At 40.9% G+C, this 72,089-nt stretch overlaps 1 protein-coding gene and 1 pseudogene across 1 annotated transcript; one reads left to right on the top strand and one right to left on the bottom strand.

The window, feature by feature from the left end:
• Positions 1 to 22,222: 22,222 nt before the first annotated feature.
• LOC145799359 (putative mitochondrial protein AtMg00860) lies at positions 22,223 to 22,699 on the bottom strand. The gene has a single exon (XM_082888921.1). The coding sequence runs from the start codon at positions 22,697 to 22,699 to the stop codon at positions 22,223 to 22,225; it is 477 nt and encodes a 158-aa protein (XP_082745047.1).
• A 17,717-nt stretch (positions 22,700 to 40,416) lies between these two features.
• On the top strand, positions 40,417 to 48,411 carry LOC114274380 (phospholipase A1-IIgamma pseudogene; annotated as a pseudogene).
• The last annotated feature ends 23,678 nt before the right edge of the window (positions 48,412 to 72,089 follow it).

Here is a 72,089-nt window from a genome sequence, read left to right as displayed (position 1 = left end):
CCCTCCAACTGGAAAGATGCCAAGGTCACTTTCAACCCCTCGTCTTCGATACCAAGCATCTCAAACGTCTTCGTTGTCTGTTCGAGCCATTCATCTGCCTTAAGCGGCTCTTTAGGATCACCCACAAATTCATCCGGATTAGACCGGAAGAACTCCCTCTTCAGAAAGGAAGGTCCTGCATCCGCAATAACAGCCTGAGCTTGATTCTCAGCTCTGAGAATGCCTACTGACTCCCTAAATGCCCCTGCTATCTCTCGGGCTAGAGCGCCCATAGCCTGCTGGCCTACTGGCTCGGCCACATTGGCCTGGCCAATTCCCTCTTGAACTGTCGGAATCTCCTCTGGCACAGGCACCTCCTGCCTACCCGGCCTACCATGCCTACCGCGTCCTCGTCCTCGTCCTGACATCCTAATAAAGGAAACAAAGACATTAGCACATTAATAAATGTGCCGAAGCTAAACACTCGCGTCCTAATGCAATGGACAACAATAATTCATTCCACGTAAGCACATAATCACATAAGCACCTACGAATTTCATTCCCGGATAATGATAGTCCCAATGCGTTACTATAGTTCCGGTTGGAAGCAGCCGTGATCAAGTGCCTTTCCAACAAGACTACTAGAAACTCAAGGGTCCAGTCAACATCCTAGAAACTACATTCCATACCCACATAATCATATAAACATGTTATCACATAAGCATATAACATTACACTAAGTCTCTATCAAACGAGACGAACCCAATGTGATACTAATCACTTCCCACGTACCCAAAGTATTCAAACCCGGTACGCTTTGATACCAAGTTGTAACGCCCTCAAAAACAACCCATTATATATATATAACTGACATGCATTATTTAAAGAAAACAATTTATTCATTCATTCATCAGAGTATTACTAAATAAAAGCTTTACATGTAACATCGAATAAAATGCCCTACAGGCTTACATCTTTCCAAGCCAACACTTGGATACAAAAAGATGAGTTCTAACTCAATACAAGAAAAGCCCTAGGCTTGGATGTTTACATGTACTAATAAATAAAGACAATGAACTAAAGATAGTCTTCGAAATGCAAGTCCCTTCCAAGCTAAGTCCTTGGAGGTAGCTTATCACCTGAACCTGAAAATGATGTTCCCATATAGGGTGAGCCACAGCCCAGTAGAAATATACTAAACCACATATAAGCAATGAATAAAGCAATAGCATTCAACAGATGGTTAACCAAGATAATTAATTACTTCATTTTACAGTCTCATGACACTATTGTCTAAGACACGTTTTACTTTCCAATTTTATCAACATGGCTCAGAATCTGGCCAAACTTACAACAGTGAATTACATATATCAAATTCCCATCCTTCCAATATCAACAAACAAATGAGACTCATGCTCAAATCAAAACACTTCATACTTCCAGAATGATACACATTTTAGTGCTGTATCAATAAAACACTTCAATATAAATAAGCACACATATAAGTGATGCTAATGGAGTCCATCCCCTATCTCCTCCCAAACAAAATCCGGTTTAGAGGTCCATCCCCTATCTTCCCCTAAACCGTGGAATACATCCCCTATCTCCTCCCACACAAAACAAAGTATGCAAATGCAATGCTCAATCAATACACGTATTTTCTGTATCAATGCGATAGTCAAAATTAATGACTTAACCAATGTGATTAGTTTCAGTTATTCCTAATCCACATGCAATGTCTACAACAATCACGACTATCCTCCACCGATAGCCCAAAACAGTTATTTCTATACTGAAAATAACTATGTCAACAATTCAATAGACAAATGATTCAAATTATTCAATTACGCCATTTAATCAATGAATTCCCCAATTCCATGAATTTAAACATCTTTTCCCAATTCCATGAATTAATTATACAAATTAATTTAATAATACAACTAGGGTTTTTCCCAAAATTTACAAAGTATCCCCAACATATCAAAATACCAAAACTTAGAACAAAACCTATAAAATGGAGTAGGAAATCCCTACCTCAAAGAAAACAACCCAAATGGTGAAGACAGAGATGAGTGCCCAAATACCAATGTGCTCCAAATCGCCAAATGTTCAGATTAAATGAAAGCCCTCGACTCCCTCTATATTTTTAATAAAGCAACTAGGGTAGAAACACCCTCTAAATAGATCAAATCTAAGAAAGAAGGTGAGTAGGGAGAGAGAGAAGTCGGACCTAGGGTTTGGAATCAAAAGAAGATGAAAAAGACTGATCAAAACCCGCTGCTGTGTATATAAACTGGACAGGCTCGCTCGAGCGAAGACTTGGTAGCTCGAGCGACCAGACACAAAGAAGCTACGCTCGAGCCAAGGAAGCCTTGCTCGAGCCAGCAACCCAAAAGCTCGCTCGAGCGAAAGAAAACTCGATCGAGCGAAGAACTCAAACCCTCAGGTCTGAAACCAGACACACGCTCGAGCGAAGGAACTATAGCTCGAGCGAAGGACGAACTAACTCGCTCGAGCGAAGAAAAGCTCGCTCGAGCCAAGAATGCAAAGCTACAGGTCCATACTGGACGCCATCTCTCGCTCGAGCGACCAAACCCCAGCTCGAGCGAAGAACCAAAAATGACAACTCGCTCGAGCGACCAACTCCTCGCTCGAGCGAAAAACCAAAATCCTGGACAGCAACACTTGGTTTCTAAACCCAACCAACCTGAAACAAACCTGCCCAACACATCCTATAATTCCAAATGAGAAAATAAAGGACAACAACAACAATTATACAATGACAGAATCTACGGAACCTAAGTCCGGATACAATAATGAAATGGGAAAAGACCGGGGTCGCTATAGTGTCAATATAGTTCTTATAATCTTAATTGGCTCGATTTTGACGCTTAATTTTAGATTTTATGTCAATTTGGTTCAATTGATAATACCGATTAAGTGTTTTTTTTTTTCCAAAATGGTCATTGAATTGGTTGAGTGAGTTAGCTAAGGTTAACTCGTTAAGTTGAATAATTTTATAATTTTATCTATAAAAATATAACACATGCTGCTTATACGCATATTTTTCATAAAAACACTAGCAATTTTAACAATTGGATCAAATTGAGACAAAATTACAAATTTAATGTCAAAATTGATCAAATTAAAATTATAGATCAAAATGACACAAGTGTCAATATATAAAGACTACAAGCATAATTTACCCTTTTAATTTTGTGAGGGTGGTTGTGCTAGATCAAATATTTCTCTTTATATCACATTTTAATTTTGTTGGTGTGATTGTGATCAAGTGGGTCATAATTTTTGTTTCAATTTTGTGTGAGCTAAAAAAATATGTGTATTGGATGGAGCGGGTGCTTGTTGTTCCAGAGCTAGATTTCACAATTTATAAAATTATTTTTTTTAATAAATATTTTGTGATTCTTTTTTTTTTTTACACAAAATAAATATGAAAAAGAGTTTACTAAAATTCAAAAAGGATATATGCCAAAGAAATTGGCTAAAAAAGCACAAATGCAACTCATATTAAACAAAGAATGAACACCCATAGTTTGAAATTGGGGAAATTGTAAATCAGTTGTAAGATTTAAAAAACAATTATAGCCATGGAAAATTTTATAACTTCAATTACTATAGTTGGTAAGTTTTACTACTCATTTGAAATTTATTTTGGAAACAATGCATTGAATTGTAATTTTTCCTTTAAAATATGTGAGTCCTACACAATACACTCATTCTTCGAATTTATCTCAGAATAATTTTTTTGGATTTCTATTTTTTATTTTTTCAATACATAAAGAATTTTAATGTGCTTGTGTCTTAAAGAGAAGAGAAGAACAAAATATATATTAGTATTATTTAAAGTTCCACAATTTTTTTATTCCGTACTGTGATTGCTTGGTGAATCCAAAAAATTAATCTTGAAGCATCTTTCGTATTTTCCATAAATTTTCCACCACTGCCTGTTATCGTAAAGGTAGTCGCTAAAAAATCATCAACAAAAGTAAATATTTTAGAGATAAAATTTAAAAATGTCGCCTATAAGTGGACTTTAAAAAAAAAAAAACAATTTAGTGCAAAAAATGTTTACTTTTTTAGACAAAAAAATTGTTCCCAAAAGGATAGTAAATCACCACTAAATATTCAATTTCGTCACTAAAAATTCAACAAAGATATTTTTGGTGACTAAAATATTTCATCTTTGAAAAATGATTCTGTCCCTAAATGTATTGTCTCTAAAACTTTAATTTGTTTTAGTGATTATTCATTTGTAAAAAGAACCGTTTATGAGCATTCACATTCAGATAAATAGATGATAATCCATATAGTTTCTTTTTTTATATTTTTTTAACAACAAAAAAGAACTTTTCTAATGAACACACGTATAGTTACAACAAATACAATTCATCAATAAATAAAGCTAATGCAAAAAGTATCATAGCAAAATGTCCCAATCCAATCATAACATCGTATACTATATGGTAATTTACTCTCAAGTTAAGAAATTTTTCTTTGCCTATCAAAATATATATATATATATATACATACATAGAGTTTCGTTTTTCTTGATAACCAAAATATAAAAAATAAAAATAAAAAAATAAAATAAAATAAACTAAAAGGCTTGAAAAATCTTATGGCATATAGTATTTTGAGAGTAATAGTATATGCGCATGGATTTCTTACTAGATTGTCTTTCTACTAGAAACTAAGGTAGCAGAGGGTCTGTACTAATAAACACATTTGGGACTAATGTCTTTCTATTTTGTATTAAAAAAAAATAAAGATTCTATGCTATCATTTCTTGCAATGATCTTGTTGTCCTTTTTATGAGAAAAAGAGATGTCAACAAAGTATATAATTTAACAACTCAAATTTAAATTAAATTTAAACGAAAGGTGTAGTTTTGTTTCAACTTTAAATATAAACCGTTAGATTACCATAGTAAACCATTGCAAATCCTGCAATTGCTTACTACAACATTTTTGGTATTTTTATTCTCTCAACAGAGATAGATTAGATATGAATGCATGAAATGTGAGCTTATATTCCCTATAAATTTGAACAAGTATGACATATTCATGTGCGTAATTCAGAGACATCAACTTTGATCATGTTTGCACTCTTCTACCAATTCTCTTTAATAATTTTTTTGTTTTGCTAACAAAATAATAATAAAAATAAAATAAAAATTCGGAGACATCAAACTCATTTTGGTTGAGGCAAACAAGTTATTGTCTCATTTTTGACCTTTTTTTTATTTATTTATAATAAAATTGTTGAATTGGTAGATTTATTCTAGTAACCTTATTGGAAGCAAAAGATGGGTCATTTTGGAAAGAATCTAAATACCAAACAGTCATGCATTGTGACTAAACATACCAAACAGTCAATGCAACCAAAGATAAATGTTGACATATACCCATCACATATACATAGTGTAACGCCCTGAAAAAATTCATATCCTAACGTACGACAATAATATGATCATGAAGTCCCAAAAATGTCATCTTTCTTACTGAACTACAGGTTGAGTGATTACAATTCAATTAATACATTCCCACAACGTCCAAGTCCTCTCCCAGTTCAATGAACTAGATAACGTAACAAAACATAAACCCCAAGGGCGTACACTTCACAAAATACATATGAAAGTTCCATTACAAAATTCCCATAATAAATACAGAACACAAAATGCTCGACTTCAATTAATTCCCCAAAAGAGACTAGGGCTAATGCTAGAATCAATCCTTCATCGAGGCTGACCTTCCTCAATTCCTTAAAAAAAATATTAATGTTTGGGTTGAGCCATATGCCCAGCAGGAGTACATTATCCAAGTATCTAATCATTTGAAACAAGATTATGGCATCAATGTGATGAGAGAATACAATAAAATTCACACTTTTAGGAAATCGTTAACAATTCATAATGAAACATTATAGTATAAGGTGATACGTACAACTCAAGTCATCATTGTAGACACCCCATTTTTCACCATCCTCAAGACTTGAACGTCACCGTTTGAACACTCAGTGATCATCCACGTTTGTGTTCGTCTTGAGTTCCCGGAGGTCTCGGCTACGCGCCTTGCCTTAGGACCTCTCGACTCGACTGCGTTGTGTTTGGTTTTGCACCAAACACTTGTGTTTTTGTTTGAAGGGCAGGGAATGGCTTGTTGGCCATTCCCACTCCTCACCGGCCATGGCTTGAGGCCACCGGCCGTGTCTTCTTGCCACCGGCCATTGGTGATGGCCGGTCGGCACTTTGTGTGGTCGACCGACCATTTAGTTGGCCGATGGCCTCCTTTTCTGGCCGGTACCACATTGTTGCCTCTTGCAGGCATGGTGCATGCCAGCTGTGCCAGCTGACCCTCCTCCCATACACGTGTGTGGCTGTTTTGGCCCTTTTGCACCTTTTTTGATCCAAACTTCTTCTAGAAGATTGCACCCTTTGCTCAAGCTTCTTGAGGAAGCTTGGCCCTTTGTCTTAGCTTCCTCAAGAAGCTTGGACCTTTGGGATAGCTTCTCTTAGAAGCTTGGTACCTTTGACCCTTTTATTTAGCTTCTCTAAGAAGCTTCAAGTCTTTGCCTTGTCTATATAAGGAGACCTCTGTTCTCCATTTGAGGGGTTCAGCAAAATCAGACCTAAAACATATATATTTTGATATATATATCGTCTCTTTCTATATCTCCTTCTCTCTCTTCATTTGTGTGTGTTTGAGGGCCTAAAAGTGTATTTAGTTCTTAGTTTTGCACTAAGTCACCTACTATTACACCATACTTCGACTTTGGAGGTCTTGAGGGTTTGTTCTTGGAGCTTTGGGTCAGTTTTGATCAGAAGAAGAGGGCTGAGCTTGCTGTTCTTGAAGTGTTCTTCAAGGGTAACACTATTTACTTTATATTTCCCAATCTTGCACTAGTCTTTAACCTATCTTGCATACTGATTTAAGCTTTATGTATAACTGAAAAAAGTCTTGTATTTGCATGCTTAAGATCTTTCATTAAGGTCATTTCGGTGTTGGGGGTTGACCTCCCCCTCTTAGGCCTTGTTTGGCCCTTTTTGTGCTCTCTTTGATAAGCTTTGGGGACTTTTGTGTATCGTCCTTCTCACCACTGAAATCTAGTGGATTTTCAATGGTGAAGAAGGGGTTTTGAAGTCTTGCATAGGGGAGGGACACCCCTCTCCCTTGGTCTTTCTTTTGTTTGCATTTTTGGCCCATAAGGGTAGCATGTATGATTAGTTGTTCTTGGCTTCATTTCAGAGGTTTTTGGGTGTTGTTGGGTCATATTATGCCTCGGTTTTTGGTCGAGTTAGTGACCCCTTCCATGCTTAATATACTTGCTTTGTATTCCTCTCTTTTGCCTAGAAGTGCATCATGTATTTAGTCTACTATGCATCCATGTTCTTGCCTAACTTTGTGAAGTTTTTGGTCATATTTCATCATGCTGGAGGTCTGTTAGGCACTGATTTGATCATATTTGCCATGTTTGGTATAACCTCTTTGCATTTTGGCTTGTGAGCCTTTAGTGTGTGAGTCATGAGCATGCTTGAGTTGGTTTGTTTTAGGGATTTGGAATCATTTCTCATGCCATTTCAGTCACTAATCCATGCTCGTATGCTTGCATTCATCATCCCTTTCATGCCTTGAAGTGTTGTTCTTTTATGCCTTGAAATAGGTCTTAAATGCATGCCTCTTGGTTTGTGCCCTTTAGCTGCCATATCAGTGGGTTTTGGAGGTCCTTTTTGCATGCTAAAACTTTGTTTTGTATTAAAAAGTTCATGCCATGTTTGCTTGGGGTAGGTGTCGAGTAATGCCCTCTTTTGTGCCCTTGAATGCTTTCTATCTTACACCCATCCCCTAGCATGTTTTGGCATCATCCTTCGCATGTTTTTCAGAGTTTAACATCAACGTTTAATGTCCATGTATATCACCTTTGAGTGTTCTTGAGAGTAGCCTTCCATGCTTGGGTTTTTGGCTCATTGGTGTGCATGTTTGCATGAGCACTTGTCCATCATTTTTGGCACTTTTGGCCACTGTTTTGGGATGTGGCTGAGGCCTCCCATTTCGGTTTAAGTCCTTCCTTGTGTATAGTTGCATGTTTGACATATTGCCTCTAATTACGTGCTTACATTATACCATGCTTGCATCATATGTTAGGTTGCATCGCATTGTAGCATTGCATACTTGGCACTTTACATTCTTGCATGATAGGTTACCTTGCATTTGGCATGCCTTGTAACTTAGCCTCATGTTGCATATTTGAGCCACGTTGCATTTTTTAGCCATGTTTGTATACATGCATTGCATGGTTTGGTTTGGGATGTCAAACCAAGCATGAGGGGTGAGGTGTGTTTGTACTCAAAGTGACGAAACACGCCCCAACCTTCGGTTGCCAATGCCCTTGACCCCAACATGATAGGGCATAAGGCATTCATCTCTTTTGTGCATGCATTTACATTAAGTTGCAAACTTGGTGCCTTAGGCCATCATGGATCGAAATGCGTGATTGGTGGCTAGAGTACCGAGGGTCACACTCCCAAGAGTCCATAGCATGATTGGGAGAGTGGCCATGCATACATTGCTTTGAATTTCCTTACCATGCACTGTCTGCCCTATGCTGCTGTCAAAAATAGGTTTCTGCAAGAAGAAATGGCCGGCCGACCACATACAGTGCCGACCGACCATCAATGTCCAGCCGGTGGTGTAACTTTTGGCCGATAAGTCCATCCCCATGGCCGGTGAACTTGAATTGTGGCCGGTGACCCCCCAGAGCACTCAGAGGGTGATTCAAAATGGGTCTGGGGCTTTCAGAATTTTCAGAGGAGCAAGGCAATGTAAACAGAGGCAACAGTGGCTTGGCACGGGTTTTCGGGCGGGGCGAGTCGAGCATGCTTCATCCTAGCATTCCGAAGCGGGGCTGTGGCCATCCTCTTGCTGCATTTAATTTGTTAATTAAATTGAAGATATGTAATATTTAATTAGCTAGGGTAATTAATTATTTATTCGGTTCGTATTATTATTCGAACCCTCCGAGCGAGGGCAATTGTGTAATAAGTGTGCGTGAGTATGTGTATGTCTTCCAACCCCACGCCTTTCTTCCATTTTATTTACTAGCTTTCGACGGTTAGTTTAAGGCATGTTTCAATTAGCATGCTTATGATAGCATGTTTGCATACATTCATTCGTTTTGCATGCACCGGGTTCGGCACATCATACTAACTGCATTTGTATTTCAATCCCAAATTGAATACGTGTTAGCTGTAGCATTTCACATGTCATTTTAGAATAAATGAGCCTATGGTAGTTTCATTCCTGCATGCGATACATTAGGCATTTTTTTTTGTATAAGTAGGACCATGCATGGATTTCTAACATAGCTTTTGTTTTGGCTTGGAGTACTCTGTAAGTCTTTTCGCTTTAGCATCCTTGCATACGTGTGAGTGTTGCCATGACAGCATACTTACCATGAGGCTATTGGCTTATATGATATAACTGCCTGAATGCCTGTGGATGAAGGTTGGGTTACTTAAATCGGAACAATACATTGAATGCAAGTTTTAAGCCCACTTGAGGGTGGCAAAATTCATGTCTTAGCCTACTTGCAGGTAGCACCATCAAATCATTTTCAAACAAACAAACATGAAATGTTTCGTTCCAATTCAGGCGACCCAGTCTATACCTGTTTGCTGTGCGCATAACATAGTAAATCTAGGCTAATAACCGGATTAAGAACACGTAATGTTTTCAAAACAAGATATCATGGTTAGTAGAGGTCGATCTTTGGATCGGGCGAGAGGGGGAGCTCATAGCTGACCTTCCCCAATAGTACCTAAGTTCCCCAGCCGAGGCAACTTTGGTGATGAAAGACACGTGACCTTAGGCAAACGAGTCAGGGTTTTCCTAAATTCACCCCAAAATAAAATATTTAGGTGGCGACTCTGTATCTAGCAAAGCAGTCCATGTTTGACACTTCTTTTCTAAAAATCTGTTTTCCAAAACGATTTGCCAGATTTGGACTCTTTGGTTCAGATTAAGAACCATGACGATTTGAGAGTCCGAACTGTAGTGAGTCCAAAACGAACAGAACAGGATTCATCCTCCCGGGGCATTCGGGGATGTCTACAATCACGTATAACAATCAGGTGTCTACAATCGTGGAAATCGAACCACATTTTTTTTCCCACACGAATCTTAAAATCAACCCTCACATTCACCGGCTACTATACGGCGGGAAGTAAGCACCCTATGAAAATCATCAATTTTTCCACTTTTGCCGGCTACTGTATGGAGGGACTATGTGGACACCCAAAAACCTTTCCCATATTCATCCAGCGATAAGCCTAGACAGGGCATTTGGGCGCGGGTACAACACAACACCACCTTTACTCAATACCAACTCACACATGGACCCATGCGTGCACAATAATTAAATCACATTTCAATCTCACAATTAAACATCTAGCATCATCATAGATAAACATCACATAAAACTCAAGTAATAATAGCATTCACGTCATCATTTCTTTAACTTCATCAATACCCACATTTTATCTCTCCATTATCCATCAAATTCCATAAGTCAATAGGAAATTTCATTATCTTGAGCATTTTCTAACCAATTGGAAACTTAGGGTTCCCTTAAATTTTGGGGGTTTCTACTCCTTGTCATTAATCTAGTTGTTAACCATATCTACACTTGTAATAGAGAGAAAAATTTAGGGATTTCAACAAAATATTAAGTAAGCGAGTAATTATATGAAAAGTGGGTTTTATTCAGCAAAACCTTCAATTAGTTCAACTAAATCTTCACTTGGTTTCCAATCACACACAATACCATGAAATTTCTTCAAGAATGAAGAGATACAAGAGTAAAAGTACCCCTACCTTAACTATCAAGCCAAAATTCGGGTTCCTTCACGAATCTATCGCAAATCCCTAATCCATGCGGAAGATAATGATATGCTTCAAGTGTTCTTCGTCCCCAACCAACAAATTTGGGAGGATTTCAATGGTATGGAAGGTATTTGATGATGAAGATCTAGGGTTTCATGGGAGGAGGGAGAGGAGATGAAGTTTGAACGAAAGAAAAATAGGAGAAGGATCTGGAATCACCAAGTTTAAAAAGCTGCTAACGCGTTCCCCACTCGAGCGTGACTTCCCACGCTCGAGTGTCCAGACACGATCAAGAAGGCCCCGCTTGAGCGACAACTCCCCCGCTCAAGTGGAGAAAGAAAAGTCTCAGAAGGTTTACAGTGCTACAGTGTAATTACTAAATGCTAACATTTCACGCTCGAGCGTGACATCCCACGCTCGAGCGGACACGCTTGAAAGGCAACAAATTGCTGGAAGCAACAAATCCACGCTCGAGCGGCGGATTCCCTGCTCGAGCGGACCCAAAAACAAAATGTCACAATCTCTCCCCCTTAAGAAATTTTTCCCCCAAATTGTTTTCTACCTCCCACTTGATGGAGCAAATGGCAATAACAACTAAATGAATAAAAGTGTACATATTCAAGCTTTCTACTATCTTTATTACACCACCCATTAGTCTTTAAGCATTCCACCAATAATCAACACACAAGAATAGATATACACTTCCACTTGGACACATGACTAAGAGTAGAGAAATGTCCACAAGAAAGTTGCTTACTCTCAATACAATCACAAATCAAGGCAATGCTAATACATTTATAATTCCAGCACAATCTCCAATTTAAACGTGATGTCAATTCAACTTAAGGTCGAGAATAAAGGGAATATAACAACTCATAGCCCACACTTAATCCCACTAAATACCCAAGAATAGTAAGAAAAGTAATACATCACAGGTTTGAGAACAATTCAGGATATTTTTCACGGACTTCGGCTTCTCGTTCCTATGTCGCTTCCTCCATGCCATGATGATACCACCACACCTTCACTAGTGGAATTGTCTTACCTCTCAACACTTGTTTTCGGGTATCAAGAATTTGGATTGGCTTCTCCTCATAAGATACATCATCGTTTACTTCAATTTTTGCCCAATCTAACACATGAGAGGGGTCAGGTTCATACTTACGGAGCATAGACACATGAAATACATTATGGACTCCTAAGAGCTGAGGAGGTAATGCAAGATGGAATGTCACTTCCCCAACTCGTTCGATAACATCAAAGTGGCCAATAAACCTTGGTGATAATTTTCCACTTCGGCCAAACCTCATCAACCCTTTTCTTGGGGAGATCTTCAGAAACACGTGATCGCCGATCTCAAAGGATAAGGGTCGTCTCCTTCTGTCTGCATAATTCTTTTGCCGGCCTTGAGTAGTGACTAACCTTTTCCGAATGAGGGCTATTTTCTCGGTGGTTTCACGGACTAGATCTGGGCCTAACTGTAGACGTCCCCGAACGCCCCGGGAGAAACGAGTCCCCCCGTTCTGTTCGATATTGGGCTCACTACAGTTCAGGATTCTCAAATTGTCACGGTTCTAAGTCTGAACCTAAGAGTCCAAATCCGGCAAATCGTTTTTGAGAAAACAGATTTTTTAGAAAAGAAGTGCCAAACATGGACTGCTTTGCCAGATACAGAGTCGCCACCTAAATGTTTTATTTTGGGGAAATTTAGGAAACCCTGACTCGTTTGCCTAAGGCCACGTGTCCGTCATCACCAAAGTTGCATCGGCTCGGGAACTTGGGTACGATTGGGGAAGGTCACTTCGTGAGCACCCCCGCTCGCCCGATCAAAGATCGGCCTCTACTAACCATGATATCTAGTTTTGAAAAACATTGTGTGTTCTTATTCCGGTTATTAGCCTAGATTTACTATGTGATGTGCACAGCATACAAGTATAGACCGGGTCACCTGAATTGGAACAAAACATTTCGTGTTTGTTTTTGAAAGATGGTTTGCTACTCGCAAGTAGGCTTAAAATGCAGATTTTGCCACCCTCGGGTGGGCTTAGAAAAGATGGTTTTGCCACTATCTAGTGGGCTTAAAACTCACAGTTGAGGCTTAAAATGCAGATTTTGCCACCCTTGGGTGGGCTTAGAAAAGATGGCTTTGCCACTATCTAGTGGGCTTAAAACTCACAGTTGATGATTTGTTCCAATCCAAGTAACCCAACCTTCACCCACAGGCATTCAAGCAGATATATCACATAAGCATATAGCCTCATGGTAAGCATGCTATCATGGCAGTCACTCACACACATGCAAGGATGCTAAAGCATAAAACTCACCGAGTACTCCAAGCCAAAACAGAAGCTAATTAAAAATCCATGCATGATCCTAATTATACAAAAATGCCTAATGCAACACATGCAAAAATGCAATTATAGCCGGCTCGGCTATTCTAAACATGGCATATGAAATGCAACAGCTAACAAGTATTCAACTTTGAAATTGAAACACAATGCAGTTAGTATGATGCGCCGAGCCCGGTGCATGCAATACAGATGAATGATGCAAACATGCTGTCATACTGTATGCTAATTTAAACATGCCCTAATCTAACCATTATAAGCAAGTAAATAAAAAGGAAGAAAGACGTGGGGTTGGAAGACATACATCACACTCACCCACACTTATTACAATTACGCCCTCGTGCAGAGGGTCTGAATAAATAGTACAGTCCAAATAATACAGTTCAAATATATACAAATTCCTAATTAATTTACAAATTAACTAAGAAAAATAATAAACTGGCATGCAAGCCAGGGACTGCCTTGACTCTTCTTCAGATGATGGATGATGCATATCTGGGCTGCCTTGCGCGGAAATTCACTGGGATGCCCCGATTAGCCTCTGTTTTACAATTATTTTTGGAAAGCGCGCCAAGCTCCGGAAGGTTGCTAGTTCTTGATTTGCTGCAACAGAGAGTAGGAAAGGGGCATAGCAATGTATTTTCACAAATGTATGCATGCCTCGATCCTCGTGCCACCAATCACGCATATCGATGCATGATGGCCGAGGAGTCGAATTGTGCAACTCAATATAGAATGAATGCACATATAAACACAACAAGACCTAACCCCATCATGGATAATCCGGAGTGTCGGTGACTTGGAATTGAGACACGTTCCGTCACTTGGAGTACGAAACGTACCTCGTTTCCTGTGCTCGGGCTAACTCCTATCCCAAGCACAATGCAATATGTATGATATGCATGAAATGCAACTAATATACAACCTTGCATGCACAATGCTATGAGATGGCATACACGATGCACGAAGTAACATGGCATACACAATGCGCTAACATACAACCTAGCATACGCAATGCTATGAAATGAAATGGCATACACAATGCACAATGGACTTACACCAACACAAGTGGACCTCATCCACACTCGCATAAGAGGCCATGAGATGAAAATGAGACAACTCGAAATGCGTGCCCACGTGCACGCAAACCGAGGACCGACCCTAAGGCACCAAATGCCACTCTAACAAGACATGGCAAGGCATGGAATATGATATGAAAACATGCAAATTTCAGCGCTAAAATATGACCCAAAACAGCCCCGAATCATGACAATATAGCACCCGATGCATGAAATGGTCCCGAAATGCAAGATTAAGCACATGAAATGACTTGTAGCTACATCAAGAATGCATTATTTGTACATGAAGTATGAAGACAGATTCAAGGAAGCCCCAAAAAAATCATGTTTACAGTTTTAAGCAAGGCCAAACAGCAAACACAAATAGGGCTAAACCGATACGCAAAAATGGCCCTAAATGTGAGATAAAGAAGCAAGTCACAGCTGCTAGCCCAAAACAGATGAGGGCCCTTCAACAATGTTGAAGAGGGGCCCAAAATATGACCTTTTACAGTTTATGACCGAGCCAAAAACAGTACAAAAGCATGCTCAAAATACTATGCAAAACAAGGCCAAAAAGAGAGTTATAACACAAAGTATAAAAAGGATGCCTCAAAAAATGAAAGAAACTTAATGAAACACGAAGAGAGGATCAAAATAAGGTCATTTTTAGTTCGGACCAGAACCCAAAAATAGAAGCGAAAGAGGCTAACAAATCATGCAAAAATATGGCCAAAAGAGAGATATAAAGGCAAGTAGAAGATAGAAGCCTCAAACAGCAATGAGACCTTCAATAATGTTGAAGAAGGGCTCAAAATAAGCTACTTTTAAGTTCATGACAGAGCTCAAAACAGTTTATACATAGGCCAAAAATACTACACAAGAAGATGGCATACAAGGGAGATAATGAAGCAAGTGCAACAAGGAGGCCTCAAACAGTGAGAGGCCCTTAAACAAAAGTGAAAAGGAGCTCAAAATAAGCCTAGTTCTAGTTAGGATCGGAGCCCAAAACAGCAAGCAGATAAGGCTTAGAAAGGATGCAAACTATGGACCAAAAAGAGAGAAATAGAGCTTACCCTTGTAGACTAAACTTTGGCACCCTTTTGCTTTGAGATGCAGCACTCCTAGGACTTGAAGAACCACCTCCAGCTGCTGGAATGAAGGATGGAAGGGTGGGGCTATGGGTTGGTGAAGAAATGGTGTAGGGTTTGAGAGATTTGAAGCTTGGAAGAGAGGGAGATGGAGGTGTATGTATGCAAAGCTCTTAGGGCAATTTTGTAACCCTAAACCAGCAGCTGGAGCTGCTGATATATAGGCCAAAGAGGGGGAAAAGGGGGGGGGGAAAATGGAGGGAAAATGAGTCAAGTTTCCCTCCAAAAGTGCCAAACCCTCGGACATGGGTGAAGTGTAAAACAAAATACATGGCTAGAATGTACTTGGGGCAAGAATTATGGCTGGCCAGCTCAAAAAGGGAAAAAAGGTCATTTCACCAGCTAGGTGGCCGGCCTGCTAGGTTTTCTGGCCGGCCAGCTACTTTCAGGACAAAAAAATGGACTACCGGAAAGAAAAGTGGCCGGTGGGTGGTAGAAAAGTCCAATGGTGGACGTTCAAGTGTCCAAATTGAAGCCCCTGAAGTTAGCTTTCCAATGGCCCAAACCTTGCATTAAAATGCCTCCTGTGGAAAAAGTCATGCCCTTTTTGGTGAAGCCGCGCAGATTTCGGTCCAACCGGAGTGATGCCCTACTTCAATCAACTATATCTTCCCCGTCCGGAATTGGATTTTGGAGATTCTTGAGTGAAAAATGAAGCCCCGGAAGTATTATTTCCAACGGTGGTGGCCGCATAGCTTGATTCCAAGTATGCCAATGAATAGGCCCGATTCGGCGAGGGCGGTTCCACTCTTTCTTAACGGTTCATGCCCATTTTCTCCCCCAATTGGATTTCTTCCCTCTTCTCCTCTTTTCTTCAACTTCAAAACCCTAAGCAAGGTGTTTTGAAAGATTTTTTCAAAGATTTCATCTCTCTTTCATTCTTTTCCACTTTGCCCTTGCTCGGTTTATCGAAAAGCGCAACTTTTAACAAAATGCGAGCGTCAAAACATCGTAGGAACTTTATTTCAAAAACGTTTTTGAGAGAGAGGGTTTTAAGAGTAAAATCTTTTGATCAAGATTGTTTTGGTCCAGAATAGGGGTATGAAGTTGAGATTTGACTCTCCTTTGCCGAAGAAATTGCACCTTTCCCCTGCACACCTTTCTCCACCAAGTAAACCATCAGTCACGTCCAAGTCTTAAAGGTAGTCAAAAATGGGGTGTCTACACTAACAAAGGTGAATCTCCCACCTCAGTCCAACATACCGGTGATCTACATGGACGCCCGTACAATGCCTCGAGGGGTGCCATTCCAATACTGGCTTGAAAGTTGTTATTATACGCAAATTCAACCAGGGGTAAATGCCTTTCCCATGACCCTTTAAAATATAATGCGCAAGCCCTCAACATATCTTCTAAAATCTGAATAACACGTTCAGATTGCCCGTCGGTTTGGGGGTGTATAGACACCCCATTTTTGACCATCCTTAAGACTCGGTTGTGCTTGCAGGTACATCCAGCCACAAGTTTGATTGCTCGTCGGGTATTCGACTTTCACGGCGGAACGTCACAGGTTCGAGCTTTCCAGACCCTGTATCCTTTCTGCCCCATTCTTGGACCATGACTTGGTCCTTTCAGAATGTGCTTCTTGGTGCACTATCGGCTACCTTTTGGACCTGCTGGCCCTCACTTTGTTGCTGCCGGCCATTGATTGAGCCTTCCGACCATCAATGAGCCACTGCCGACCGTCCTTGATGGCCGGCAGCACCTCTGTCTCAGCAGGTTTCACTCCAAATCTTTTGAGCCAGTTGAAATCCATTTATCTGCCCTCTATACACGTGTACGGAGGAATGAAGCTCTTGCCAAGCTTCTTGAAGAAGCTTTGCATTGATTTTCTTCTATGTAAGGAGAGAGCCTCTCTCCTTAGCAGAGGTTCAGCTCTTTTGAGAAGAAATATCTCTCTCTTTCTCTGTATATTGTTGTTGATTTGTGCCTTGAAGTCCATTTTCCTTACACTTTTACACTACAACACTTAGAGATACACCACTATCTTTGGATTGAGGTTCTTTGAAGTTTGTTTAAGGTCTTTTTGCTGTTGAGGGTCTTCAACCCTCTTGTTGGCTTTGTTTAGCCTTGTTTTGAGCCATGCCTTAAGGCCTCCAAGCTAGCCTTGGTTTGGCCTTCTAACCACTGTAATTCAATGGATTTTTAGTGGTAGGCATGTGGTTTTGAGGGCTCAAATCAGAGGGGGTGGCCCCCCTCTCTTTTGGTTTTTGTTTGTTTGCATTTTTGGCCTTCCAAAGGAGCATGCCTCTTTGTACTTTTGAGGCTTGGTTCAGGCCATTTTTTGTGACTTTTAGGATCTTCCTTGGCTCTGTCCATGGCTGGTTTGGTCACCTTTTACATGCATCTTGTATGTGTAGTGTAATCCCATTTGTAGCTCATCAAAGTAGCATGTTTTCCTAGCTTGTGTAGAGTCCATTTCAGTAGGTTTTTGGTGATGTTTTACCATGCCTTAGATCTATTTTGGGTTGGTTTTGTCACTCCATGCATGTGCAATACACTTGTAGTGTAAATCTCATAAACTAGCTTTATATGCTTCTTGCTTTAGCATGTCATCCTAGCTTATGTTCAGTCCATTTCAGCATGTATTTGGTCATCATTTGGCATTTTATGACTCTATCTTTTGCTGGTTTGGTCGCATTTTGCATGCTCCATATACTTGCAGAACAAATCTTACTTACTAGCTTTATGTGCATGATGTCTTGACTCATCATCCTAGCATATTTTGGCTTTGCTCTAGCATGATTTTGTTCTTATTTTGGGCTATTCTTAGACTGTTTTGGGCTGCTATGGCCATATCACTCATGCTTTGTATAGCTATAGTGTAAATGCTTAGGCTAGTCTTGGGTTTTGAAGCCCCTACCATGCCATACATGTGATGTTTGCATGCTTTGCCATCATTTCAAATGTTATTTCAGTCCATGAAATGTAGTCATACACTTGCATTTGACATGCTTTTAATGCCTTGGAGGCTTGGCTCTTTATGCCTCAAGAATGAACTTTTGTGCATGCCATTAAGCCTAAGTCTTTGGCTCATCATATCAGTGCATTTTGGTCTTGTTATACCATGATGTAACTCTGTTTTATGTTATCCAAGTCATGCCATGCTTGGTTTCAAAAAGTGTACTGCATTGCCTCTTTTGTAGCCTTGCATACTCCATGTTTTTGTGTTGGCTAGCTTCGAGCTTGTTTTTGGTCTTGTTTGGACCTGCCTTGGGACTGTTTTAGGTTCCCTTAGCCCTCTGGGGCTTGCTTTGTATGGCCATGGCTTAAGTCCCTTTGCAAGTTCTTAGCTTTTCAGCTTCATGCATGCCACGCTTGTGTTATGTGTGTGATTTGGCATCATTCATAGCATCATTTCAGGGCATGTAGTATTGTCATACTTGCATGTTTTCACTCCTTAAGTGTGCTTAAGAGTTGCATCTTTATGCCTTAATTCTTGGGCCCATTGGCGTGCATGCTTGTCTAGCATTTTGTACCATTAATTCAGCACCTTATGGCCACTGATTTGGGCATATCTGAGGTTTGCCTATTTTGGTTTAAGTCCATCCTTGCATGTTGTTGCATACTTGCCTTGCATATTGTTGTATGCTTGCTCCATCTTTGCATGTTGTCGCATGCTAGTTCCATTACATGTTGTTGCATGTTTATTACAAACTTGGTACATTGCATGTTGTCGCATGCTAGTTCCGTTATTTGTCGTTGCATGCTTGCTTTACCTTGCATTGAGTATGCCTTGTAGCTGCATGTTTGCATCCTTAGGACATATTGCATGTTTGCCATCCTTGCATTGCATTGTGGTTTGGATTAAGTATTAATCTGAGCACGAGAAACGAGGGACGTTTCATACTTCAAGTGATGAAACGTATCTCAATTCTTGGTCGCCAACGCTCTTGATTATCCATGATAGAGTTCTAGGCACTTATGTGTTTATTTGTGCATTCCTTTTACATCGATTTGCACAAGTCGGATCTTAGGCCATCATACATCGGGATGCGTGATTGATGGTCGTAGATCCGACTATGCCTCTCCCTTGATGCTTTGAGATGATATGGGGTGGCATAGTGCGTACATATCCTTGGGAGACCCTTCCTTTTCTCTGTTTTGTACTCTACTGCAGCTTGGTGTTCCAGCACATCAGTGGTCGGCAGTGCCTTGCAGATGGCCGGCAGTGCCTTGTTGTTGGCCAGCACCCTTCATTTTTGGTCGGCAGTGGCTCCCCATGGCCGGCAGGTCACTGATGCACTCCCCAGCATGTTTTTGGAAAGGTTCAGCAGGAATTCCTTGACGACACCCTGCAGACAGAGCCTCTAAAGAGCAACTGGAGAGCTTACTGGGACGGGAACTGAGCATGCATGTTCACCTTCTTCAACTTGCCGAGGCAGCTTTGTTTAATTGCTTACTTGTTAGTTAGCATTTGATTTTGTAATTAGTTAATTTGTTAATTAATTTTTTTTGTAATAGTTAGTTATAGTTAGTTATTCATTCGGTTATGTAATAATTAATTAGCTTGTTAGTTAGTTAATTAGCCGGCATGTATTATTTATTCGGACTCTCCGTCGAAAGGGCCAATTTTGTAATAAGTGTGCGTGCGTGTGTGCATGTCTTCCAACCCCACGTCTTTCTCCCTTTTACTTACCCACTTTTGTTGGTTAGTTTTAGGTCATGTTTCAATTAGCATACTTATGCTTTGCATGTTTGCATCCATTCATTTGTGTAGCATACTTATGCCTGCATGTTTGCATACATTCATCTATTTTGCATGCACCGGGCTCGGCGTATCATACTAACTGCATCGTATTTCAGTTCCAAGTTGAATACACGCATCAATTATCGCATCTTATATGCCATCTTAGAAAAACCGAGCCTATTTCTAGTTGCATTTTGCATGTGTTGCATTAGCCATCTTAACATGAACTAGGATCATGCATGATTTCTAACTAGTTCTTTGTTTTGGCTTGGAGTACTAGGTAAGCTTTTATGCTTTAGCATACTGCATGTGTGTAAGTGTTGCCATGATAGCATGCTTGCCATAAGGCTATTTGCTTAAGTGTTTAACTGCCTGAATGCCTGTGGGTGAAGGTTGGATTACTTGAATTGGCATTGAAATCTGTGTTTTAGCCTACTTACGAGTAACAAACTTCAAACCATTTTCCAAACAAACGGATATGCGATGCTCTGTTCCAAATTAGGCGATCTAGTCTATACTTGTTTTGTTGTGCGCATCACATAGTAATTCTAGCTAATTAACCGGAATAAGAACACATGTGTTTTCAAAAACTAGATATCATGTTTAGTAGTGGCCGATCTTTTATCGGGCGAGCGGGGGTGCTCATAGCTGACCTTCCCTAATCGTACCCAAGTTCCCGAGCCGAGGCAACTTTGGTGATGACGTACACGTGGCCTTAGGCACGAGTCAGGGTTTCCTAAATTCTCCCATAATAAAATATTTAGGTGGTGACTCTGTATCTAGCAAAGCAGTCCATGTTTGGCACTTCTTTACAAAAATCAGTTTTCCAAAACAATTTGCCGGATTTGGACTCTTTGGTGATTTATCGGTCTTGCATTGCACTTTGCGAGGCTAGATTCAGAACCGTGACATTTGAGTCCGAACTGTAGCATGAGGCCCTCGAGGCGCGTCTACAGGGTGATATGCAGTACTAAAGTTTAGTTGAGTTCCCAAGGCACTTTGAAGACCCTACCACAACTTGACTGTAAAACGAGGGTCTCTATCAGATACTATACTGACTGGTACTCTATGGAGGCGAACAATCTCACGAACATAGAGTTCGGCTAAAAATTTTATGGAGTCCCTCATACTCATGGTGAGGAAATGAGCCGACTCAGTAAGTCTATCAACAATCACCCACATTGCATCATTACTTTTCTGAGTCTTAGGGAGACTAGAAACAAAATCCATGTTGATGTATTCCCACTTCCATTTGGCAACTGGAAGGGGTTGCAATAGTCCAGCCAGTCTTTGGTGTTCCATCTTAACTTGTTGACATGTTAAACACTTGGACACAAAAGAGGCTATGTCCTTCTTCATGCCCCTCCACCAAAATTGGCAACTTAGATCATGATACATTTTGGTGCCCCCCGGGTGCACAGCGAGACGAGAATGATGAAAGTCTTTCAAAACTTCATTTCTCAAGGATTTAGGTACAAACAACCGGTCGAGTTAATGAATACTAGAGTGTGCATGAACATTTAAACCCTTTTCTTCCTTTTTGAGTTGAATTCTCCCTTTAATAGTTTCCACTTTTGAATCCCCCAGTTGAGCTTCAATTACTCTTGCAACAAGAGTCGGTTGTGCAATGGTGGTAAAGAAAGTTGCTTGTTCCGAAGATTCACCGAGCCACGGAGAATACTCATTAACATCCCCCATCATCTTCCATTCGTTCATTGCTAAGTTGGTTATTGCACTCATCGACTTTCTACTCAAAGCATCTGCTACTACAATGGCCTTACCAGCGTGATAGTGTATCTCAAAATCATAGTCTTCTAGGAACTCCATCCACCTCCGTTGTCCCTGGTTTAAGTCCTTTGGGAAAATAAGTACTTAAGACTTTTGTGGTCTAAAAAGACTTCAAATTTGTCACCGTAGAGGTAGTGTCTCCACAACTTCAAAGCGAAAACAACGACAGCAATTCCAAATCGCGAGTCAGGTAGTTTCCTTCACGAGTCTTCAGTTGGCGCGAGCCATATACTACTACCCTTCCTTCTTGCATAAGGACACACCCTAATCCCTCTCTTGAGGCATCATAATACACCATGTAACCTAATCCTCATTTCAGAATGATAAGGATGGGAGCAGTGGTTAATTTAAACTTTAATTCTTGGCAGAAGTCCTCACATGCTTCGCTGCAAACAAACTTTAATCCCTTACGGGTCAACTTGGTCAACGGAGATGCTAAAGAAGAAAAGTTCTTCACAAAATGGCGATAGTACCTAACTGAGCCCAGAAAGCTTCGAATTTCGGAGATATTCTTAGGCTGCTCCCAATTTAACACAACTTCTATTTTTGAAGAATCCACCATAACTCCGTCTCCTGAAACTACATGACCCAAGAACTTCGCTTCTGTAAGCCAAAATTCACATTTTTCATACTTAGTATATAGCCGGTGCTCCCTAAGAAGCTGGAAGATTGTACAACGATGCCCTTCATGCTCTTCTTTGGAAGGCGAATAGATAAGGATATCATCTACAAAGACCACAACAAATGTATCAAAGAACTCTCTAAAGATTCGGTTCATTAGGTCCATGAACGTAGCTGGGGCATTGGTCAGCCCAAAAGGCATAACCAAGAACTCATAATGACCATATCGGGTGTGAAAGGCGGTTTTGGGAATGTCCTCTTCTCTAACTCAAATTTGGTGGTAACCCGACCTTAAATCTATCTTGGGGAAACAACGAGAGCCCTTAAGTTGGTCAAAGAGATCATCTATTCTTAGCAAGGGGTATTTATTCTTAACTGTAGCTTGGTTCAATTTTCGATAGTCTATGCACAATTTCAAGGACCCGCCTTTCTTCTTTGTGAACAATGCCGAGGCTTCCCAAGGAGACGTACCAGGGCATATAAAGCCTTTACTAAGTAACTCTTGTAACTGTTCCTTCAGAACCACTAATTTAGCTGGATCAAATCTATCCGGTGACAATGAGATCGGTGTCGTACCCGAAAGCAAGTCTATGGTGAACTCTACCTCCCTATGAGGTGGTAACTCTGTGAGATCTTCAGGAAAGACATCGAGATATGCACACACTACTTTTGGGAATTCATCCCCGGACTACATCACTTCCATCTTCCCAAAGGCTTGCTAAAAGAGAATTAAACTGATCTCGGCGACAAGGATAGTATGAGAAGGGTAAGGATATATCATACCTATACCCTAAAAACGTAAAACAATAACCACTTATAGTACACACTGTGACCCTCCCCCGATGACAATCTATTGTTGCCCGGTACATGAACAACCAATCCATTCCGAGAATAACATCAAAACCTGACATTTCCAACAATACAAAATTAAAAGGAAGTTGTCGATCTACTACCTCAACTACACACCCCTGGCATTCTCGGGTCAGACTGACCTTTCCCTCTATTGGTGATTCTACTGTAAGCAAAGTCTGTAGTTGTCTGCTGTCTAACCCCAGCAATGATGCAAATGACGTGGCAATAAAGAAATGTGATGCCCCAGTGTCAATCAACACCTATGCCCATGTATTGAAGATGAGAAATGTACCTCGCACAACTGATGGCCCCGAAGCTTGCTCAGAAGCAGTAAATGCATACACCTTTCCCCGCGATCTCTGCTTCCCTACATCACCCCTCTGCACATAAGTTTGTTGTGTGGATTGAGCAGATGTGGCTCCTTGAACTGTCTTGGATGTTTGTCCTGATTGAGCCGACTAATACGATTGCCTCTGTCTCTGACTCATCTGTGGAACTCCAGACTGCCTAGACCCTGCCATCTCCGAAGCCTCTACTTTCTATGGACAAAACTTCTTCAAATATTCAGGTTGGCTGCATTGATAACAAGATTGTTGCTGGTTCCTACTTTGAGGTTGACTCTGTGGACACACCGACTGAAACTGTGCTCCACCTATCTACCCACACTTCGCAGCTTTGTGACCCATCTGGCTACACTTATAACATGCTCCGGTAACTCAGGGCAAGTTTCCCGAACTCCCACCTGACACGTGGCTTGAAGATTTAGCTTTTTGTGGGGATGACTGCAAAAATGATGACGTACCTGTAGACACACCATTTTTGACCGACCTTAAGACTCAGACGTCATCGTTTGTACACTTGATGATTGCGCATGTTTGAGCTCGTTTTGAGTGCTTGAACTTCTCGGTGGAACGCCTTGTCTCTGAGCCTCTAAAACCTCTTGGTTTTGTGCTTGTTTTTGGACCAAACCTTGGTGCCTCTTGCCTGGAGGGGGGAAGGGACTTGTCGGCCACTTTTGGCACTTGTCGGCCACTTTTCCCCCTTGTCGGCCACTTGAAATGGTCGGTTAACTAGGGAAGGTAGCCGGCCGACCACCTAAAGTGGTCGACAACCAGTGTTCTCCTTTTTCAGATATTTTCTTTGCCAGCTGTGCCAGCTTATGATCACTGAATGCCATCTCCATACACGTGTATGGGGTGATGAATACAAGCCTTTGGCTTGTATTTCTATATAAGGGGAGGTCTCTCCTCCATTTGGGGGTTACAAAAATTTGTGAGCAATTTTTTTCTCTCTCTCTAGAAATCTCTCTCTCTCTCTCTCTATTTTGTGCTTGAAAGTGAGATTTCTCTACACATTTGCACTAAGACTCTTAACCAAATATCCTTATCTTGGAGCTGAGATTCTTTGAGGCTTTTTTGGAGCTCTTAAGGCTGGTTTTAGCTCAAAAGTGTGGTTGTTTGTTGCTATGCTTCAATGGTATAAGGCTTACTTCCTTTAAGCTTTGTTTTAATCAATTGCTTGGCCATCTTTTTACACTGTTTTGACATGGTTTTTCAACCAATAAAAACTCTATTTTTAAGGTTCCAAAATGATGGTTTGAGTCTTGTTGAGTTAGGGGGGTTGCCTCCTTTTTTGCTCTTAGGCTTGTGAAGCCTTTTGTACCATCTTTCAAAGCTTTTAAAACAAAATTTTCTTGGCCTTTTAACCATTGAATTCTAGAGGAATTTCAGTGGTAGAAACTTTGTTTTGAGGTCCAAAATGGGAGGGGGTGGCCTCCTCTCCTTATGTCTTGTTTGCAAGTGTAGATAGCCTAACATGTGAGCATGTTTTTCTACCTTTTTGTGACTTGATCTTAGCATGTTTTAGCTACTGATTTGGCCTACTTTAGCTCTATTTTTAGCTGTCTTGATCATATGAGCCTTGTTTTGTATAGCTATAGGGCAAATGCCTTCACTAGCTTTGTGTTTTAAGGCCTCTAGCATGTTTTGCATGAGATGGTTGCATGTTGTAGCATCATTTTTCATGTGATTTCAGTGTATATAACTCTGTCACACTCTCACTTATTTCACTCTTTCAATGCTTTTGAGAGTTGTGTTTTGAGTCTTGCTTGCGAGCTAACAAATGAGAATGTTTTTCTTTCCTTCTATGCTTCAATCTCAACATGTTTTAGCCACTATTTTGGCATGTTTTAGCGCTATTTTGAGCTGGTTTGGTCATATGAGCTTGATATTGCATGCCTCTAGTGTAGTGCTCTTCACTAGTTTAGTGTTTTTGGCTTTTGAACATGTTGTGCATGTGTTGCTTGCATGTTGTAGTATTATTTTTCATGCCATTTCAGCACTAAAAAGTCTGCAACCTCCCTGTATTCTTCACTTTTTAATTTTCTTTGAAAGTGGTCTTGAGCCCCTTGTTCGCTTGAGTGTGAACTTGAGGCTCTCATGCCTAATCGTTTAATTCCTTCGGGAGTTCATTACCAACAGCATGAGGCCTCTTTCATGCTGAAGGCACTTGCGACTTAGGCCATCTTTCCAATCAGAGGACTTTCACATTGGACTTAATCGGTTAAAGGATTAATCGGTAATGCAAAATGTGTAAACAAAATGAGCAAAGTAAAACATGAACAAGATAAACATTTGTGTTGCATTGCATGTGTTTGGATGGGACGTTAATCCAAACACAAGAAATGTGGGACGTTTCATACTCAAAGTGATGAAACATGTCACGTTTCTTGGTTGCCATCACTCTTGATCATGCATGATAGGGTGGTGGCCCTTTGAGCCTTATTTGTGCATTCATTAAGCTTGAATAAGCTTGGTTTTCTAGCCATCATGCATTGAAAATGCTTGATTGGTGGCTTGAGAGCCAAGTGCCATACTTCTTTGAGCTTGAGAAATGATAAGGAGTGTAGTAGTACACACATTCCTTGAAAAATGCATTGTTTTGCCTCTGTTGCTCTCTGTTGCTCTCTGTTGCAGCAAAAATAGAAGTCTGGAAAAAGCAGTAGCCGACTGACCACTTAAACTAGCCGACCGGCCAGTTAAAGTGGCCGACAGCCAACCTTTTATGGCCGACCGGCCACCAGTCCATTTTTGTGCAGAAGTGTTCCTGTGTTGGGGCAGAAGCAATCTGGAAGTTGGTTCAATGTTCAGAGATCAAGGCGAGTGCAAACAGAGGCAACCTATGGCAAGGCAATTGATTTTCGGGAGGAAGCCAACCTAGCATGCATGTCTCCCTCGCCCGTGAGGCCACTTAATTGCTTTATTAGTTACAGCTAATTTATACAAGTGTTGCAATTAATTAGTTTAATCTATTTTGTAATATTAGCTTAGCTTAGTATAGCTTGCCTCTCCTTCGCGAGGGCGCAATGATGTAATAAGTGTGCATGCGTGTGTGCATGTCTTCCAACCCTACGTCTTTCTCCCTTTTATTTAACCGCTTTCGATTGTCAAATTAGGGCACGTTTTGATTATCATACCTTATGCTTACATGTTTGCATCATTCTTTTGTCTTGCATGCACCGATGCTCAGGGCATCATTCAAATTGCATTGTCAAATTCAATACTTACTTGAATACGTGTTTCAAAGCATGTTATTAAAGTGTTGCAAATCATATGCCATATTAGTAGCCGATCCTATTAATTTCATATTGCATGTGTTGCATTAGGCATCTTGTATAGTTATAAATCATGCATTGTTTCTAACTAGCTTCTGTTTTGGCTTGGAGTACTCGGTAAGCTTTTATGTTTTAGTATATTGCATGAGTGTAAATGCCATATTGCCATGTTTCACATGCTTGCCATGAGGCTATGTGCTTATATGTGAAACTGCATGAATGCCTGTGGATGAAGGCTTTGTTGTTTGAATTGGAAAAATTCAACGAATGCGAGTTTTATGCCCACTTTGCGAAGTGGCAAAATCATGTTTTAAGCCTATCATGTTTGATGGCAAATCCGCGCTTTAGCCCACTTGAGAGTGGCATTTTCAAACCCTTTTCGAAAACAAACATGAGTTGAATTTCGTTCAAATTCTTGCGACTTAGTCTATACTTATTTGTGTGTGCGTCACATAGTAAAGTTAGCTAATAACTGGATAAGAATACGTAAGGTTTATAAAACAGCATATCATGTTTAGTAGAGGCCGATCTTCTGATCGGGCAAGCAGGGGTGCTCATTTCAGGACCTTCCCCTCTCGTACCTAAGTTCCCGAGCGGAGGCAACTTTGGTGATGATGGACATGTGGCCTTTGGCACGAGTCAGGGTTTCCTAAATTTCCCAAAGTAAAATATTTAGGTAGCGACTTTGTAATCTGGCAAAGCTGTCTAGTTTTGGCATTATTTGATTTAAAATCAATTTTCCAAAATGATTTGCCGGATTGGACTCTTTGGTATTTATCAGTCTCACATTGCACTTTGTGAGATTAGATTCTGAACCGTAACAGGAGTCCAAACTGTAGGACCGATTCGAGCTCTTCGAAAGGAGGCGCAAATAAAGTCATGTCTATAGTTTTTGGCGACTCTGCTAGGGATTTAAAGAACTTGATTCGAACTCATGATATGTTGTTTTATTAACACTTATGTGTTTTTTTGTATTTGCATTTCCATAGGTTTGCCTAAGTCACAGTGTTTTCCATCTGCTATTCCTAAACGGTTTGCCGGAGGCTTGCTTGGAAAAGCTTGCCAATAGGCTGACCGGTTACGGGCTCTGCCACTATGGGAACACAAACCTTGGATCTGGACTATCACTGTACCGTTTGATCCTCCTTTTCATTTCTCGGTGTTAGGAGCAAGAGATATATTAGTTGGTCTTGCAGAGGCACCCCTTTTGACCATTTGACCTAGTTGCATATCGAAAGCCTTAAAGACTATTCCAAACTAGGACAGGTTGCTCACCCGAATGCAGGATTGTATGAAATTGCATGCGTGCGTAGTGAACCCTTAGTTCCTGACAAAATTAGGATAGGGAAACCCTACCCCACCATAGAGGTGTTTTGGCTTTCACTTGCTTGATATGTGCTGTTAGAGTGTGGCTCTACAAGAATGTATGTATCAGTTGCAAGTCTGGGTATCAGTTTGAGGGTATTAGTTTTGAGGCAGAATTTTGAGGGCAGAAATCAGTGTTTGAGTACAGATTGTCCAGCTTATGATTTCACTGTGTGTTGTCCTTGTCTAAGCCGAGGTGTTGTGCGTTTGCTAATTGTTGTTTCTTTTTTTTTGCTTTATTTTTCTTTTTGCAAGGTAGTATTTTCATAATTACTTCCGACAAAGCAGTTTTCCCCCGAGCACTCTGGACCAGAGTCAGGAGGATTTACCGATTTGAGGATCTCATCGGAGGACAACCAGTGTTTGCTTCGCTACCCCCGATTACGAGACGATGGACAGTTAGGCATAGATCACAGGTTCAACACTCGCGAATTCAGCAGTCACTATTTACATCACCTGTGCGCAGTTAGGCCTAGTTTTCTGCTTCTACCTCAGAAAGAGAGTATACACCTGTTCTGACTGATCAACATCCCTCAGTCAGTATGGAAGATATGATGCGTCAACTTCAACAGACCATCGAGGCCATGCAGCGGGACGCTGCCCACCAAGCGGAAGTTACCGCTTGCCAAACAAAGGTTGCAGCCCAGCAGGCTGAACTGATTGCCAGGCTTCAACAACAGTAGCAACCACAACAAGCAGTAGCTTCTGCTTCGAATCCACCCCCAGCTAGGGTTCCAATACCCGAGGATACAACTAATGTCCAGGAGAATATGGACATCCCAGCAGGGCTAGTCCCACCTCAGACTTCCAAAGCACCGGCCTATCCGACGAACACACCGTTTGAGTTAGAGGTCGCCCCCACCGCTCTGAAAGTGAACAAGCTTGAGAAGCTCTTCAAACGAGCTCAAGGTGTCAATTTGATCCCAGATATAGAGGACGGCTACACAGATGCAGTAGTCACACTGTCGAACAGGTTTAAAATGCCACACATAGACCGTTTCGATGGTTCGGGAGATCCCATGGTCCATTTGGGGCTATTTTTAGATATTTTCTGGCCGATGGCCTGACTAGATTACAGAACCTATCCCTCTTTGGCTGAACGCTGTTTGGTATTGCGGCTATCTGGTACACTAAGTTGGAGGATTCTGTGAAGACGAGTTGGGAAGAGATGGTTGAGGCCTTTGTCGCCCAATATTCTTATAACACTCAAATCGAGGTCACAACTCGTGATCTCGAGGTTACTCGTCAAAAACCAAAGGAGGGCTTCTTTGATTTCGTCACTCGATGGAGGGCCAAGGCCTCCATGATGACTGCCAGGCTAGCTGAAAAGGACCAAATAAGGATGGTCGTTCACAATCTACAACCGAAACTGCTGCAAAAGATGATTGTCTTACCTCTACCTACATTTGTCGACCTTCATGAGATAGGGGTACAAATAGAAGATGCGATAAAATAGGGTCTGATTGACCATGAAAAGGAGCAACCCACGAGGGCTTTTACACGCAGTTCAGATGCAGCTACGAATAACAACGCAGCTGGAAGGACTTCTGATGTCGGCATGGTCACCACCACACCGAAAATAACTACCCTCTTTACCGGTGCATCCGGAACCACCTCACAACCTACAAAGTACCCACCCCGAGGCTAGAGGACTTTCACTCCGCTTTACATGTCTCTGTCTACGGCCTTGAGGGTCTTAATCAGAAAAGGGCATCTAAAGCCCCTCGAGCCGCACCCATTGCCTAATCCCCTTCCTTCTACACACAATCCGGCCAAGTATTGTGCTTTCCATCAGCAGCATGGTTATGACACTAACCTATGCTTTAGACTCCGTCATGAGATTCAGGATCTCATCGACAACAAGGTGATACCGCCTCCTGAGAAGCCGAACGTCACTACAAATCCTCTCCCACCACATAACCAACCCCCTCCTCTACCAAGGCAAGTAAACCTTATCCAAACAATGGTCGTCCCATACGACCCCAGCATATACATCACCCCTTCCCACCTGCCTAAGTCGGTGTTGTTCATCCCGGAAAGCATAGACTTGTGCATGATAAGCGCGTTAATACCCCAACCCAAACCCATGGTGGTGCGGTGATAGAGAAAGGCATGCTGAGGGCTTCGCGAGCTTAATTGAAGAAGAGTACAACCCTTGCTATTACATTATGCCAACTAGCCAGGCTAGACCGAAGGTGGAATTACCGACGAGAATGGAGGTTAATGTAGTCCGGGAGGACGGACCAAGCCAAAGGCTAGATGACTTAGTTGAGCTTGAGGAGGACATCAAGGAAGTTGACCACATGATTCGGAGTGGGCGGTACTTTAAGCCCCCACACCTGGACTAGCCGGAAGCATCAGGGAAAGACAAGGAGGCAGAGAAGCAGAAAGATAAACTGCTAGTAGAGGAAGCTGTATTGAAGCAGCTAAAAAGATTCAAGCCGACATCTCTATTTGGGGATTACTCATGGCTTCATGGGTGCATAGACAAGTCGTCCTATCAGCAATGGACAAGGCTAAACTCTCTATCGAGACAACACCTGAGTAGTTAGTGGAACTGGTCTTCCCAATAGGGGGTTTGCCGACTATGACTTTCACAGACAAAGAATTGCCGCCTGAGGGCTCTAAGTACAACAAACCACTCTACATCTCTGTTGAATGTAAAGGGAAGTGGATACTAGTCGTCTTGATTGATACAGAGTCTGCTATCAATATGTGCCCATCATGCACGGCCTACGCTATCGGGTTGAAGCCAGTAGATTTCGTACCAACGGCCCAGGTGATTCGGGCTTATGACAATACAAGTCAGGAAGTGATGGGGATAGTTCAGATTAGGACTCAGGTTTGCCCGGCATAACAGGACATTGAATTTCACATCCTGGATGTTCCAGCCATCTTTAATTTACTCCTTGGATGGTCGTGGTTGCACTAAGGGGAAGTTGTCTCTTCTAGTCTGCATCAGATGCTGAAATACCCCTATGGGAGGGGGGTAGCTATTGTTTTTGTGAACTCTTCCATACATCCGCCGCCGGAAGTCACTACACCGGTACTGGAAATTGTACATGGCGAGGAGGATGTCTTTTTGTTTGGGTTCACCTTGGCCGAGGCCTGAGTAGTGCAAGATATTCTGGCTATTGATGAGGGGTTGTATATCAATGCACAATCCGTCTACCTTATGAATAAACTGCAGCATGTGCCTGGAATAGGATTGGGAAGGAGCGGCCAGAAGGGCGTTGCTGCGCTGGCCGAAGTGCCACATAACCCTTATACCATTGTTCTAGGCTATACGCCTACCAAAGAGGATTGGGTAAGGAAGAGAAAGGAAATGGCAGGAAGGGCCAAGGCTAAACAAGTTGGGAAGCACTATGAGTTGGTGCATACACCTATTCAAGGAACCCTGAAAGGCCGCTTTGTTCGGGAGGGGAAAGGTTTCCCATTTTGTGGCTTTCCTAAGCCATGGCTGAATTCCGAAAAGCGGCGTTTTCCCAGCTTCAAAATCCTTTTTGACCTGCAGTTGCAAGGAGATAAAGTTGCAGAAAAGCAGACTGACTTACCAGTTGAGGCTGAACAGTGCAAAGAGGATGAGTTTGATGGCATATAACTCGAGATAGGAGCAGCACTGGCTTGTCTCCTCTCGAATCCTCAGATCACATTAGAAAACTTGGGGGATGACTTCTCTGTTTCCATGATTGGAGATCAATCGGCTGTGGGCCCTTCTTCCGGCATTCTGGACTCATCTATCGCACCTTCCCTCGTTTGGCAGTTCGATGAGGACTTTTTGTCTAGTAGTTCTAGGTCAGGTAGTGAGCCAGAATCTGATTCCACAGTGTCTGTGGAGTCGGAATCAGATTCTAGATCTTCTGAGTCAGAGTCTGGTATTCCTAGGGCTGATAACCCGGATGCCGTTGTTTTGTCTAGGTCGTCCATTTCATTTTCCTTTGAGTCGGTTGTAGCCAAAGAAATGGACAAACTAGAAGTTGTGAATGAGAATAGTACTGCTGCTGTTTTTGAGTACTTTTCTGTGCCACTTGTTTATTGCATTAATCAGGACTTTCAAAACTTTGATAAAAACGACGAGGAAGAAATTCTTTTGGTTTTGAAAAATTTGATTGATCGAGAGGAGGAGAGGTTTGTAAAACCTTTGGTTGATGAAATCACTTCAATTAATGTGGGCACTGAGAAGGATCCGCGCTGGTTTCAGATTGGGTCCACTTTGTCTTCGGAGGAATGCGAGCGCTTAGTCACTTTATTAAAAGATTTCAAAGATGTTTTCGCGTGGTCTTACGAAGACATGCCTGGAATCGATCTTGAGATTGCACAGCACCGGATCCCTCTTGACCCTAAGGCTCGTCCCGTCAAGCAGAAGCTTCGGAGAATCCATTCGGATTGGGCTCTGAAAATCAAAGAAGAGGTCACAAAGCAGATAGACACAGGGTTCTTGCTAGTATCTGAGTATCCTACTTGGTTGGCCAACATTGTTCTAGTATCGAAGAAAGATGGCAGAATTCGGGTGTGTGTGGATTTCAGAGATCTAAACAAAGCTAGTCCGAAGGACGACTTTCCTCTACCGCACATTGACGAATTGGTGGACTTCATCGCAGGCCATGCATTGCTCTCCTTTATGGATGGGTTTTCTAGGTATAACCAGATCTTGATGGCACCCGAGGATAAGGAGAAGACTGTCTTTATCACGCCGTGGGGAACCTACTGCTATAGGGTGATGTCGTTCGGTCTGAAAAATGCTGGGCCTACTTATCAACGGGCTGCAACAACGATCTTGCATGATATGATCCACAAAGAGGTTGAGGTGTATGTGGACGACATGATTGTCAAGTCCAAGGAAAGAGAGGGCCACTACACTGCCTTGAAGAAATTTTTCCAACGGATCAGAGAGTATCGGTTGAGACTGAATCCGCAGAAATGCACTTTTGGTGTCACAGCTAGGAAAATACTGGGGTTTTTGATTACACAAAAGGGCATCAAGGTTGATCCTTCCAAGATTAAGGCCATCTTAGAAATGACACCACCAAGGACTGAAAAGGCGGTGTGAGGCTTTCTGGGTAAAGTGCAATTCATAAGACGGTTTATTGCAAAATTAACCTTGACTTGTGAACCACTACTTGGTCTCCTGAAGAAAGGAAAAAAACTCCAACGGGATGACCGATGCCAGGTTGCTTTTGAGCAGATCAAGCAATATCTACAGAACCCACCCATGTTGTCACCGCTAGAGCTGGGGAAGCCGTTGATTTTGTATCTATGAATAACTGACACGACAATAGGCTGCATGCTTGCGCAGGAATCGGAAGATAGAGTGGAGAAGGCCATCTATTACCTGAGCAAGAAGATGATGGAATACGAGAGCCGTTACACTCCGTTGAAGAAGGCTTGCTTGGCCGGCTACCAGGAAGTTGAGGCATTACCTGTTAGCTCACTCCGTAATTCTGGCTTCGAGATTAGATCTTGTCAAATATCTCTTCGAGAAACCAGCACTTACGGGTAAGCTAGCTCATTGGTTGCTTCTTCTCTCTGAATTTGATTTGAAGTATATGACTCGCAAGTCTGTGAAAGGGAGAGCGGTAGTAGAATTCCTAGCTGATCACCCAGTAGAGGAATATGAAGCAATAGAGTATTTGTTCCCAGTTGAGGCCATTCTGCAGGTCGAAGAAGAGATTTGGACTATGTACTTTGAAGGAGCGTCTAACCAATACGGGTATGGGATAGAGATGTTGCTGATAGCACTCGACCATTCCCATATACCTTTAGCTTTCAAACTCTGGTTCAAGGTATCAAACAACGAAACAGAATACGAGGCATGTATCGCGAGCTTAGAAGCCACCCTAGAACTAGAGGCAAAAAGGATTGGATGTCATCGGGGACTCGAACCTGGTTGTGTCTCAAGCGAGAGGAGACTGGAAGGTTAAAGAAGAAATGATGAAAATTTATCACCAAACCTTGGACGTTCTGATTCCTAGGTTTAAGAAGCTAACCTTCACGCACCTTTTAAGAGAGAGCAACAGGTTCGCTGATGCCTTATCAACTCTATCTTCCATGATAGACATCCCTTTGGGAGTCTGGATGCATCCAATAATTATTGAACAGAGGTATGTGCCGGCCTACGAGTTGATTGCCGTAATAGATGAAGTACAAGATCAGAACCCTTGGTATCATGATATCTGGAACGTCCTGGAAAATGAGGCTTATCCACTAGGGGCAAATGCCAAAGATAAAAGGGCAATACGGTGAATGACTGCTTAGTTTATCATCTGTGGGGGTAAATTGTACAAACGAGGCCATTTGGGAATGCATAAACTATGTGTTGATGAAGAAGAGTCAAGGTGCCTGGTGGGGGCCATCCACGGAGCTAAGTGATTGTGTTTTAAGACCTCTAGCATGTTTTCCGTGAGATGGTTGCATGTTGTAGCATCATTTCACATGTGATTTCAGTGTATATAACTCTGTCACACTCTCATTTATTTCACTCTTTCATTGCTTTTGAGAGTTGTGCTTTGAGTCTTGCTTGCGAGCTAACAAATGAGCTTGTTTTTCTTGCCTTCTACGTTTAAATCTCAGCATGTTTTAGCCACTGTTTTGGCATGTTTTAGTTCTGTTTTGAGCTGGTTTGGTTATTTGAGCTTGATATTGCATGCCTCTAGTGTAGAGCACTTCACTAGTTTAGTGTTTTTGGCTTTTGAACATGTTGTGCATGTGTTGCTTGCATGTTGTAGTGTTATTTTTCATGCCATTTCAGCACTGAAAAGTCTACAACCTTCCTCTATTCTTCACTTTTTATTTTTCTTTGAAAATGGTCTTGAGCTCCTTGTTGGCTTGAGTGTGAACTTGAGGCTCTCATGCCTAATGGTTTAATTCCTTCGGGAGTTCATTACCAACAGCATGAGGCCTCTTTCATGCTAAAAACACTTGTGGCTTAGGTCATCTTTCCAATTGGAGGACTTTCACATTGGACTTAAGTGGTTAAAGGATTAATTGGTAATATAAAATGTGTAAACAAAAAAAGCAAAGTAAAACATGAACAAGATAAGCATTTATGTTGCATTGCATTTATTTGGATCAGACGTTAATTCAAACACAAGAAATGTGGGACGTTTCATACTCAAAGTGATGAAATGTGTCACGTTTCTTGGTCGCCATCACTCTTGATCATGCATGATAAGGTGGTGGCCCTTTGAGTCTTATTTGTGCATTCATTAAGCTTGTAAAAACTTGGTTTTCTGGCCATCATGCATTGAAAATGCTTGATTGGTGGCTTGAGAGCCAAGTGACATACTCCTTTGAGCTTGAGAAATGATAAGGAGTACAGCAGCACACACATTCCTTGAAAAATGCATTGCTTTGCCTCTGTTGCTCTCTGTTGCAGCAAAAATAGAAGTCTGGAAAAAACAGTGGCCGACCGGCCACTTGAAATAGCCGACCGGCCACCAGTCTATTTTTGTGCAGAAGTGTTCCTGTGTTGGGGCAGAGGCAATCTGGAAGTTGGTTCAATGTTCAGAGATCAAGGCGAGTGCAAACAAAGGCAACCGATGGCAAGGCGATGGATTTTCGAGAGGAAGCCAACCAAGCATGCATGTCTCCCTCGCCTGTGAGGCCACTTAATTGCTTTATTAGTTTATTGTAGCAAATTAATACAAGTGTTATAATTAATTAGTTTAATCTGTTTTGTAATATTAGCTTAGCTTAGTATAGCTTAGCTTATTTATTCAGACCCTCCTTCGCGAGGGCGCAATGTTGTAATAAGTGTGCGTGTGTGTGTGCATGTCTTCCAACCCCACGTCTTTCTCCCTTTTGTTTAACCGCTTTCGGTGGTTAGATTAGGGCACGCTTTGATTAGCATACCTTATGCTTGCATGTTTGCATCATTCATTTGTCTTGCATGCACTGAGGCTCGGCGCATCATTCAAACTGCATTGTCAAATTCAATACTTACTTGAATACATGTTTCAAAGCATGTTATTAAAGTGTTGCAAATCATATGCCATATTAGTAGCCAAGCCTATTAATTTCATATTGCATGTGTTCCATTAGGCATCTTGTATAATTAGGAATCATGCATTGTTTCTAACTAGCTTCTGTTTTGGCTTGGAGTACTCGGTAAGCTTTTACGCTTTAGCATATTGCATGAGTGTAATTGCCATATTGCCATGTTTCACATGCTTGCCATGAGGCTATGTGCTTATATGCTAAACTACATGAATGCCTGTGGATGAAGGCTTTGTTACTTGAATTGAAACAATTCAACGAATGCAAGTTTTAAGCCCACTTTGCGAAGTGGCAAAAATCATGTTTTAAGCCCATCATGTTTGATGGAAAATCCGCGCTTTAGCCCACTTGTGGGTGGCATTTTCAAACCATTTTCGAAAACAAACATGAGTTGAATTTCGTTCCAATTCCTGCGACTTAGTTTATACTTACTTCTGTGTGCGTCACATAGTAAAGTTAGCTAATAACCGGATAAGAACACATAAGGTTTATAAAACAACATATCATGTTTAGTAGTGGCCGATCTTTTGATCAGGCGAGCGGGGGTGCTCATTTCAGGACCTTCCACTCTCTTACCCAAGTTCCCGAGCTAAGGCAACTTTGGTGAAGATGGACACGTGGCCTTTGGCACGAGTTAATGTTTCCTAAATTTTTCAAAATAAAATATTTAGGTGGCAACTCTGTAATCTGGAAAAAGCAGTCCAGTTTTAGCATTATTTGATTTAAAATCAATTTTTCAAAATGATTTGTCGGATTGGACTCTTTTGTATTTATCAGTCGCACATTGCACTTTTTGAGATTAGATTCAAAACCATGACAGGAGTCCGAACTATAGGACCAGTTCGAGCTCTCTGAAAGGAGGCGCGAAGAAAGTCGAGTCTACAGTACCCCTAGACCTCTTGGAAGAACCTGGGTCACTGCTAGTGTCAGACTATCCTGTTCTCCTCGATCTTTGCCTTGCCTCCTCAGCCTTTACTATGATTTCTACATGAGCTGCAGCTTTGACCAAACGGTCATAGTTACGAATCATGTTACCAACCACCTTCATCAAGATCTTCGGTCTCAACTTCTTCTCAAATTCAAGGCACTTTCTTTCTTCTGTAGCTACCAATTCGGGTGCAAAACGAGCTAGGCTAGTGAACTTCGCTTCATACTCCGCCACTGGTGTATCTAACTGTAATAGTTACTCAAACTGCTTTCTCAATCATTCTCTAGCTGTGGGAGGAAGGAATTTGTCCTGAAAAGCTTGCACAAATGCTTCTTAAGTATGGTCAACCCTATGCTTAACGGACTTCCACCATTACCCGGCCTCCCCCTTCAATTGATAAGCCGCTAACGCCATTCGCAACTCATTCTCCTTGATGTCTAAGATCTCAAAGGACTTGATTATCTGCTCTAACCACTTATCGACCTTCATCTGGTCGGGCTCCCCACTGTACTCAGCAGGGTTAGAACGAAAGAACTCCTTTTTCAAAAAGGAAGCTCTTATTTTCCCCTCAACGGTTCTAGTTGTTTGCTCAGCTCTCAATATTTCCATGGACTCCTGTAGAGCCCATGCCATCTCCCTAGCTAATGCCCCTATAGCTCCTTGGGTCGGTGGAGCGGGTATGTTGTTTTGGCCCACTCCTTCCTCTTGCGGAGGAATCTCAGGTTGAGCTGGGATGTTCTGACCACCCCATCGGGGTCTACCCCGTGCTTTAGCACCCAAACATCTATAAGAAAAAAGGACAAGGATTAAATTCCATAACAATTTTCAGCACCTAAGTGCCCCTATACACTCCTCCTGAAAACTTCATATTCTAACACTTCAGATAATTCAAACAAATAGTCAACATGCACATAAAACACACATGAGTTATCCTCCCTAGACGTTAGCTAATTCCATTGTAATCAAGGGCCTCCAAGTGGAAAGAACAGTGATCAAGTGTCTTTCCAATAGGATTTCGAAGAATGCAACAGACAAAGCCACATCCTAGGAATCTAACCCCATATCCATATAATCACATAGAAACACATAACACATTGGATTAATCCATATAATCTATCTTAGCCTAAGGGCCTTATTGTGACTAACTTCACTTCCCATGAGCCCAAAGTATTCTAGTCTATTGCTCTAATACCAATTTGTAATGCCCTTAAAAAATTCACATCATAACGTATAATAATAACATGATCACGAAGTCCCAAAAAGTTCATGTTTCTCATTGAACTAAGGGTTGAGTGATTACAATTCAATTAATACATTCTCACAATGTCCAAGTCCTCTCCCAGTTCAATGAATTAGATAACGTAACAAAACATAAGCCCCAAGGGCATACACTTCACAAAATACATATGAAAGTTCCCTTACAAAATTCCCATAATAAATACAGAACACAAAATGCTATTGACTTCAATTAATTCCCCAAAAGAGACTAGAGCTAATGCTAGAATCAATCCTTCGTCGAGGCTGACCTTCTTCAATTCCTGAGAAAAAAATATTAATGTTTGGGTTGAGCCATATGCCCAGCAGGAGTACATTTATCCAAGTATCTAATCCTTTGAAACAAGATTATGGTATCAATGTGATGAGAGAATACAATAAAATTCACACTTTTAGGAAATCGTTAACAATTCATAATGAAAAATTATAGTATAAGGTGATACATACAACTCAAGTCATCGCGTATAACAATTAGGTGTCTACAATCGTGGAAATCGAACCACACTTTTTTTCCCACTGGAATCTTAAAATCAACCCTCACATTCGTCGACTACTATATGGTGGGAAGTGAGCACCCTATGAAAATCATCCGTTTTTCCACTTTTGCCGGCTACTATACAGCGGGACTGTGTGGACACCCAAAAACCTTTCCCACATTCGTCCAGTGACAAGCCTAGACAGGGCATTTGATCACCTTTCAAAACTCCCCGCACGGATACAACACAACACCACCTTTACTCAATACCAACTCACACATGGACCCATGCGTGCACAATAATTAAATCACATTTCAATCTCACAATTAAACATCTAGCATCATCGTAGATAAACATCACATAAAACTCAAGTAATAATAGCATTCACGTCATCATTTCTTTAACTACATCAATACCCACATTTTATCTCTCCATTATCTATCAAATTCCATAAGTCAATAGGAAATTCCATTATCTTGAGCATTTTCTAACCAATTGAAAACTTTGGGTTCCCTTAAATTTTGGGGGTTTCTACTTCTTGTCATTAATCTAGTTGTTAACCATATCTACACTTGTAATAGAGAGAAAAATTTTGGGATTTCAACGAAATATTAAGTAAGCAAGTAATTATATGAAAATGGGTTTTATTTAGAAAAACCTTCAATTAGTTCAACTAAATTTTCACTTGGTTCCCAATCACACACAATACCATGAAATTTCTTCAAGAATGAAAAGATACAAGAGTAAAAGTACCCCTACCTCAACTATCAAGTCAAAATTCGAGGTCCATCACGAATCTATCGCAAATCCCCAATCCACGTGGAAGATAATGCTATGCTTCAAGTGTTTTTCGTTCCTAACCACCAAATTTGGGAAGATTTCAATGGTATGGAAGGTATTTGATGATAAAGATCTACGGTTTCATGGGAGGAGGGAGAGGAGTTGAAGTTTGAACCAAAGAAAAACGGGAGGAGGACCTGGAATCACCAGGTTTAAAAAGTTGCTAATGCGTTCCCTACTCGAGCTTCTAGACACGATCAAGAAGGCCCCCCTCAAGCAACAACTCCTCCGCTCAAGCGGGGAAAGAAAAGTCTCAAAAGTTTAACAGTGCTATAGTCTAATTACTAGATGCTAACATTTCACGCTCGAGCGTGACATCCCACGCTCGAGCAGACACGCCTGAAATGTAACAAAGTGCTGGAAGCAACAAATCCACGCTCGAGCGGCGGATTCCCCGCTCGAGTGGACCCAAAAACAAAATGTCACACATAGTGCCTTTCAAGTTCACTATCAAAATTGTGCAATGCATGCTATCTAGTATAACTTTCATATAAACAAATTGATAAACATATTGGTTTAGAGAGAAAAATAGAAACAAGATGAACAACAATAGCAACATTGCTAAACGATGGAGGGTTCTTAGTGGTGAGGATAACTGGAAGGGCTTATTGGACCCTCTAGACATTGATCTCCGGCAATACATCATTCACTATGGAGAAATGGCTCAAGCAACATATGAGAACTTCGTCTCTGATAAGTTGTCAAAATATGTAGGAAGTAGTCAATATGCAAAAAAGGACCTCTTTTCTAAGTTGGGTCTAGATCCATTAATGTACCAAGTGACTAAATATTTTTATGCGACATCATCAACTGAAGTCCCTGATGCATTCATCTTCAATTCTTTATCGAGAGAGGCATGGAGCAAAGAATCGAATTGGATGGGATATGTCGTGGTTGCTACAGATGAAGGGAAAGTTAAGCTAGGGAGGAGAGACATTGTGATTGCATGGAGAGGAACAATCCAAGCCTTGGAATGGGTTACTGACTTGTGAATTCATTTAGTCTTGCCTTCAAAGATACTTGGAGAGGAAGATGATGATACTAAGGTGCATCGGGGATTTTAGTCTATCTACACTTCAAATGATCTAAGATCACGATTTAGTAAGACTAGTGCTAGTGACCAGGTAACTTTGATAAACTATTTACATATGAGCCTATACTTTTTAGAAAGGAAAAAGTTACCAAACCTGAAAAAGTTAGTCAGAAAATGAATTATACATAGATTCAAACTTAGTTGTGATGTGGACACACACTCAAAATAAAATATATTGCATACACTTTATTTTTTTCAATTTACTTTTAAGAACTTACTTTTTAACATTGTTGTTTAAGAAAAGATAGTAAATAATAATTCTTTAATTTGGAGAAAAATTCCAAAAATAATATTGCTGTTTCAACATAATATATTTTAGGTTATTAAAGAGGTTAGAAGACTTGTTGAAGAATATCAAAATGAGGAAATCAGCATAACTGTAGTCAGCCATAGTTTGGGTGCAGCAATTGCAACCCTAAATGTAGTTGACATAGTTGCTAATGGATTCAACATGCCTCAAAATCAGTTAGACAAGGCCTGCCCTGTGACTGCCTTCGTATTTGCAAGCCCTAGAGTTGGAGATTTAGACTTCAAAAAGGTCTTCTCTGGGCTAAAAGATCTTCGAGTTCTACACATTCGTAATGCCTGAGATATTGTTCCAAAGGTTCTAAAAAATCTAGAAATACCCTAGATATTGATTTGTGATTATGTATCAATTTTAAGTAGTAAATATCAATCACAATCAAACAATCAAGACAAATCGATACAATGATTGTAATGTGGAAAAACCACAATTGGAGCGCCTCCAATTGTGATAAACAACCGCGGGCCAAAGCCACAAAACAATCCACTAAGAAGACAAAAGGAATTACATAAGTGCACTCTCAATTACCTAGCGAATCCATGCCCGAATTGAACCGACCCCTATATGTCTCTTCTACCACGGTCTTCACCTCGGAATTGTCTTGCCCAACATTAAATCCACAACTCCCATGTCGAATCAAGACGATGAGCCACTTTGGAATCCACCAAAGCTTCAGGCCTGAATTCCACGGAATCCACCAAAGAACAACACTCTTTTTTGTATTGAATAAACCAACAATCCTTTGATGTATACTCCTTAAATCATGAGTCGAATACTAAATTAAACATAAAAGAAACCAAGCAAAATAGCCCTAGATATAAACCCTAATATCCAAGAAACAGATCTGGAAGCCGTAACCCTAAAATCTGACTGAAACACATATTTATAAGAATCTGTTCCGCGATCTCCGCTCGAGCGAACTGACGCTCGAGCGTTGGAAATTCCACTCGAGCGGAAAAATGCAACTTCTAGTACTTTTGCAGGTGATCAAACTTCTAGAACCAAAGATTCTCCGCTTGAGCGGACAAGCAATTTCGAATGCATTTTGGCATTTTGCTTAGGGTGCGCTACCCCTCGACCTCGCCTAGGCACTGCCTCGCACCCGCCAAGGGGCGCTGCCCCCTCAACCCCCGTAAGCTAACCGGGTAACTTGATCCCCAACATAGTCAGTGAAGTGGCAAACATGAAAGAATAAACTTCTGAAACATCTCTGCAAAGCATAGTTCGGGTTGTATTGGCATATAAAACTCATAGCCTCACTGAAATAAAATATCGAATACAATTACAAATGAAAGGAGTTTTTTCAACCGAGATTGCCAAGAATAAAAACCTAACAATATCCCCCTTTGGCAATGCCGTGACAAAATACACCTAACAAATAAAATCCTAATCACCCCAACCCATTATAACCAACAAAAGCAAACTTCATTCTCAAGGTCAAGATCTGCAAAACAACTATTAGTGCCACAAGAGTATATGAAAAAGCAATAGACATATGACAAGATTATCTTGAAGCATGAGATGGAAATATAAATACATGTAAATTGGATATTTTAAGAACATGTAGCATATAGCATGAATAGATGACAATCAAAGATTTAAAGAACTAAAGAACATGTAGCATGAATAGAGGACAATCCTAATAAACATGCAAACACGCCAAAAAACTATTTTGATTTTCACTCAAACTTCTCTCCCTTTCTATCATGAATTGTCAAAAGAAGCTCAATTAATGAAATCAAGAACATAAACCACACAAGCAAGGACAAGATGACGTAATGAGCAGTAGCATGCAAGAAAGATACAATAATGAAGCAATGCAAAGCAATATGCAAACCAACTAAGGCCAATCTCCCTTACCAAACCAATCAATATATGTTCATGCTAAAAACACTTGCAATGAATAACCAAACTCCGCCTCACTAAAAGCAACCACAAACACTATACTGAAAACAATGAACAAGAAGAAAAAAAAATATGGTGAAGCAAGCAAGGAAATTTAGATTTGTACCTTTAAAACACATAAGATTATCCGTGAAACACAATTACTTGAAAACACAATGTGCACAGCCACTAGAAGATTCCTCATAAAAGAAACTGATGCATTATGTGAAAAGCATAGATCCCATGAAAAAAGTGTGTGTGTGACTCTTGGAGTTCAAAAAACACTAGATTCAAATCCTAGTAGTGATCTGAAAGCTGGACCTCTGGCAAGAGAATCTAAGCACACCTAAGGAAAGTCAAACCACTAGGAATCAAGGGGTATCTGTTGAGAAAAACCGGAGGTTCCCCCTCAATCAATGAATCTTTTTTTTTTCTTTCTTTCTTTTGAACATTTTTTCTTTTCTTTTCTTTCGTTTGCACAATTTTTTTCTTTTCTTTCTTTTGCACACTCATTAGCGGCTGACACGCTCAAGAGTATGGAAACCAAACTAGATAAGCATGGATATAATAAGGATAGCTTGGTTAGTGACTCTGAGGTAACCTTTTCCTCATGGCTGGACTACAAAGAACAGAGGGGAAAGTCGTGGAGATGCAAAAAGATGGAAGGTGGTTAAGAGACTCAACATCACCCATGATATGCTAGTATAGGTCAATTCCTCTAGAAAGGCAAAAGATACAATGCCAGAAGTCCATAGAAAAAAAGATCACCAAGGTGGAAGACTCTGATATTTGCTAATCCAAGAGTGTGTATAGAATGTGACATACTAATCAAAGAACACACACTCCGAAATGAGTAATGACCACAGAAAGAAGACACATATTAACATGTAATAGATATTCTCATCAATTCTAATATGCACTAATTCCAATATGTAATGGATGTTCTTCGTAGTGATCTGAAAGTTGGATCTCCGGCAAGAGAATTTAAGCACACCTATGGAAAGTTAAACCACTAGTAATCAAGGGGTGTTTGTTGAGTAAAACCGGAGGTTCCCTCTCAATCAATGAATCCTTGTTGTTTTTTTCTTCTTTCTTTTGCACATTTTTTTCTTTTATTTCTTTTGCACATTTTTTTTCTTTTCTTTCTTTTGCACGCTCATTGGTGGCTAACACGCTCAAGAGTATGGAAACCTAACCAGAGAAGCATGGATATAATAAGGATAGCCTGGTTAGTGACTCTGAGGTAGCCTTTTCCTCATGGCTGGACTACAAAGAACAGAGAGGAAAGTCGTGGAGATGCAAAAAGATGGAAGATGGTTAAGAGACACAACATCACCCATGATATGCTAGTATAGGTCAATTTCTCTAGAAAAGCAAAAGATACAATGCCAGAAGTCCATAGAAAAAAAAGATCACTAAGGCAGAAGACTCTGATATTTGCTAATCCAAGAGTGTGTACAAAATGGGATATACTAATCAAAGAACACACACTCCGAAATGAGTAATGACCACAGAAAGCACACACATATTAACATGTAATGGATATTCTCATCAATTCGAATATACACCAAGGACTACTCAAAAATTTCAAGCTTGCAAAACCATACTAAGAAAATCTTTTTGATTTTTTTTAAAAAAAAAACAAAGCAAGACAGAAAACGAACATACAATCATTAAATGACTCATAAAGAAAAAAACACACAAAAGCCCAAAAACTAAAACAAATAAACAGATTAACACAAGTCAAGTTTTCTCATCCAAACCATTTTAGTATGAACAAAGTTGTGAGAATTGCGGTTCTTGGGTGGTGTCTTGATGTTGTGGTTCCCTTCCCTTTCAATGGGAACTCGTCTTGACATGGTTTCCAACTTCCTATTCCTAGGTCTAGGCAAATACAAACTCGCTTCATGTATGGTCTCAAGAAAAGCAAAATAGCAAGGTCTATTATGACCCTTAACCTCATTATGACCAAAGAAGTGTCTCCTATCTCACGAGATGTTGGAATTTCTTACATCTCTATGAGACACTCTCGCATGCAACTCATAAAAATAAGGATGAATATGACCACACATACCACAATGGTGACAAACAAAAATAGGGTGTACCTTCTTTTCTTTGACCTTACTGACTCTAGGAAGATTGAGAAGTTTTTCCTCTCGTTGAATATTTTGCTCCCCCTTCCCTTGAGTTCTTGTATTATGAGATATGGATGCACTCCGTTTTTGCTCTTTGTTATCACCAAAGCCAATGCCACTCTTTTCAAAACACATTTGTTAAGACTCAATGATATTGTCCAAAGTCTTCGATCCTTTGTTCCAAAGACCAATGGTAGCCATAGCACATTTGAGTTCTTCCTCTTTATTGATCATTAGTTCTTCCAAAGCAACTTAAGACATCTCGAGAGTTTCAATCTTTTCTTCATATGTTGCATAGATTTGCTGTAGCTCATTCCTCTCTGTCTCACAAGTCAAGAATTTTGCACAAAAAACTTGTTGATCATTAGCTATCTTGATGGCATCAATCCTAGCCTCAAAAATCTCCTCTTTTCGTTTGACATTCTCACTTTCACATGCTTTGAGTGTCATAGTGAGTTTGTTATTCAATTTGGATAAGTTAAGAGATTCCTTATACAATTTTTCATAAGATTGTTGAAGCTCTTTATCATCACTCCCTGAGGGTTCATCATCAGTGTCATTCTCAACTGGCCTCTGCGGATATTCTGTTTGTCCTTTAGTTTTGGAAGCCACCATGAAAGCAATGAATTGTTTATGTCCCTCTTCGCCTTGATCTTCATTGTCACTATCATCTTTATCAGATTCTGATTCATCATCCCAACTGATAGCGAGGGCTTTCTTTTTCCTCAAACGAGTGGGGCATTCTTGAGCAAAGTGGCCAAATCCTTGGCATTCATAGCATTGGACTCTTTTAGAGTTCCCTTGTATCTTTCATTTCTTCTTCTTAGCTATAGAATTAATTTTAAGTTTATCTTTGCCTTTGGATTTATGAGTATGAGTAGATTCCAAAAGATTAGGATTCTTTTTTAGAAAAGATTTTTTAAATTGTTTTACAAAAGCATCCGTAATCTTGGAATCTATCTCACAATCCTCATCAGAATCCTCAACAACTCTATGAGTACTACTAAAAGCAATAGCATCAGCATCTTTTTGTTTATTTTTGAAATTCCTATGTGCCTCATAAGTTTGGAGATTTCCAACCAAATGATCTAGGTTGAGGTTGTCAACATCTTGAGCCTCCTCAATAGCCATAACTTTTGGTTGGAACTGATTGGGCAAGGGCCTCAAAATTTTTCCTACAATCTTGGATTCTGGTATTTCTTTACCTAAATTGAAGCTATAATCTATAATGTCACTCAACTTCGCATAAAATTCATCAAAGGTCTCACTATCTTTCATTGAAAGGTTTTCGAAACTAGACGCGAGCCTTTGAAGTTTTGACTCTTTAATAGAAGGAGTGCCCTCATGAATAGTTTGTAAGATATCCCAAGCCCCTTTTGCGACTTCACAATTGCAAATATGACTAAACTCTTCAGGTGTAACGGCGCAAAAGAGAGAATTGATAGCTTTACTATTCTAGCTACTATTTCGGTAATCAATTATGTCCCAATTATCAATTGGTTTGGGAAAAGTTACTCCATCAACGGTAATCATCGATTCGGTCCACCCATACATGACAGATTGCCAAACTTTTTCATCAATAGATTTTAAAAACGATCTCATCCAAGCTTTCCAAAAAGAATAATTGGATCCGTCAAGTAGGGGTGGTCGAACCATAGAATTTCCCTCACGAATTGTATCCATTATTGCAAATCAAACAAGATCTCGCCCTAATAGTATTTTAGAAAAAATAGAGCGACCTGTTCTGATACTAATTGAAAAATCTATAAATCTCCTAGATATTGATTTGTGATTATGTATCAATTTTAAGCAGTAAATATCAATCCCAATAAAATAATCAAGACAAATTGACAACGATTTTAACATGGAAAAACCATAATTGGAGCTCCTCCAATTGTGATAAAAAACCACGGGCCAAAGCCACAAAACAATCCTCTAAGAAGACAAAAGGAATTAGATAAGTGCACTCTCAATTACTTAGCGAATCCATGCCCGAATTGAACCGACCCGTATATGCCTCTTCCACCATGGTCTTCACCTCGGAATTGTCTTGCCCAACGTTGAATCCAGAACATCCTTGTCGAATCATGACGATGAGCCACTCCAAAATCCACCGAAGAACAACACTCTCTTTTGTATTGAATAAACTAACAATCCTTTCATGTATACTTCTTAAACCATGAGTTGAATACTAAATTAAACATCAAAGAAATCAAGAAAAATAGCCCCAGATATAAACCCTAATATCCAAGAAACAAATCTGGGAGTCGTAACCCTAAAATCTAGCTGAAACACATATTTACAGCAATTTGTTCCGCAATCTCCGCTCGAGTGTAGGAAATTCTGCTCGAGCAAAAAAATGCAACTCCCAGTACTTTTGCAGGTGATCAAACTTTTGGAACCAAAGATTCTCCGCTCGAGCACACAAACAGCCGCTCGAGCACGCAAACAACTTCAAATACATTTTTGCATTTTGCTTCGGGGTTGTTGCCCCACGACCCCGCCAAGGCGCTACCCCGGACCTGCAAAGGGGCACTGCCCCTCAACCCCTGCGAGCTGACCGAGCAACTCGATCCCTGACATAGTCAGCGAAGTGGCAAACATGAAAGAATAAACTTCTGAAACATCTCTACAAGGTGCAATTCGGGTTGGATTCACATATAAAACTCATAACCTCACTAAAATAAAAGATCAAATACAATTACGACTGAAAGGAGTTTTGTTAACCGGGATTGTCAAGAATAAAAACCTAACAGGTTCCATTCATAGGCTACAAAAACATTGGTGAAAAATTGGCCGTTAATACTTCCAAGTCAGAGTACTTGGAAATTTACAAAGTTGGCATAACTTGGAGGCTTATCTACACGGTGTTGCAGGTACACAAGGATCAAAAGGAGGGTTCAAGTTGGAAGTTGATCGGGATATTGCGCTTGTTAACAAAACATTGGATGCTTTAAAGGATAAGTATTTGGTACCAAATTCGTGGTGGGTTAAGAAAAACAAGGACATGGTTCGACAAGTAGATGGCTCTTGGAAGTTGATGGGCCATGAGCCAGATCATCAAGATAATGATTTCTCAATCTTTACAAGAGCTGAGAAATTATCGAAGCTGAATTAATCTCTAGTATTTGATCAGAGTTGTTTATGCAATATTTCAATGTTTCTTTTTGTTAAGTTTTATTAACCTAGGCTATGAGTTTATGTGAGAATCTTGTGTAATAATTTAGATTTTTGTTTTGATATTGTTGTCACCTTTTAGTGGCTTCGTTTGCTTTCCTTCTAGTTTTGCTTGTTGCCCTTTAGGGCTTTGTCTTATGTTATACCATTTTTGTTCTAATAAAATCCCATATTTACCCAAAAAATAAAAGAATGAAAAATTGGTCGTGGGAATATGTTATTAATCTAATAGAAAGGAAATGTTTATCACTAACCCATTTAAAAGATTAAGCTGTTAAAGAGATGAACAACTTTATTATTTATATTCTCAGCATACTTGACCATATTTATAGAATCTCGAATATGCTTCTAGTTGGTAGTATTTTCATCTCTATTTTATGTTTTTATTTGTTAGAAAACACACAAAACATGGTTATTTAACTATTGTCGGACAAAATTCTTAAAACAACCCACTCCTTAGGAAATATCAAAAAAAAGTTTGTTTTTGAATTTTGAAATTTAGTTTTGCAAAAAAAAAAAAAAAAAAAAAAAAAAAAAAAACAACAACAACAACAACAACATGAACAGTTGGGTCAAGTGTTTCCAAAATTTTTATTATTTTTATTCTAAAAACGTGGAAAAAAAAAGGACAAAAAAAATAAATGGAAAACAATGACTAAATTCTTTACACGTACTTAATTGGTAAATGCTTAAATGTTTACATGTAAGCCCTCTAAAGTGCATTTGTGAAGTCTTTATTTCTAATTACTTGATGTATTCTAGGACATTTTTTTCTCTTTGTAGGTATTCAAGATCATGAATATGCTAAAAGACTATCAATTTGGAGCTTTAGAAAGTTTGTTGGAACATTTAATTGAAGTCCAAATCAAGTTAAGAAAATGAAGTTTAGAAGTTTCAAAATAGCAAACAAATTTTCCTTTTTGTGCTCGAGCATAGAGTTTTAGTGCTTGAGAACTTAAGTTGTTAAAGAGAAAAAGGATTGTGTTTGTGTGCTCGAGCACAATCTATTAGGTTTTTGTAATTGACAATCTCGTTGGACAAAACTCCGTTCAATTGTATTTTTATTCACTCTATTTTATCTGAGTTATGAGAGTATAGATGCAAATCCAACCCGAATTGTGCTTGAGTAGAAGAGTTTGTGCTAACATTCTGTATCTTTTTGAGCTTTTCTTGTTTGCCACTTCGCTGACTAAGTATGGGGATCGAGCTGATTAACCGCTCGAGCGGTCTTTTGTGCGCTCAAGCGATGAGGTGGTTCATCAAGTATCTCTACTTGTGTTCTGAACTTCTGGGAAGCTTGGTTTACTATTCGAGCAATATAAGTTGCGTTTGAGCGGTTGGCCTGTATGTGAGCATTGCCTTTACTCACACCATTCGAGCAGTAAAGTGCATGCTCGAGCGGTCTTCGCAGCTCTGTTTAGTAGAAAGTGCATTATTTGCTATTTTTAGGGTCTAACCAGTACAGATTCTCAGAGAGTAGTAAAAAACAAAGTGCTTTATATTGGAGGTGTTTATATATGAGTTTTCTTGACATATAGATAGTGATTGATTGATCAACGAACTACATATTAACAAACATCAAGGGTTGTTTTTGTTCTTTCACTCACAAAAAGATGGAGGTGTTCATTGGGGGATTTTGAGGAGCTTGGGCCTAAAGCTTTGGTGGATTCCGGAGTGGCTCATCGTCGTGGATTTGACATCGGTGTTATGGATTCAACGTTGTGAAAAGCAATTTTGAGGTGAAGACAATGGCAGAAGAGGCACATCGGGTTCGGCTCAATTCGGGTGTGGATTAGCTAGGTAATTGAAAGTTCTCGTGTCTAATTCTTTTTTGTCTTTTTAGTAGATTGTTTTGTGGTTTTGGCTCATGATTTTTTTTATCACAATTGGAGAAGTTCAGTTGTGATTTTTTCCACATTAAATCGTTATGCGAATTTGTTGTTGATTGTTTGATTGTGATTGCTATTTATTATTTAAAATCGAATCATAATCACAAATCAGTATCTAAGGATTTTTAGATTTTTCACAATCTATTCCGAATTTTATTATTTTTAGGGTTGTTTTTAGCACATATAAAAGGAAAGCTAGTAGGTTTTTTGAAAGGGGGATTTGGGGCCTCAAGTATTGAGAAGACACAAGAGAGAAGAGAGAAGAGAGAAAAAAAAAAGGAGATCCAAAGAGCTTTTCGTAGGGATTCAACTAAAACTTTGGATTTCTCCACTGTCCATGAGAACCTAGACTCTCCGTCTTAGGGTTTGATGAAACTCCAATTTTTGTACTTTCTTCATGGATTTGATTTAATATGATGATGGTTGTATAACTGATGCAGGACAAGTAGAGATAGCACTGAATTTTGAAAACAAAGATTATTTGATGGCCTAAATAGTGAGTAATTTAGGGTTTTAACGGTTAAATTGAAGGCTCATAGCTAGGGGAAGGTATTAGGGTTGATTTGAGGGTGATTGGATGGAGTATTGAGGTTGAAAAGTGCTCTTTTAAAGGGTTGTGAGTAGTAATCCGAAAATAGTAAATTGAAACAGAAAAGGTGAAGAAAAAAGAGAAGAATATAGGTTTAGGCATCACACCTAAATTCCATAAGCATCACACCTAGGGTTTGATTGCATCACACAATCCATAAAGAAACTTTAAAGGCTCTATAATTCTCTAAAATATCAAGTCTATTAAATTATAAACATTACTTGATTTTATATGGAATTAGGAGATTTTCTAAACCAACTAACCAAATCAAACCAAACCAAACCAAACCAAACCAATAGAATTAGATTAGTTGATTTCCTAAATCAACTATAATTAAAATAAAATAAAAAAAGAAGAAGAAATGATTATAATATTTTGACATCTAAAACTAATCTAAGACTAATAAGAAACAAAAATAAACGCTAATTAAATAACTTGACCTACAGGACGACCCATGGGCGACCCCCACAATGCATATTAGGAAATTATGCAAATTACCAAAATACCCCTAGCTTAAAATCCCAGAAAATATAAATATAAATATAACTATAAAATAAGACTCAAATAATACTGTAAATATAATTATATAAGCTTCCCATCAATTTCTCTTTGACATCATGCTAATGTCCAAATATCATTACTTCTTTGAATTTAGCATTCCTTGAGTTTTTTATACTTTGCATCACTCCCTTGCTTGGAAAAAAAACTTGACCTCGAGTTTTGAAGTGTTAAAGTATAAGAATCCAAAAGCATTGGAATCGCACCTAAATCTTTATATAAAAATGTTCAAATTGACATCACCTTTTCTTCTCCATTGGGGGTAGTAAGGAGAACAATGAGCTACTTTCAATTGCAAAGTTGAACTTCTCCAGAATGATAAAATCAACAGAAGAAAGATATACATCCCTGAAATGGTCTAAACCTTGTGCTACAAAATTTTTTCCATATATCCTAATATCTTTTGAATTAATGATGCTTTGATTTTGCTTGATTCAAATATTTCCTATCTTATCAGCTATTTTGGCATCCAAGCTCTTACCATGTTCTTCAAACAAAATGTCATCATGTGATTCAACCTTGCCATTTTCTTCAATATAATCATGACTTGTCACTGAGTGGGACATGATATATTGATTTAAATTTGAATCATATGTTGTAAGGTTAAGGAATTTAGACTCTTGTGCATGACCTAAAGTATGCTGGACCTTTTTTTTTTTTTTTTTTTATCAGCAAAGAAAAAGGAAACTTTTTTTTTTTTTGAAATGAGCGAGTACAAGCAGCAAAATACATCAATAAAAGAGAGAAGTTAAAAAACATCATAGCTATCACTCCACAATCGTAATTAGGTTGGCACCAAGGAGGAAGCACAATCATCTGTTAGCATTAAACCCACTGATTGGCGAGATGCCAACCGAAAACATAGAAAAATCTAGAAAGGCTGCCAAAAAACACCTACAGCAAGCTCCACCACACCAGCAAAACTTGGCAGCAATAGTAACCTACCAACTCTGCCAACACCTACCCCTGAAGACTCTACCAGCACCTTCTGAAACATACACCATCTATCTTTTTGCCACACGAAGAGGCACTAAGTATTTAACATCCAAGATATCAACAAGCAGCACCAATAAATAGTAGCACCAAGTCGCAAAAACAACAGATAGCAGCATCAGGACTGTTGACAAACTGATGAGTGCACCAAATTACACTTCTACTACACATGACAGCAAACACCAGTAACAAGAAAACCAGCAACAATAGGACCAGCAGCAGTAGTGCAAAACAACAAAAAACCAGCAAAGGGCTTCCCATACCAAGACCACATTAACGAGCTACGCACCCAGCGATTGAACTACACACACAACAACTGCAGGACTTGGCAGCAAAACCAGCACATGGCGTCCCAAAAGACTACCACCACAGTGCCACAGTAAACACCCTTCACCTCATACAATGTCTGACCTGTTGAAGATTATGAATAAAATCATGCACTCCATACTGCACACCAGGTAAATTGTTCTTAGCCCAAAATGCAATCCTGGCCTTCACAATGTCCTCCAAATCATCAAAATTAGGATGTCCACCGTTAAACAACATGTCATTCCTCAACTTCGAAATTGACTAAAATAAAACTAGCGGCACAATTTTCCACACCTTCACCTCTTTTTTCCTAACCGAAGCCCCTGTGCACCACTGAAACAAAGCCTTAATCGACCCAGGAATTACCCACCGCATATCCCACCATCTTATAATTTTAGACTAAACTCTCCAAATCAATGGGTATTGTAACAAAACGTGATTCACACTTTCAATTTTCTGTTTACTAAAAACACATTGTGTGGTAGCAAATGCTTCCAACACCCCAATTCTGTACAAGAAATCAGAAGTTTTCACCCTTCCCCTCCAAGCTAACCAGCCAAAGAATTGGATATTGGGAGGGGCTACATTCTTCCACAGCTCATTCGTAACACGCAACTTCGGTCCCTTAGCTACTCGGAGCAATTTCCAAACAGATGACACTGAAAATTGACAGATGGATCTAGCTTCCACCTCAAATAGTCAGCCAGATTCCCCCTGATTGTAGATACTACACTTAGCTAACGTCATAACCTGTTAACCTCCACTTCTTCCCATGCTAGCAGCCCTCTGCTAAAGACCAGATTCCATTCTCCTGACCTCGCCCGACTCAGATTGTATTGCATCAAAGAGCCTTCCTTCTTCACAGAGAGACAAAACAATCTTGGAAACTCCTCACTAAGCCTACGACTATTCCACCACTGATCAGTCCAGAAGTGGATTCTTTCTCTATTCCCAACCTGTATATTTGCATTTTGGAAATAAAAATCAATCACCTGAGGATTATCCTTCGCAATACTGAGGATACCCTGCCAAATTAGAGACACATTACGTACGTCACCAACATGAGGCCACCACCCACCACCAACACACCCATATTTACTAATGATTACACCCCTCCACAAGGCTTTGTCTTCAACACCATATCTCTACCTCTCTACCACCATTTTAGTAATAAACAAACATTCATTTCAGATATACTTCTAACCCCTAGTCCTCATTGATTTTTAGGCTTAGTCAGCTCCTACCATCTTACCAAATGTACTTTCCTCTTAACATCACTGCTGCCCTAGAAAAACATAGCTTGCAATTTGTCAATTGTCTTCAGTACACCCTTAGGCATCTTGAATATAGATATATAATAGGAAAGTAAACAAGCCACATCTGATTTGCTCAACGTTAATCTTCCGGCAAAAGATAGCACCTTACTCTTCTAAAGAGACAATCTCTTCCTTACTTTATCAACCATAGGCTGCTGTAGACACCCCATTTTTGACCGCCCTTAAAACTTGGATGCGACTGATGGTTTACTTGATGGAGAAAGGTGTGCAGGGCAAAGGTTCAGTTTCTTCGGCAAGGAGAGAGTCAAATCTTAACATCATACCCTTTTTTTTGGACTGAAACAATCTTGATCAAAAGATCTTAGACTTGAAACCCTCTCTTTCAAAACATTTTGAAAATAAAGTTCCTACGATGTTCCGACGCTCGCATTTCGTTAAATATTGCGCTTTTTGGTAAACCGAGCAAGGACAAAGTGGAAATGAATGAAAGAGAGATGAAATCTTTGAAAAATCTTTCAAAACACCTTACTTAGGGGTTTGGAGTTGAAGAAAAGAAGAGAAGAGGGAAGAAACTAGTTTGGGAGAAGTTCGGCATGAATCCGGGTAGGAGAGAGTCGAGCAGCCCTCGCTAAATCTGGCCTATTCATTTGCATACCTGGATTTTAGCTATGAGGCCACCACCATTAGAAATCTTACTTCCGGGGCTTCATTTTTCACTCAAGAATCTCCTAAATCCAAGTCCGGACGGAGGAGATATGGTTGGTTGAAGTAGGGCATCACTCCGGTTGGACTGAATCTACGCGGCTTCACCAAAACAGGCATAACGTTTTGTACAGGAGGAATTTTAATGCAAGGTTTGAGCCATTGGAAAGCTAACTTCCGGGGCTTCAATTTGGATAGCTGACTGACAACCTTTGGACTTCCCAATCACTGGCCGACCACCTTTCTTTCCGGCAAACCCATTTTTTGTCCTAAAAGCCAGAAAAAGTAGCAGGCCGACCATAAAAGGTGGCAGGCCGACCACTTATGCCCAGAAAGCCCAAAATTGATAGATATTCTCCCTTCAGCTATCTTCCACAATCTCCAGCTGTCCAGATCAGATATTTTTCAACCCAAGCTTGTTGAGGAAGCTATTCTCTTCATATTAGAAGGTTAGAGCATATTTAGAAAAGGGAGAGAGAACTTAGGAGAGTTAGAACATTTTGAGAGCTTCTCTCACTAAAAAAATTTCCTCTCTCTCTAGAATTCTCAACTCTCTCTCTATATATATATCTCTACACTTGAGCTTCCAAACCCTAGTTTTCTTGGACCATTTGCACTACAACCCTTAGCACCACACCTCCTCCATCCATTCCATCACTTTGGGAGTGATTTTCAAGGGTTGAAGGTTCACCAACTTGGTCCAAAAGCTCCAGCTTTGCTGCTCTTCAAGGGTAAGTGCCTATTTCCCTTAAACTTGCATTTTTTTGCTCCATTGATTAGCCCTACTTGCAAGTATTTCTGCGCTTCCACATAAACTGAAAAAGTTCTTATTCTGAGCCCCTCTTCAACTTTGTTTAAGGACACTTTGCTATTTGAGGTCATCTACTTCCCCTTACCCTCTATCTCTCTTTTAGGGCTATTTTTGCATCATATCTTAGTCCTACTTGTGAGCACTTTAGAGATTTTCTATAAACTGTAAAGTAACTTATTTTGAACCCCTCTTCAACTTTTTTTAAGGGAATTTTATTGTTTGAAGTCATTTACTTCCTTGTTTGTTCAATCTCTCTTTAGGGCTATTTTTGCATCCTATTTTAGCCTTACTTGTGAGCATTTTCGAGATTTTATATAAACTGGAAAAAGTCTTTTTTTGACATCCTCTTCAAGTTTGGTTAAGGTCCCATTTCTGTTTGGGGTCATCTTCTCCCTATGCATGCTTCATCTCTTCATGATTAAGGCTATGCATTAGAGCACTTGCACTGGCCATGGTTTGGCCTCTTAGCCACTGAAATCCAGTGCATTTTCAGTGGCTTAGATGCATTTTTGAGGGCCAAAATTAGAGGGGGGTGATCCCCTCTCTCCTTGTCTTGTTTGGGGGTCTTTTGGGCCTTCCAAAGGGACCCTATTTTGCATGCATCAAAGTCTTGTTTCAGGCCTCATTTTGTGAGTTTTGGGGTCTTCCTTGGCTCTGTCCAAGGCCCTTTTAGCCATATTTTATACCTACAATGCATGTGTAGAGCAATCCCAACCAAGGCTCTTCAAAGGAGCCTTTCTTTGCATGTTTCCTAGACTAATTTCAGGGCCTATTTGGTGAGTTTTAGGGCTGTCATAATCCATTTCTAGAGTTGGTTTTTCCATGCTAAGTGTCTATCTTGTATGTGCTTAACAACCCCTTGCAAGGCCCTCCAAAGAAGCCCCTCATTTTTGCATGCATTGGCTGCATTTCAGTGATTATTTGGGCATATTTTGACATATTTTATTCACTGTTTTTGGCTGGTTTGATGAGATCTCATGCGCATCATATAGTTGTAATGCAACCCACACTTACTAGCCAATGTTGCATGCTATTTTATTCCATCATGTTAGCATCTTTTGGCCATGCTTTAAACTGGAAATGTGCATGTTTTGGGACTTCCTTGGCTCTGTCTTTAGACTTCATGATCAAATAATGCTTTCTTTGTATACTTGTGGTTCAATGCATTGGACTAGTTTTGAGTTTCGGGGCTTATTCCATGCATCGGGTGCCATATTTCCATGTTTCGGGACCATTTAGCGTTATTTTTCAGTGCTGAAAATTACATGTTCATAGGCCATCTTTCATCCCCTGCCATGCTTTGGTAGAGTGGCATTTGATGCCTTAGGTTCGGTCCTCGGTATGCATGCATGTGTGCAAGCATTTCGGTTGTCTCATTTTCATCTAATGGCTACTGATGTGAGTGTGGCTGAGGTCCACTCATGTTGGTGTAAGTCCATTATGCATTGTGTATGCCTTTTCAATTCATAGTATTGCGTATGCTAGGTTGCGTGTTAGTGCATTGTGTATGCCATGTTACATCGAGCATTGTGTTTGCCATCTCATAGCATTACGTATGCTAGGTTGTATGTTAGTCGCATTGTGTATGCCATCTCATTTGCATTGTGTTTGGGATAGGAGTTAACCCAAGCATGGGAAACGAGGGACATTTCGTACTCCAAGTGACAAAACGTGTCTCAATTCCCTATCGCCCACACTCCGGATTACCCATGATGGAGTTTAGGTCTTGTTGTGTTTTCATGTGCATTCATTTCATATTGAGTCGTGCAATTCGACTCCTCGGCCATCATGCATCGATATGCGTGATTGGTGGCACGAGGATCGAAGACTACACTCCCTGAAGCGTAGTCATGCATACATATGTGAAATACTTTGCCATGCCCCTTTGTTGCTCTCTGTTGCAGTAAATCAGAAATCAGTGGCCTTCTGGAGTGTTACGCAATATTCTAAAAACAATTGCAAACAGAGGCAAACCGGGGCATCGTAATGGATTTCTACGCAAGGCAACTCAAGCATGCATCTCCCATCATTCGAAACAGAGCTGAGGCAGTCCATAGGCTTGCATGCTAGTTTATCGCTTTCCTAGATTAATTTGTTAATTAATTAGGGTTTTGTATTTATTCAGACTGTACTATTTATTCAAATTGTATTTATTCGGACTGTATATTATTCTTTTGGACCCTCCGAGCGAGGGCACAATTGTAATAAGTGTGCGTGCGTGTGATGCATGTCTTCCAACCCCACGTCTTTCTCCCTTTTATTTACCAGCTTATGATGGTTAGATTAGGGCATGTTTCAATTAGCATACAGTATGATAACATGTTTGCATTCATTCATCTGTCTTGCATGCACCAGGCTCGGCGCATCATACTAACTGCATTGTAATTCAATTCCGAGTTGAATACTTGTTAGTTGTAGCATTTCATATGCCATCTTTAGAATAGCCGAGCCTATCTTAGTTGCATTTCGCATGTGTTGCATTAGGCATTTCTGTATAGTTAAGATCATGCATAGATTTCTAAAATAGCTTCTGTTTTGGCTTGGAGTACTCGGTAAGTTTTATGCTTTAGTATCCTTGCATGCGTGTGAGTGACTGCCATGACAGTATGCTTACCATGAGGCTATTTGCTTATATGATATACCTGCCTGAATGCCTATGGGTGAAGGTTGGGTTATTTGGATTGGAACAATTCATCAACTGTGAGTTTTAAGCCCACTAGATAGTGGCAAATCACCTTGTTTTCTAAGCCCACCTGAGGGTGGCAAATCCACATTTTAGCCTACTTGCGAGTAGCAAACCGCTTTAAAAAACAAACATGAAATGTTTTGTTCCAATTCAGGTGATCCAGTCTATACTTGTATGCTGTGCGCATTGCGTAGTAAATCTAGGATAATAACCGGAATAAGAACGCATAATGTTTTCAAAACTAGATATCATGGTTAGTAGAGGCCGATCTTTGATCGGGCAAGCGGGGGTGCTCACGAAGTGACCTTCCCCAATCGTACCCAAGTTCCCGTGCTGAGGCAACTTTGGTGATGATGGACACGTGGCCTTAGGCAATGAGTCAGGGTTTCCTAAATTTTCCAAAATAAAATATTTAGGTGGCGACTCTGTATCTGGCAAAGCAGTCCATGTTTGGCACTTCTTTCAAAAAAAATATGTTTTCAAATACGATTTGCCGGATTTGGACTCTTTGATGATTCATCGGTCTTGCATTGCACTCTGCGAGATTAGATACAGGACCGTGACATTGAGTCCTGAATTGTAGTGAGCCCATATGAACAAAACGAGGGGGGGGGGATTTCCTCCTGGGACGTTCGGGGACGTCTACAGTTTCTGGCGACTCTGCTGGGGATTTAGAGAACTTGACTCGAACTCATGATATTTGGTTTTGACTACACTTATGTGTTTCTTTGCATTGCATGTGCATTGGTGCGCTTAGGAGAACGTGTTTGCCATCTGCTATTCCTGAACAGTTTGCCGGAGGCTCGCTTTGTCAAAGCATGCCATAAGGCTGACCGGTTACGGGCTCTGCCAGTATAGGAGCACATACCCCAGTTTTACCGGGGCACCCTTTTGACCATTCGACCTAGTGCATATTCGGAACCCATAGTGACCATTCCAAGCTAGGACAGGTTGCTTACCTGATTGTAGGTTGTTTGAAACCGCTGTGTGCGTAGTGAAACCCTAGCTCCTGACAAAATAGGACAGGGAAACCCTACCCCACCATAGGGGTGTTTTGGCTCTCACTTGCTTGCTATGTGCTTTTAGGGTGTGTTCCTACAGGAATGCATGTAACAGTTTGCAAGTCTGGGTATCAAGCCTGCGGGCATCAGTATTTGGGAATCAATTTTACCTAAGGGTATCAGTTTACAGGCAGACTTTTGGGCAGAATTTGGTAGAGAGCACGGTCATTCAGCTACGCTCATATTTGTTTTGGTGAAATCAGGCTGAGATGCTGCATGTTTTCTCTTTTGCTAGGGTAGTCTTGGAACCATAGCTTCAAAAGGCTCTGAGATCCCCCGGATTCATTTGACTTGTGTTGATAGACTTTGTTGGGTCAGAGATTCAATTCAAGGGCAATCAGCGTTCCTTTGCCAGAGGCAGGGTAAAAAGGGCCAGTTAGGCACAGATCACCGGTTCAGCAGTTACCAAATCAGTGGCCCTTATTCACCCCACTAGTGAACAGTCAGGCTGAGGCCTCAGTTTATATCACAGAGATAGATATACCAGTCAGTCAGCCGGAACAGCAGAACATGGCAGGGATGGAGGAAATGATGCGTCAACTCCAAAAAAGTATGAAACTCATACTGCAAAACGCTGCCCGCCAGACGGAATTTTCCAAACAACAGGTTGCGATCATGGCTCAATAGGCAGAGTTAATTACCCGGCTACAGTAGCAAACCGGAGCATCTGCTTCGCACCAAGCCCCTCCCCCACCAGGAGTTCCAGCACCCGAGGAGGCACCAAATTTCCAGGGAGATACAGACATTCCGACAGGACCGGCTCCGCCCCCAATCGTACCCCAGTTGTCCAAAACACCCACCAGCCTGCCGGATTCTCCCTTTGAGTCCGAGGTGGACCCCACAACATTGAAGGTGAGCAAGCTTGAAAAGCTGTTCAAGAAATCTCAGGGCGTCAAGTCCATCCCGGACATCGAGGATGGGTATACCGATGGAGCTGTGACGCTGCTGAACAAATTTAAAATGCCGCATATCGACCGCTTTGACGGTTCTGGAGACCCAAGGGTGCACCTCCACCTGTTTTCTAATATCTTGAGGCCAATGGATTTGACCACAGCTCAGAAGTTGTCTCTTTTTGGCCAAACCATGTCTGGGATAGTCGCAATCTAGTATGCGAAATTGGAGGACTCCGTGAAATGGAACTGGGAAGAGCTGGCTGAGGCCCTTATTGCTCAATACTCCTACAACACACAGATCGAGGTCACAACTCGTGATCTCGAAGTCACCCGCCAAGAACCAAAGGAGGGTTTCTCAGAATTCGTGACAAGATGGAGAGCAAAGGCCTCAATGATGACTACAAGGCCTTCCGACAAAGATCAGATCAGGATGATTGTTCGGAATTTACATGGCATGTTATTGCAGAAAATGATCGTACTACCGTTGTTTACCATTCCAGACCTTCATGGAATGGGGGTTCAAATCGAGGATGCCATCTGACAAGGGATCTTTGCAGAAGATAATGAGCTGTTGAAGAGAAATGTTGCTCGCAGTTCCAATGCTACTACTGATGGTAGTGCAACTGTGAAATGTTCAGAAGTAGACTCTATCACCACTTCCCTCAATGACCAAAGAACCGCCACTTCAAATCGGCCCCAAGCCCAAAAATTCCGTCTTCTTTATATGAGTCTCTCTCAAGCTTTGAAAAAGCTGCGAGAAGAAGGGCACCTAGAACTCCTAGAACCCCAACCCTTTCCAAATCCTCTTCCACCAAGATATGACCCAGCTAAATACTGTGACTACCATCAACAGCACGGTCATGATACGAACCGTTGCATCCACCTCCGTCATAAGATTCAGGATCTTATTGACGAAGGGACCCTAGCTCCACCCAAAGGACCTCAGGTTAGTACTGACTCATCACCTCCCCACCTCAACCTCATCCATACACTACCATCCACCTTCGACCCCAACATATACTTCACCGCAGCCCACCTACCCAAGCCTGAGGTGTTCATTCCAGAAAGAATGGACTTATGCATGATGGATGCACCTAGACCCCAATCATCTCAAACCCGTGAGCCCACTACTTCTGAGTTGAAGAGAATGATCGAAGATCTTCAGAGAACTGTGACAGATCTTGCCTCTGGGACATTGGCTCCGTTATCAACCACATCACATACTAGGGAGTTCATGTCAAAAGGCTCCCCAGTCTTGGAACGGGCTGTATTTGAGTAATGCCAATCCCTTGGCAAAGTGGAGGCGAGTGGAAAGAACAAGATAAGGGTGGACATGGATCCCCATGAACATCTTCTGTTGGCTGTTGAGGCTTTGACAGCCGAGGGACTGAACAAAGAGCAAGTGCTCGCAGTTGTTGTAAAAACTGTGGACGACACTTTTGCCACTCAAGTTGGGGGGTAGTCTAAATTAAGGGGTAAGCCGAGACAAGAGATGTTATACTAGAAACACCCCTTTTAGCTCCAATCCTACACTCGGAAGAGATCATCAAAAGTCTGCACCTACCGACCCTTTCACCGGTACATCGAACACAACCAGCTCACAACCTGCCAAATACCCACCTCGGGGCCAGAGGGTGTTCACCCCACTGGGCATGTCTCTGTCAACGGCCCTGAGGGTCCTGTCAAAAAGGGGCATCTGAAGCCCCTAGAGCCGCGGCCATTACTGAATAAACTTCCTCTCTCCCACGACCCGGCAAAGTACTGTGCCTTTCATCAGCAAGTCGGCCATGTAACTGATAGTTGTTTCCGTCTTCGCCACGAAATACAAGATCTGATTGACAATAAGGTCATCGTCGCACCAACTCAGCAAAGTCTATCGACACCGGGTCAGTGAATTTGGGGGATAATGTGAATATGTGATCGAGGGACGAACCAGCTGCGGTTGGCACTCGATTTACTCCAGATGTGGCATATGGCACGCACTATTTTTAGTATTTGCGAATGCTAGTTTCTGAATTGGGTATTTAGGTCAGTTTTGTTATGTTGTTTTGAGTCTGTCTCTTTGTTTTGAGTCAGTCTTTTTGTTTCAGGTCTGTCTTGTTGTATCGAGTCAGTACTGTTTTGTTAGAATCAGGTGATTCCGGGGGTGTTACCTCAGGCATCACTATTTTATTTTGTGTTTGTCTTTTTGTTTCCTTTTGAGTCTGTTTCTGCCAGGGGGCCAGTTGTGCCGACAGTTATGAATGAACAGCAGTGATTTTCACATTCTTGTATTCGCTTCTGTCTTGTGCCAGAAGTTCTGAATGAAATGGCAGTGCTTTTTGCCTACTTTTCTGTGCCTCGAACTCATTGCATTGACCTAAGCTTTTTTTCAAAACCTTTTGAACACTGTGATGAAAACGAAGAGGAAAGAATTCCTCGGGATTTGCAAAAATTTGATCAATTGAGAGAAACAGAGGCATGCTAAGCCCTTAATAAATGAAATCATGCTTGTTAGTGTGAGTATTGGGAAGGATCCTAGCTTGATCCAGATTGGTTCTACACTGTCTTCAGCGCGAGCAACTGGTCGCTTTCTTAAAAGATTTCAAAAAAAAAAATTTTGCGCGGTCCTGCGAATACCTGTGTGAAATCTCTCTTGAGATTATGCAGCCTAGGATCGCTCTCAGCCTTGAGACTCCACCCCTCTTGATTTCAAAACTTGAAGTTGGATTCAAAATGCTCAATGGTCAACTACAATGTAAGGCCTGTGTGGCCGGATCAAAAGCAGCCCATGAAGTAGTGGCGACAAAGTCAGATCAAGAAACTTGCGAAGCTAGATCAGGAGCACCCCTCGAACTAGGGGCAAAAGAATTTCAAATGTCCTCGAAGAGTCAAAGATGAAGATCACCGAGAATGCTAAATCCCAGAAGGGAGAAAAGAAGAAAGTATTGGTGAAGGACAACCAAGTTCCTATCCACAACACTAGGGGAAAATTCAGCCCCCCATTGGATGGACTCCTACATCATCAGCGAACAATAGCCATTCTCCTGGATTCAGATGGCTTCGAGATCTCAAACCATTCTGTATGGACAAAAGCTACACTTTTACCCTTGAGAGGGTCGATGGGCCAAAAACCCGGAAGGGCGACCCAGGCAAAAGTTAGAGCAAGGAAAAAAAAAGAAAAAGAACAAAAAAAAGAAAAGAACAAAAAAAAGAAAAGAAAAAAGAAAATGAAAGGAAAAGATGAAAAAGAAAAAGGAAAAAAAGAAAAGAAAAGAATTGAAAAGAAAAGAAGAACATAGCTCGCAAGGTTGAAAACCCGGAAGGGCGGCCTTGGCAAAAGTTAGAGCGTAAAAGGAGAGATTAATACCCGAGTGTACCTTAACCCCGACCTACGTAAGGCTTGATTCCCATCTTTGGGATACGTAAGCAACTTCATCCTGAAGTCTAGCCGTAAAACACTTAAATTGATTGTGCCCATGTAATGGTTTTGATCATCTTCGCCTTCTCTGTATCCGGGGATTTGGTTGTGTTCGTCACTCTGAGGACTGATTACAATGCGCTGTGGCACCATTCAAGCAAGGGGCAACTTTCCGTTGCCATACAGTGCGTTGCGGCACCATTCAAACAAGGGGCAACTTTCGTTGCCATACAGTGTGCTGCGCTGATATTCAAACAAGGGGCAATTTCCCATTGCCATATGGTGCCGTTCAGACAAAGGGCAATTTTCCTTCATATCTGAGGTTGTGCATCTCAAGAGTAGGTTTTGTGCTCGGTGAGCAATGACCATTTGCAAAAATAGTTTTTGGGAATTTTTAATGAGGTTGACTAATTCTCTCGAAAATTATTCCATTCTTCTAAAACAGGACCATTTCTTGGACCCAAAAAAGGAAAATTTTCAGTGCTCATAGCCTGACTTGTATGATTTTAAATCAGAAAATTGAACAAGCATGTTATCTAACTCTCATTTTGGTCAAAATTGTTTTAACAGAAAGCTAAAAACAAAAAAATGGTCAAAATGATGAACTAGGGGCACAGTTGAGTCAGGTGTTCTGTCTTTTCCCCATTGTCAAAACACTTGCTAGAAAGGGCACTCTATTTGCCAGAAAGGGCATTCTACCTACCAAAAAGGGGCACCACTGAAGCTGACCACAAAAGGGCAGAAAGCTCTCACATCCTCCAAGCAACGAGGTATCAAGCCAAGTGCGAAGCACGAGCTGGAATGGGGCAAGATATTACACTCCCTCATCTGGACAGATCTGATCACGTCCAAACTCCCCAGCAGAGCATCATCAACCGATGTCAGCTACAGATTTGCTACACACCTAGTTGTAGCGCAATTCCTCTATGGGAGGAATTCACTAGCCGTGCACAGAAGAAAGAGAATCTAGCAGAATGCTAGGGGCAAGAGCCCGCAACTTCTTGTTTATCCATCAACCACCCAGGGGAGGGATAAAAAATGAGAGATTAAAGAATAAAGAGATGTGCGCTGAGAGAAAAAGTGAGGAAAAGGGTTTTGTGAGAAAAGCCGAGCCTGAGAGCCGAATAATGTGAGAATCACAAATAAGAAAGGGTGGGAAACAATACCCGGAGAAACTGGCTCCTCGTGCACCAAGAGATATCTTGCCTTTGTAACACAGCTGAGTGTTGTGTCTGTGTGTTTTGTTTGTCTCAATTCTTGTTTTGAGTCATTTGATTGTCATAAATGTGTTTAGATTGTTTTACCGTGTTTTTCCTTTGTTGAGTTGTGTTTAGATTGTTCTACCTTTGTCTTTCGTTGTTGAGTCGTTTTGGTTGTGGTCAATTGTAGGCTCAATACCCGGTTAAGAATCCATTTCTCAATTTCAAAATGAATCATTTTGTTCTTAGGAGTGTCGTGTCGTTCTCCACATTTGTGCAAAACAAAATTTTGTTCTTTGAAAAAAAAAAATCGCAGGGTTCTATCCAGGTCATGTAACAACAGTAAAACTAGGACCTATCTGAAGCTATATGGGTTCCAGACTGCAAAGCAAAAGAAAAGAGGGAAAGTTTGGAGCATCCGAGTTTGTTTCAACTTCTACAGGTTCCGTTTTTGCATCCCGTCTTTTCAGATCGGACTGTCTGTTCAGACTGAGTTGTGTGCCAAGTAAACCGAATACTGTGTTATGAGCTGCGTGTTCAAAATGAGCAGTGTGCTGATACGAGATGTGTGTTCAAAGTGAACAGAATATTGTGTTGACTGTTTCACTGTTTCAAGCCAGAATAGCAATCAGAAGTACTCTCCATGAATACCATTCCCCGTCAGAGTAAAGCGGTTTACCGCCACTCACTCCATGAGGTGCTTTCTAAAGTGCCACTTTGTTTGTTTATTGCATTCCCTAAACGTCATGCTCTACATCGCTTGTAAGATGTACTGTATCATTGCACTTATTGCATTCATTTGCATCTTGTATTATCTCTTATTGTTTATCCTTTTATGCTGGGCAGCGTTTAGGATCGTGGTCCCCCAGGACTTAACTTAGGATGCGTGGAACGCGCTCCTAAGTTACCTGATCTCTTCTCACGATTTCAGTGTGGTTTGAGTGCCCGTTTCCTCACACGATTTCAGCATGTTTGGAATTTATCTCAGGTTGCGTTGTGCACGCACCTGGGCAGTTGTTTTCGGACCACTTCTCACGATTTCAGCGTGGTTTGAGTGTCCCCTCTTCTCACACGATTTCAGCGTGTTTGGAATTTATCTCAGGTTGCGTTGTGTACGCACCTGGGCGGTTGTTTTCGGACCTCTTCTCACGATTTCAGCGTGGTTTGAGTGTCCCCTCTCCTCACATGATTTCAGCGTGTTTGGAATTTATCTCAGGTTCCGTTGTGTACGCACCTGGGCTGTTTTTTTCAGACCACTTCTCACGATTTTAGAGTGGTTTGAGTGCCCGTTTCCTCACACGATTTTAGCGTGTTTGGAATTTATCTCAGGTTGTGTTGTGTACGCACCTGGGCGGTTGTTTTCGGACCTCTTCTCACGATTTCAGCATGGTTTGAGTGCCTGTTTCCTCACACGATTTCAGCGTGTTTGGAATTTATCTCAGGTTGCGTTGTGTACGCACCTGGGCGGTTGTTTTCGGACCTCTTCTCACGATTTCAGCGTGGTTTAAGTACTCGTTTCATCACACGATTCCAGCGTGTTTGGAATTTATCTCAGGTTGCGTTGTGTACGCACCTGGGCGGTTGTTTTCGGACCTCTTCTCACAATTTCAGCGTGGTTTGAGTACCCGTTTCCTCACACGATTTCAGCGTGTTTAGAATTTATCTCAGGTTGCGTTGTGTACGCACCTGGTCGGTTGTTTTCGGACCTCCTCTCACGATTTTAGCGTGGTTTGAGTGCCCGTTTCATCACACGATTCCAGCGTGTTTGGAATTTATCTCAGGTTGCGTTGTGTACGCACCTGGGCGGTTGTTTTTGCACCTCTTCTCACGATTTCAGCATGGTTTGAGTGTCTCGTTCCTCACACGATTTCAGCCTGTTTGGATCTTATCTCAGGTTGCGTTGTGCCCGCACTTGAGTGGTTGTTTTCAGACCTCTTCTCACGATTTCAGCGTGGTTAGAGTGTTCTTTTCCTCACACGATTTCAGCGTGTTTGGAATTTATCCCAGGTTGCGTTGTAGACACGTTGGGCGGGTTATTGGACCTCCTTTCACGATTTCAACGTGGCTTGAGTGTCCCGTTCCTTACACGATTTCGGCGTGTTTGGATCTTATCTTAGGTTGCGTTGTGCGCGCACTTGAGCAGTTGTTTTCAGTCCTCTTCTCAGGATTTCAGCGTGGTTAGAGTGTTCTTTTCCTCACACGATTTCAGCGTGTTTGGAATTTATCCCAGGTTGCGTTGTAGACGCGTTGGGCGGGTTGTTTTTGGACCTCCTCTCACGATTTCAGCGTGATTGGAGCCTCCCCTTCCTCACACGATTTTAACGTGTTTGGAATTTATCTTAGGTTGCGTGGAATGCGCTCCTAATTGATTTTCTTTATTCTTCCTCCACTCACGAGTCCAGCGTGGTTGGAGTGTGTTCACCCTTTGCCTCTATTGTACTCTCTGTTGCATCGCATCTATTATCTATTGCATCACATCTACTACATCCATTGCATCGTATCTGTTTAATTGTCTGGTCTAGGAGACCTTATATCCTCCAGTCTAAGGAGACCTTAAATCCTACATCATCATTCGCACTGTTTTGCGCATCGTACTTGCATTTTACTTGCATTTCATCGCACTATCTTGTGCACTCTCCGGTCTAGGAGACCTTAAATCCTCTAGAGGTGTAATTCCTTTGGTGTTTTTCATGCCCGAACGACTTCCGGCGGTCTGGCATAGCCACCTGTCTGTGTTTTCAGTGAGTTCCTAGGAGACCAACTGAAACGGTGGAAGCTAGAGTTCGAATGGCTCTTGCCGAAAATGCAAAGGTTCGGGATTTCTGAGACTAAAGTCTAGTTTAAATACCCAGAGGTATATCCTCGGCTTGAAATCTGTATGGCAGCCCATAGATTAAGATAGCATATGTATGCGCCTCAATTCTGGATACCGAATCAACCTAGTCTGTCACCCTGTTGGAGAATAGGGAAAGCTGCAACCATAGTTAGGGAGAAAAGTAGTACCTGTGGTTCAACTGAGAAGAAGAGGAAGATTCCCACATCAGCATGAGATAGGACATTGCCAATTGCCCCTGTAAGGTACCTTCATTTTCCTAGCTATCACATTGCATTTTAGTCATTATAGTGCATTACATAAATCCTAAATTTTCAAACCGTCTTCGCGTAGCGTATAAGTCCAATTTTCAAACCGGCTTCACGTAGCATATAAGTCCAATTTTCAAACAGGCTTCGCATAGCGTGTAAGTCCAATTATCAGACCGGCTTCGCGTCGCGTATAAGTCCAATTATCAAACCGGCTTCACGTAGCGTATAAGTCCAATTTTCAAACCGGCTTCGCGTAGCGTATAAGTTCAATTATCAAAATCTTTCTGCATATCATTTTGCATCCTGCCCCCTGAACTACGCTGGTTTCATTCCTTGCAAAGGGATACGTTGGCAGCCTGCGGGCGCAACCATTTATTTGTCTATACTTTGTTTGTTTGTCCAAGTCTTCAGCCTTGTCAAAAATTGGTCATCTCTGGGCTTTGACATTCACTCCCGTCACTTCTTGAATTCCGAGTTCTGTCAAAGAGGGGCAACTGTAGACACCCCATTTTTGACCGCCCTTAAGACTTGGACGCGACTGATGGTTTACTTGATGGAGAAAGGTGTGCATGGCAAAGGTTCAATTTCTTCGGCAAGGAGAGAGTCAAATCTCAACTTCATACCCTTTTTTTTTGACTAAAACAATCTTGATCAAAAGATCTTAGACTTGAAACCCTGTCTTTCAAAACGTTTTGAAAATAAAGTTCTTACGATGTTCCGACGCTCGTATTTCGTTAAATGTTGCGCTTTTCGGTAAACTGAGCAAGGACAAAGTGGAAATGAATGAAAGAGAGATGAAATCTTTGAAAAATCTTTCAAAACACCTTACGTAGGGGTTTGGAGTTGAAGAAAAGAAGAGAAGAGGGAAGAAACTAGTTTGGGAGAAGTTTGGCATGAATCTGGGCAAGAGAGAGTCGAGCAGCCCGCGCTGAATCAGGTCTATTCATTTGCATACTTGGATTTTAGCTATGAGGCCACCACCATTGGAAATCTTACTTCTGGGGCTTCATTTTTCACTCAAGAATCTCCTAAATCCAAGTCCGGACGGAGGAGATATGGTTGGTTGAAGTAGGGCATCACTCCGGTTGGACTGAATCTGCGCAGCTTCACCAAAACAAGCATAACGTTTTACACAGGAGGAATTTTAATGCAAGGTTTATGCCATTGGAAACATAACTTCCGGGGTTTCAATTTGGACACCTGACCGACGAACTTTGGACTTCCCAATCACTGGCCGACCACCTTTCTTTCCGGCAGACCCATTTTTTGTCCTGAAAAACCAGAAAAAGTAGCATGCCGACCTTAAAAGGTGGCAGGCCGACCACTTATGCCCAGAAAGCCCAAAATTGATAGATATTCTCCCTTCAGCTGTCTTCCACAATCTCCAGTTGTCCAGATCAGATATTTTTTGACCCAAGCTTGTTGAGGAAGCTATTCTCTTTATATTAGAAGGTTAGAGCATATTTAGAAAAGGGAGAGAGAACTTAGGAGAGTTAGAACATTTTGAGAGCTTTTCTCACTAAAAAAATTTCCTCTCTCTCTAGAATTCTCAACTCTCTCTATCTCTCTCTCTCTCTCTCTATATATATATATCTCTAGACTTGAGCTTCCAAACCCTAGTTTTCATGGACCATTTGCACTACAACCCTTAGCACCACACCTCCTCCATCCATTCCAGCACTTTGGAATGATTTTCAAGGGTTGAAGGTTCACCAACTTGGTCCAAAAGCTCCAGCTTTGCTGCTCTTCAAGGATAACTGCCTATTTCCCTTAAACTTGCATTTTTTTTCTTCATTGATTAGCCCTACTTGAAAGTATTTATGGGCTTCCACATAAACTTAAAAAGTTATTATTTTGATCCCCTCTTCAACTTTGTTTAAGGACACTTTGCTATTTGAGGTCATCTACTTCCCCTTACCCTCTATCTCTCTTTTAGGGCTATTTTTGCATCATATCTTAGTCCTACTTGTGAGTACTTTCGAGATTTGCTATAAACTGTAAAGTGACTTATTTTGATCCCCTCTTCAACTTTGTTTAAGGGAACTTTACTGTTTGAAGTCATTTACTTCCTTGTTTGTTCAATCTCTCTTTTAGGGCTATTTTTGCATCCTATTTTAGCCTTACTTGTGAGCATTTTTGAGATTTTCTATACACTGGAAAAAGTATTTTTTTGACATCCTCTTCAAGTTTGGTTAAGGTCCCATTTCAGTTTGGGGTCATCTTCCCCCTATGCATGCTTCATCTCATCATGATTAAGGCTATGCATTAGAGCACTTGCATTGGCCATGGTTTGGCCTTATAGCCACTGAAATCCAGTGGATTTTCAGTGGCTTAAATGTATTTTTGAGGTCCAAAATTAGAGGGGGGTGACCCCCTCTCTCCTTGTCTTGTTTGGGGGTCTTTTGGGCCTTCCAAAGGGACCCTATTTTGCATGCATCAAAGTCTTGTTTCAGGCCTCATTCTGTGAGTTTTGGGGTCTGTCTTGGCTCTATCCAAGGCCCTTTCGGCCATATTTTGTACCTACAATGCATGTGTAGAGCAATCCCATCCAAGGCTCTTCAAAGGAGCCTTTCTTTGCATGTTTCCTAGACTAATTTCAGGGCCTATTTGGTGAGTTTTAGGGCTGTCATAATCCATTTCTGGAGTTGGTTTTTCCATGCTAAGTGTCTATCTTGTATGTGCTTAACAACCCCTTGCATGGCCCTCCAAAGAAGCCCCTCATTTTTGCATGCATTGGCAGCATTTCAGTGATTATTTGGGCATATTTTGGCATATTTTATTCACTGTTTTTGGCTGGTTTGATGAGATCTCATGCGCATCATATAGTTGTAATGCAACCCATACTTACTAGCTAATGTTGCATGCCATTTTAGTCCATCATTTTAGCATCTTTTGGCCATGCTTTAAACTGAAAATGTGTATGTTTTGGGACTGCCTTGGCTCTGTCTTTAGACTTCATGATCAAATAATGCTTGCTTTGTATACTTGTGGTTCAATGCATTGGACTAGTTTTGAGTTTCGGGGCTTATTCCATGCATCGGGTGCCATATTTCCATGTTTCGGGACCATTTAGTGTTACTTTTCAGTGCTGAAAATTACATGTTCATAGGCCATCTTTTATCCCTTGCCATGCTTTGGTAGAGTGGCATTTGATGCCTTAGGTTCGGTCCTCGGTATGCGTGCATGTGTGCATGCATTTCGGTGTCTCATTTTCATCTAATGGCTACTGATGTGAGTGTGGCTGAGGTCCACTCATGTTGGTGTAAGTCCATTATGCATTGTGTATGCCTTTTCAATTCATAGCATTGCGTATGCTAGGTTGCGTGTTAGTGCATTGTGCGTGCCATATTACATCGAGCATTGTGTTTTCCATCTCAGAGCATTATGTATGCTAGGTTGTATGTTAGTCGCATTGTGTATGCCATCTCATTTGCATTGTGTTTGGGATAGGAGTTAGCCCAAGCATGGGAAACGAGGGACGTTTCGTACTCCGAGTGACGGAACGTGTCTCAATTCCCTGTCGCCGACACTCCGGATTACCCATGATGGAGTTTAGGTCTTGTTGTGTTTTCATGTGCATTCATTTCATATTGAGTCGTGCAATTCAACTCCTCGGCCATCATGCATCGATATGCGTGATTGGTGGCACGAGGATCGAAGACTACACTCCCTGAAGCGTAGTCATGCATACATATGTGAAATACTTTGCCATGCCCCTTTGTTGCTCTCTGTTGCAGTAAATCAGAAATCAACAGCCTTCTGGAGCGTTGCGCAATATTCTGAAAACAATTGCAAACAGAGGCAAACCGGGGCATCGTAATGGATTTCTACGCAAGGCAACTCGAGCATACATCTCCCATCATTCGGAACAGAGCTGAGGCAGTCTATAGGCTTGCATGCTAGTTTATCGCTTTCCTAGATTAATTTGTTAATTAATTAGGGTTTTGTATTTATTCAGACTAAACTATTTATTTGGATTGTATTTATTCAGACTGTATATTATTCTTTTGGACCCTTCGAGCGAGGGCACAATTGTAATAAGTGTGCGTGCATGTGATGTATGTCTTCCAACCCCATGTCTTTCTTCATTTTATTTACCAGCTTATGATGGTTAGATTATGGCATATTTCAATTAGCATACAGTATGATAACATGTTTGCATTCATTC

The sequence above is a fragment of the Camellia sinensis genome, chromosome 9 (genome assembly GCF_055761805.1).
Source record: "Camellia sinensis isolate YWXY chromosome 9, ASM5576180v1, whole genome shotgun sequence".
Classification (NCBI taxonomy): Eukaryota; Viridiplantae; Streptophyta; class Magnoliopsida; order Ericales; family Theaceae; genus Camellia; species Camellia sinensis.
The sequence above is the reverse complement of the archived record's forward strand: the minus strand, read 5'-3'. Positions and strand labels throughout refer to the sequence as shown.

What these genes read in the sequence shown, in the direction of transcription:
- LOC145799359 (XM_082888921.1), bottom strand. Translation starts at nt 22,699, where the DNA reads ATGGACCTAATGAACCGAATCTTTAGAGAGTTCTTTGATACATTTGTT.